General features: G+C 41.1%; 5 protein-coding genes and 1 long non-coding RNA gene across 14 annotated transcripts; 4 read left to right on the forward strand and 2 right to left on the reverse strand.

Moving 5' to 3' along the window:
- Positions 1-267: 267 nt before the first annotated feature.
- sun1b (Sad1 and UNC84 domain containing 1b) lies at positions 268-24,141 on the forward strand. 2 transcript variants are annotated; one of them, XM_077557113.1, is made up of 23 exons: positions 268-2,287; positions 2,603-2,700; positions 11,410-11,592; positions 11,898-12,145; positions 13,620-13,886; positions 13,980-14,117; positions 14,387-14,506; positions 14,981-15,064; positions 16,823-16,933; positions 17,009-17,128; positions 17,227-17,320; positions 17,426-17,484; positions 18,336-18,523; positions 18,602-18,865; positions 18,937-19,029; positions 19,116-19,204; positions 19,297-19,423; positions 20,432-20,734; positions 20,927-21,011; positions 21,455-21,570; positions 21,641-21,808; positions 21,908-22,000; positions 22,848-24,141. In XM_077557113.1, exons 1-23 carry the CDS (start codon positions 2,276-2,278, stop codon positions 22,962-22,964), a joined length of 3,177 nt encoding a protein of 1,058 aa, XP_077413239.1. In that variant the 5' UTR covers positions 268-2,275; the 3' UTR covers positions 22,965-24,141. The 2 variants fall into 2 exon arrangements, with proteins under 2 accessions (XP_077413239.1, XP_077413240.1); XM_077557114.1 differs by lacking the exon at positions 16,823-16,933.
- A 488-nt stretch (positions 24,142-24,629) lies between these two features.
- LOC144043471 (G-protein coupled receptor 183) lies at positions 24,630-34,729 on the forward strand. Its single transcript, XM_077557138.1, has 2 exons — positions 24,630-25,327; positions 32,491-34,729. Exon 2 carries the CDS (start codon positions 32,502-32,504, stop codon positions 33,441-33,443), a length of 942 nt encoding a protein of 313 aa, XP_077413264.1. The 5' UTR covers positions 24,630-25,327; positions 32,491-32,501; the 3' UTR covers positions 33,444-34,729.
- An 843-nt stretch (positions 34,730-35,572) lies between these two features.
- LOC144043468 (E3 ubiquitin-protein ligase TRIM35) lies at positions 35,573-41,950 on the reverse strand. Its single transcript, XM_077557129.1, has 6 exons — positions 41,433-41,950; positions 38,761-38,856; positions 37,365-37,595; positions 36,645-36,667; positions 36,443-36,555; positions 35,573-36,339 (listed from the first exon to the last, which is right to left on the reverse strand). Exons 1-6 carry the CDS (start codon positions 41,817-41,819, stop codon positions 35,801-35,803), a joined length of 1,389 nt encoding a protein of 462 aa, XP_077413255.1. The 5' UTR covers positions 41,820-41,950; the 3' UTR covers positions 35,573-35,800.
- Positions 41,951-43,710: 1,760 nt separating this feature from the next.
- tubb4bl (tubulin, beta 4B class IVb-like) lies at positions 43,711-48,354 on the forward strand. Its single transcript, XM_077558150.1, has 4 exons — positions 43,711-43,903; positions 44,720-44,828; positions 45,322-45,432; positions 46,440-48,354. Exons 1-4 carry the CDS (start codon positions 43,847-43,849, stop codon positions 47,495-47,497), a joined length of 1,335 nt encoding a protein of 444 aa, XP_077414276.1. The 5' UTR covers positions 43,711-43,846; the 3' UTR covers positions 47,498-48,354.
- Positions 48,355-52,222: 3,868 nt separating this feature from the next.
- crb3a (crumbs homolog 3a) lies at positions 52,223-58,722 on the reverse strand. 8 transcript variants are annotated; one of them, XM_077559253.1, is made up of 5 exons: positions 58,359-58,722; positions 58,220-58,290; positions 57,166-57,313; positions 53,783-53,826; positions 52,223-53,317 (listed from the first exon to the last, which is right to left on the reverse strand). In XM_077559253.1, exons 3-5 carry the CDS (start codon positions 57,248-57,250, stop codon positions 53,108-53,110), a joined length of 339 nt encoding a protein of 112 aa, XP_077415379.1. In that variant the 5' UTR covers positions 57,251-57,313; positions 58,220-58,290; positions 58,359-58,722; the 3' UTR covers positions 52,223-53,107. The 8 variants fall into 8 exon arrangements, with proteins under 8 accessions (XP_077415379.1, XP_077415377.1, XP_077415375.1 ...); XM_077559251.1 differs by having other exon boundaries at positions 57,166-57,363; positions 58,453-58,718; XM_077559249.1 differs by having other exon boundaries at positions 57,166-57,363; positions 58,359-58,718.
- Positions 54,700-56,358, forward strand: LOC144044684 (uncharacterized). The gene is made up of 2 exons (XR_013291327.1): positions 54,700-54,890; positions 56,124-56,358. It is a non-coding gene; the product is annotated as an uncharacterized LOC144044684 (long non-coding RNA).
- Positions 58,723-59,376: the final 654 nt, after the last annotated feature.

Genomic DNA, 59,376 nt, shown 5'->3' on the forward strand with positions numbered 1-59,376 from the left:
GACCGCCACTGGGTCCAACACATGTGAAGTCTCAATGGAGTGATTGTTTTTGCAAGTGTTGCTATGCCTCCAGTGTGATTGAAAGCTGCTGCTGCCATAACCGAATGCATTTTTGTCGTACTGAATGCTGCAAGCAACTGTAGTCTACTAGGCTGCCAGAACGAGCGCAGCCCGGCAGCTGTCAGGCGCACATCGGCTCGTCCAATGAATTTGAAGCGGCCGGGCCGAGTGGGAGGATCAGCCGCACAGCATCACAGCAGCCATCCTTGTGGCTTTGTCCGCCCGGGAAGCCATTTTGGAAACAACAACACACACTCACTCACTCCACTTTGCAACTTTCGACCGCGTTGAAGACCACAAGGTCGTGCCACTAACCAAAAAGACGATTTATTTACTCTTTTTTTCCCACCCCGGGAATGCCGCCGGAGGAAGTTTGGCGTGTCGACAGTCAACAGTGGATTTTGTCCATTCGGGAATCGCTGTAGGATGATGATGATGATGATGATTCCGTACATGGATTCGCAGTACACGGGCAAGTTATGGCACGTTAACGTGCACAACGCCGTGGAACAAACAGGATAGCGTCTGTATTAATAAATCGTGGTCCCAAGTGAGCTCATTAACTTCCAAATCTGTGCTTGGATATCCGTTGCACGACCCCTGCGATTGTAAGTCAGTGTGCCTGGTGTTAAAAAAAAAGAGCCTATAGTCTAAATTTAGCCCGGCGGGAATGTCAGCGGCTTCTTCTCCGTGTCGCCGATTTGACGCTTGGCGCGCGGTCGTTGTTTACAGGCCACCGGCTGGCTCGCATGTGGTTTGTTGTAAAGGAGCGAGCAAAGCTGACGTACAGAGCAAGACACACAACACTTGACAGTGTGTCGGCGTGCTGCACGTTTATGTTCAATACAAGTGCGAGGGTGCGTGTGTGTCTCAGAGAGAGAGAGCGAGAGGGAGAGGGAGCGAGTGCACTGTTCAACCTGTCTCTTTATGGTGTCGGTCTGTGCTGTTTTTTAAGGTTAGCTAACCTGAAACTGTAATGTAATGAAGCTTTTAGTGTATTTGTTGTGCTTTGGTTGGCAATGAAATAAGTCATCTTCTCCGCAGCATTAGATTGTCCAAAAAAAAAAATCCCCACAACAAATCTTGGCTCAATTAAGAAGCTGACCCCCAGCTTTTGGATCTTGCTGTAGCTTATCCTTCTTTTTGGCTCAAGGGTTCAGATTTGGAGCAATTATGGGCTGAGACTTTAGCGGTGGGACTTCAGGATTCAGCCATCTGTTTGTTAACGTTTGTGTCTGCACGAAATGAAAATCTCCCCAAGAAAGCGTAAGAAAAAACAAATTGTTCAGGCTCTGTGAGGAAGCTTGGTTTTCCCTAATGTAGCTTGGTTGTGTCTACAGAAACATATTATATACCACATAACCACAGAAACATATTATATAAACTTATATTGCTTACACTTGAGTCCTGTATACGTAGCGTGTGTTACCACTGTTGCGGACTGTCAAAACAAATCAAGACAACTTCTCCACTGTCAGTAGCTAATACTGAAAACAACGCTAAGAATAAACGTCTCTTTTTTTTGTGGCACATGCCGAACATGTGATATATAAAGACTCAAACATGCAGAATTTGTACTTGCTTGTTGGCTTGTCCAGTTTTGTTGGTGAATACAAGGGTAAAAGGTGAAGCGAGCGACTTTTGCCACATTTCTGACGCTCCATAAATTTGACCAGTTCAAGAGTGGCCAATTAATTATTTTCTTAATTACATCTCATTGTGTATGTCCATTTTTTCCAACTGTATAACTTGCACATTTTGCAATTATCTCAGATTTTTGTGACAGTGTCACTTAAAAACGACACGTAGTTTGTGTGAACATACACTTGGTCTAGGTCAGCTCGTTCACTTTTGCAATTCGTAGATGAAACTTTGTGTTGGGAAGAATGGAATTTCTTGGCTATACACAATTGTTTAATTCTCGGCTATAACCAGTTGTGTTTACACAGCCTGCGGATGCAGGTTCCACTGTGAGAAGAGCAACTTCTCTGGCTAGTGTTTTCCCGCCTGTTTGTCTAAAAGAAAAAAAAAAGGAAAAGCTCAGCCCCACCCCTTGGTTTCATAACACTCTCTTCCCTGTGTGCGGAACTCACACAAGTAGTAGCTTCAGCCCGGAGACGGCTCGAGGAGTAAGAGGATCTGCTCGCCTGTCAGTCGCTACCGGAGGGGACACGACCAGTTTTTGGTTACAGTCAACGGGGCAGCCATTGGCAACATGCAGGAAGAGGTTAGGACAGGCACAATCACAGTGTCGTTGTTGTTCTTGGTCAAAGAGTGTGTCGGGCCTACCTGAGCTGTTTTGGGGCCAATTGTACTAAGTGGACTTCATTTTGTATCAAGGCAGCAACTTTATCTGCAATGTTTTGTCTGTAATGTATATTTAGGGTTCATATTTTAATGATTTCAAACAAAAGAGACAGGCTGAACAAGGCAGTGCGTTCGCGTGTGTGCGTGCGTGTGTGTATGGAAGTGAGTTTATGCTAATCTCCCTCCACCATGTCAGCGTGGGCTGACCCTATCCCTTGCATCCTGACTCTTGCAGTCTAAACAAAGAAGAATGACCATGGATTTTTCCCAACTGCACACATACACACCGCCACAGTGTGCTCCAGAGAACACCGGCTATACCTACTCCCTCAGGTGAGACGTCCGGCATGTGTGAGCGCGGGTACGATAAGAGGAACTTGTTGCCGATCAAGTCGATTCGCTCCGCTCGGGTGCTGTTCGTTTAGTCGCAGAGCTATTTGAAGAGGAAATATTTCGTCAGCGATCAGTGTTGAGTTTATAATTCGCCCTGCTTTGACGGATTAGAAACTTCCACAAATTGCCTTCGCTCAAAAGCTTCCGGGGTTGTGGTTTCTATGGCTTTTCTTGGTCTGTGTGTGTTTGCAGTGGAATCACGTGTCTGTTTCTATGCCCTGCAACTTATTACCACCATTACGAGTAAGAAAGCATGATGAGTTCGGGAGGTAGTGTTGTAAACTTGGTAAACAGGTGTGTTTTCTAGTTTTTAGCAGCAGGAACGGTGGGAAACGATAAGGGGTTAAACAAGAACCCACTAAATGTCGGGTGACTTGAGATAGATAGTAGATAAAATTGCTAACATAAACATACATACACACCAACAGGCAGAAAACAAATGTGGAGGTTTAAAATTGTTCCCACTTTTAGAACAACTTGTTTTTTTTTTTCATCATTCGACCGTTGAAACAAAACGGGTGCAGTCCACTTTAAGGTGGAAAGGATAAATCAGACTACTGTTACTGCTGACTCGCACACCAGCGGCACCACTCTTGTTTAAATAATTTGGCGCGATGGCGGGCCAGCCAGGCGAGAAGATTGCATAAAAGACAAGAAGATACAAACGATTACGATCCTTTCACACTTGTACTTTCAACTCATTGACATACCGCAATAGCACATCTACTAGTGTACAATGTCCACACAAGCTGTTTAACACTTGTGGGGTTTCCATTCACCCATTTTTATACAAATTTTTAAGCAATGCAAAAATAAAACAGAATTAGAAATTCGAAAAAGGGCCCAAAATTCACAAAAATGTTTTTATGCTTGTAGCGGGTGGATTTTGAAGCGTATCGAAAACAGTAAAATGCAAATTTTGGCTATAGAAACAGACAAGACCAGATACATGTCACACGTTTTGACTGAATATTACACGCACGTTTGTAGTAACAAAGCAATGGCAGACGATAAAGTATGTTTGGTAGGATGACCAAATTGAAAAAAAAATTAAAATAAAGAAGTGAATATTAATGCAATTTTAGATGGACAACAGCAACAAACAAAAAAACACGCTTGGGTTTATCAAGAATTACAAAAGCAAACTCGTACGACATAGCACGGCGCAGTCGCTTTCTGTTTTTCTTTTTAAATTACTGGTGGGTCACATCTCTATGGTGTATACCGCCACCTGCATTGGCGGACTCCTCTCTCAATATTCGCAAAAGAAGAACAGATGGAAACAGGCATAAGTCGCATGTCCGTTTTGCGCATTTTCAATAAATTTGCTTAAAAATTTGAAACAATTAGATGGAAACCTGACAAATGATATCTAATGTAACAGATACGATTTGGAACGTAATTGTAATGCCCTAACACATGCTCAAGGATGGACACAGCTTCCAGTGCACTTTCAATGACTTTATTGAACAAACTAAATAAACACGTATTAAGCACATTTATACACTCTCTGCTTCCACCACAACTGCCACTAACAAACTGGCTAACAGTTAGCCAGGTAACAGCTAACCGCTAACATGAGCTCGCAACAGTAAACTCGGCACTCTCGATTGTGTAATTGTGTTAGGCTTATTGTTAATTTTGACGTTTGTTACTTATACTTTAGCTAGACAGAGATCGGCCTTTTCCGAGTTTGCGTGCCAGTTAATTGCATGTCATTTTGCCCTGCATAGCATGGGGCTTGACAAACAAATATGAGGCGCTGCATTTGGTTGTGTTTAAGTCAACAATTTAACCTTGGGAGTACTCTAAGCTTCGTTTTAACTTCCCTCACTTGTATTTTTCTCCTTTTTTTCGAGGATGGTCTTTGCTACTCATAGGGTGGGTGTGGTCGACACTCGACGCTTCAGTTTGTGCATGTGGAAGAATGTCGTTGCCTTGAGGGTGATGTTGACAAGAATCGATCCAACCCTCTGTTTGACTTGATGCAGTGTTAGTATGTCCCATCATTTACGTGAAACAAAGAAAATGACCCGTTATTCGATTTACACCTTGTCATGCCAAAATGTATGACGAAAGGCATATTTGCACGCCGCCACTTAAATGCAAGTGAGCTGAAACACTTTCAGGCTGCAGTTTTAAAAAAAGAAAAAGAAAAAGTTGATTGTTGGGCTTCATGTTAAAATTGTCAGCACGGAGGAAGTGATGTTTAAGATGCATGCTCCACTCTAGTGGAGCAAGTGATCCACCTGACCTGCTACGTATACTGGCTAACAACCCCCTCTGAGAAAATGCTGTCAGTATCAGGTCACTTTGGTGACACAAAGCCATATCCAGTCTAGCTAGCTCATTTGAAGAGTGGCTCTGAAATTGTGCTGGTAAACCGCTCTGGAATCCGCCAGGTAAACTCTCTTGAAAGCTCATGCTGTTCTTTTTGAATGCAGTCTGTCATTTGAGAATCTATTAATGAATCTACCTTGCCGTCACAAACATGGCCCTGATCCCGGGATTAGACTAACCCTTTCTGCACTGTCTCCTGCTGCCAAGATTGACAGCAGAGGTTTGTGTTTAAGGGAAAATAAGTCATCTAAATCAGTTTGTGTGGACAAGATCTGTAAACTCAAAAGAGTTGTTCAAAATACCTGCTTTTCTTGTGGTTGCGGCTAGATTTGCATTTTGTACAGTGGCCATTGTGTTCATAAGTGCGTTAGTGTATGCGTTGCCCAGAGTCCGATGACCAAGGCTGTCGGCCCATCTGTTAAAAGAAGTGCAAAGAACAGCGACATGTTTATGGCGCTGAATAGTGAGGCCGTTAGACCGCCAGGTCATCAAATCTACACATACGAGACCCTCGTTGATTTGCAAACATTTGTTAATGATAAATGGAGGCCTGGAAGCTCATATTTGATCTTTGAGGCCAGAACATTTGCACGAGTGATAAACTGCAACAGCGCCACGTGGCCCCTCCCCATACAGAGCAGAGCACTCACAAATACATTTCATATTTAATGATGCTGGAAGTGGGTCAGTGGGGCCTCCGGTGTAGTTTTTTTCTCCCAAGAGAGGACTGACTGGTGTCATTACTATAGTCGAACACTCAGGACAGGAGCACATTGTATACGTTACACAGGAGACCTGACAAAAGATAGGGCTTCAGGATTTCAGCAACTGCAGTAGCAATTGAAATGATTAAGGATAGTTAGTCAGGTTAGAAATGGAATATGAGAGTTGTTAACTGCATATGAAGGCCAGTCAGAATTTTGCAAAAAGAAATGTTTAACAGTACAAGAAAAGTCATAGAGTAAAGACAAGGTTTAAACAAGCCATTTATTACGAGGAGGAAAACAAAGGTTTTGAGAATTATGTCAGAACAGACAGTATCACAAAAATAAAAGAAACGACAGTTTTACAGGAATAAATGTCATAGCTAAATGTAATAAAGGGGAAAACATTTTGGTGTGATGTGCAAAGTAGTTTTTAGAAGAAGAAAGGTGTAATATTATGAGAATTAAGTAAAAAGAAATGTTAAAAGATACTTGTAATTTCACAAAAATAAATTTGCAAGGAAAAATGTCAATTGTAAAGAATAGTAATGCTAATTTTAATGTTAAGCAATAAGTGGTACAAATATGAATTTTAGGGGGATGAAGTCAATGAAATAGATGGTCTCAGGTTATGAGTAATACAAAAATATTAGTAAAGTGTCATTTCAAAAGGGAAAAAAACAAACATTTTTACTAGTGTTGTTCCAATTGGCCTCCCATACAGATTCCGATTGCAATATCAATTGATGCAGATACCGTACCGATACCTAGTTGTTGTTTTTTTGTTAGTTTTTTTTCTCAACATGAAAAAGCTGCCCTGCCTTTGGTTCAGATCATTCAAGGGCTCGGCATGCAGTGAACACGTCACACGTGAGTGTCATACATGAGCAAGACACAAGATGCTGCATCCAAAGTCCTATATTTGCGTCAGAAATAATGGCATGTTACTAGTGCTGTCACTGTCGAATATTTTTAGAAACCATTAGTCTATCGATTATTCAATCAATCAACTAATTGGATTCATTTTAATTTTGCATTAAAGTGTATTACAAACGCATTTTTTCCCTGATTACTGTTTATTAACAAGTGATTGGTGCTTATTTTGTAATTTGTATTCCTATAGTGACTAAAAAAGGTGGATTGATGTTCTACTATGTTACCGGTTCGGTCATTGTTTTCCAAAGTAAAACAGATGTTTGCAAATGTCTTATTTTGTCTTCTTTCATCAAGCACTACAGAAATCAGTGGCCAATTACTGTTGATATGCTGAAATCAGAGGATTTGGACCATTTTAAATAAAAAAATGGGTCCAAACGATTATTCAATTATTAAAATAGTTGTTGACTAATTTGATAACCGATTACTTGTCGATTAATCAATTAATTTTGACAGCTCTACATGTTACTTGTTAGTACTTACCAATGCCCGATACCACTGTTTTAATGCAGTATTGGAACAACACAAATTTTTACCAAGACGGTATTTCTTGTAACATTAAGGACACAAATGGTGGTAAGTATGGTATGTTGTAAATTACAAAATGTGTCATTTTACAAGAATAAAGGATTAATAAGAATTAAACATGTTGCTATGAGTATTGGATAAAGAAATAATAAAAAGAAAAAATTATTTTGATAAGGTAAATGTACTTTTCACAAGAATAATATTGTAATTCATACATTGTGAATTGTACAACAGTACAATGTTATGGATATATAAACATATGGCACAATTTTTTTACCTTTAAAAAAAAAAAAAGTTCAATTTTAAAAGATAGTAATGGAATTGTAAAAACTATGTTTTCCCCTTCCAGTGTGTTCTAATGTCTTTGCGTGAAAGTCAACTTGTCAACATGTGAGTCATGCTTACCAAGACAATGCTGAGGAATGCAACCCAACATTATTGTCTGTGTGTGCGTGTGTGTGGGATTGTCTTCCCACTTAAGCAGTTATTGCTTATGCTGCTGCCGCCACTGACATTTGGCCATGTGTAAAGTGGTGAACACACGGTGTGTTCACCACATATGAGCCACTACCCACCGACAGCAGTAACTCGATGAAGGAAAGTCAGGCGGAGACACGAAAAGGGAGGGAAAATGAGGGTGTGATGGAACGATCCAAATCTGTGGCAAATTATCCTCGCTCAGAGGGAGCTGGATTTCCCTCTACGATCCGAAATGCTTGTAAACACGGGCCTCTGCATCTCAAGGGGATTTTGGTTGCTCTGATGCAGTATTGGGAAGCAAAGATGGCAGCGCGGTTGTTCTTATCTTCTCTCATTTGGTTCTGAAGGGAAATTAGTGGGCTCTAAATTCACACAATGGTTTCAGTGTTGTGAACTGCCCTTTGCTACTTTGCTTCTTTCTTTTCTGTGTATCCACTCCAGTGTTAGTCATTATGTGGACTGTATTGGGCAAGTCATGAATGTGATTGAACTGATGAGTTGAACTAACGAGGATTACTTTTTTTTGTGGCTAACGTAGTTAATCTTTGTATGAAGACTAGAGGGCTGTGTCTAAGCAAGTTTGGACTTTTGGCTCGCATTTTTAACAATACCTCACTTGTGGTTTTAATTTACTAACAATATCAATGGAAAAGAGGTGAATACAATGTTCAGAAAACCAGTTTTACAATTTATTTTCTAGGGCTGGTTCTAATTTAAAAGCTATGGAAGTGCATTAGGCCAGTGAAGGAAGATAAAAGTTTGGCCGGATTCTTACTTTGTTCTCACAATTCTGAATTTAAAGTGGAAATTCTTCCCCCAAAAAAGGTCTGATTTCTGAATTTAAAGTGGAAATTGTCAAAATAAAGTCAGAATTCCTTGGGGAGTTTTTTTGCTCATATTTTAATGGACAACCAGCCTGTCCTATGGCTCAGCCAGCTTTTGGACAAAATAGCTTGCATGCATTATACATAATGTGAAATTAGGGGTGCCCCCCCCCCCCCTCCCTAATACGCAAAGAAGACAGCATGTGAGTGGGTGGTGCATCCATTTAGTGGCAGCGATCCAACATGTATTGTATTGGTGGTGTAAATTCACTTTTTGTCTTTCTCATGGAGAGAATTAGCTGTTTGTTTGGAATTAATGCTATGAATAAAGTGGACCAGTTGGTCTTGCTGCTGTCATTTAAGCAGCGGCCGATGGTTTATTTACATACAGGACGAATGAAGTCGAGTGCTACCATCCTTAAGTTTGTTTTTCAATGACCAAGCTCTTAATTCAATTTACTAGTAGAACCCGACCAATACAGATTTTTTTAGGCTGATGCCAATTTTTAGAGATTAACGTTTATCGGCCGATTACTTTAAATTTATAATGTAAAGGACATTTGTTTCAGAAAGCATTTATCTGGGCTTCATGTGTCCCAGTCATGTTGCCTTCATGCGGTTTCACAGTAAATGTGGACCCACATGTGGACGGCTTAGCTCTCCACTTGCTCCCTGAAGCTAAAGGCTAGCAAACAGTCTACTCTGTCTGATAAGAAAGATACTTTTGGATTTGTGTGCCTGTGATGCAAGACAGCCGGCAGTGCCCACAGAGTGTGGGAAGGGTATCAAAACCTGGCGTTATGCAAGGAGAGAGAGATTCCTGGAAGCCGGTTGTCTAAATGCAAGCATCTTTATTGTCTATGCTGGGGGTCTGTCCGCTTTTCTTGCTTCTAAAATCAGTCTCTGCACTCTCTATTTATATAACTGATGTGGGCTGTTGGAGCCGCATGAGAATGAGCAGCGGACCTGTCGATATCGACGTGTGGAAGAACCGGAAGAGGAAAACGATTAGCCGCTGATCAGATGAAGCCTTCTGTGCCGCTGCTGTACCCAGAAATACTTTTGATTCAAAATCTACTTGTTTGACGGATACATATTTTTCCGCCCAAACAAAGCATCATAGTAGCTTGTAACTTCAGTGACTTGAGGTATCAGTGGCCTGCTTATTATAGCGCTTTGTTTGATACCTTGGACCAGTCATTTGTACGGAACACTCTTCCTGCTTTTACATGAGTCGTCGAAGTTTGTTGGAGATCCATTTGAAGCGGCAAGCACGAATGCTGAGTAAACACGAAAGCACATAATTGGATGGAGGTAGCGGTGTGTAATCCTCAAGCTTTGGATCAGAGTGCCACACCAGTCACACTGCCTCATGAGCTACGTCGTAATATAAAAGTATACGTAGTATTCCACTGCCTCAAACTTTCAATATTTTCCCAAATTCCCAATAATAAACATGCTTTAAAATGAGTATCTCTTTGACAGTGTCAATCGAAACTGAGCATTATTTTAAATGATTTGTTCTGATGACCTTCATGAACCCGTACTTTGTTTAGGCTTTTCCAACAAGGTCATATTGTTTACCTCCTGTAGTTGTCCTTAAGTAGCCTGGCAGTAGCCAGATTGATTTGTGCTCATAACAATATCAGAATCACCTAACTTTTGTTTTGACCAATCACGGCAAAGGATGAAAATGTCGTCACCGAAATGCGACTGTTGTGACTAGCTGATATCATGGCGTTGAGTTTATGTTGTCGGTTTTGCAATGTTGATATGCGGATACAAGAGACTAATTCAGCGAGAACAGAATTAATTGCATCGTCCACGCATTTGTCCACCGGTGTCGCCATGTTTGGTTTGTTTTTTCCCGCGGCTTCGGCGCTTCTTGTTTTCGTCACAGCTGCATATCCCTCCCCCCAAATACAATATCGCTCTGTGATTGGTCCGAACCACCAGTGGTTCGTATCGGTGGAAATCAATGGGAGCGGTACAAGATGGATTCTCGGGAGTTTGTGAACTCACAAATGCCGCGAGAGTACATCTTGCGAGAGCAAGGTTAGCCTTTAAGGGCAACAGTTCAGGACTAGCATATGTGCCTCAGAAGATCTGGGTTTGAATCTCTATGTTCAACCCGTGCTTGAGTGGGTTTTCCAGGCGTCCTCCACATTCCAATTTGATGTTCATTTCATTTAGGAATCTAATTTGCACAATGCATGCCCATAGTTGTGAATTTACTGTAAGAAAATGGATGGGTGGCTGTCATCACTTATAGTTTGATGTTTTGATATATACTTTATTTATCTCTTTTGCTCCCTGTTTTAGAGGAACTTACTGGTAATCCTAGTAAGTGCATCCAGAGTCTTTTCATTGTTCTCAGTGTGTTTGTGTTGGCATGTGTGCCTCTAGCGCTGTGCCAGGTGGGTGTGGCCCTGTGACTCAGCGCAGCATGATCCATGGCAACCTTCAATTTCCAACTTTCACGCAGAGTTTTAGATCAGCGCACGCTGCATTGCTTTTGTTTGTCAATTTGAATGCTTTCGGGACGTTTATGCGGCGAGTGTTTCCAATGAAGGCCGCCAAGGGCAGGCGCTGCCTTTTCTGTTGTCTTGTTTTCCCTTTTGCCTCACGAGTGAGTCACTTCCTGTTGGGTAAACTGCCAGCTGCAGTGAACAACAGCGTGACAGCTTTGCTGTCTCTCTCAATGGGCGCTGTGTCCTGGGTTGGTTGTATTTGATTCTGTCAAAAGTGCAGGCAGTGTCCTCATTCGAAGTGGTCGTGCATTTCTCGCTGACATTGCGTTCATGATTCTCTTGTGCTTGTGTCCTGCTTTTCCCCAGCTCCAGCTACTCAACAGCAGCGTTAGAGTTTGAGAAGGAGCACCAGATTGCCCCGGTGTACGAGTCACCCAGGATGGCACGGCGGAGCCTGCGTCTGCAAACCGTTACCGATCACCATGGCAATGATAGCCTTGTGGACTACCCCCAGATCCAGAGCAGCTATACAACCAAGAAAGATTCACGGTGTGTTTCCTAATATCTGAATGCTGCGGTATACAGTGGCAGTGAATTAACTGTTAAGGTACCTTGAGACAGGGTGATACGATCTGTATCTTTCTTTTTTCCTTACAAAAAAATAAACTATTTTAATATTTTTTCCCCTTCTCATCACTTGAAGAGCAAAGGAAATAACAGTGAAATTATGATGATGATCCTTAATATCTTAGCAAAATTTGAATGTTTCTGTCAAGTAGAAGCTGGAGTTAAAGTAAAATTTGACAACATACCATAATAATCCACATTTGTGTTTCCGGTGTTCTTTCTGCCAGGACGCTGCGGAGCAGAACGCTGCAGTCCAGTTCCAATAGCAGGTCTTTGTCCTTGTGTCAAGCTGGCACGCCGAGGAAAAACTTCAGCTTCTCCGCCGTCAGTACCCCAATTACTAGCAGCACCAGGATGGACGAAAGCAATGCAGCGTTCGATGCCAGCCTGCATACCGGCGCCACGGATCAGGCACACCTGAGACAGCGCACCTTCACTACATCCACAACCACTACAACTGTCGATGGCATCTGGGGTCAGTTTAGAAAATATTTAAAAATGAAATGAACATGTCATGGCATTATTATCTTATTATTAAGAGGGGTAAGAAATAGTAATTAAGTAAACAAAAGATAATAGCAGAGGTGGGCACGTAAATTTTTTTGGAGCGTCTGTGACTAGTCAACAGTGGAGCCGCCCTTCTGTCATCATCTAGCCGTAAATATTATTATAAATATAAACCTAATTGTAATCCGGCGATCGTCAAAAAATGGGCATTTCTGTCATACAGTATGTGCACCCGGTCATAACTGCCGTGAATACCACCGCGCACGGCTAACAAACGCAATACTTTACCTTTTTAGGAACCTTAGCTGTTCAATAACCTGCCTGACTTAAAATGGCACGCTGTGTAGCAAAGTGACTGATGTCAAACAAACTGAGCACTAAACTAATGCTTGCATAAACGTAACATTAATGAGGAATTTACAACAGGAGGAAAACAGTATTCACTTCACCCGAGCTCTACAACACGACCAGCTATCAAAATTGGGAGTCAGGGGAGAGCGGACTAGAGAATGGTGTGTGAGAATGGCAGCATTCTTAGTAATCGTATATTTACTTGTTTACTGAAGAAGAAAAAGAGTGGCTCGGTCCAGTCCCAGGAAAGCAGTGGAAGTACTGTGACGAACTAGGTTGTGTGTGTGTTGCTTTTAGTGCATGTTCTGTTTTGCAGTTTTATTTGCGAGTGTTTGTGAATGCATCACGCCATTCATGGGAAGGGAAGGGAGAGCGCAAGCGGGTAGTATATAGTAGTGTGTTTCTACTAAAACATTGGTTCTATTAATCATTAATTATAAAATGCTCAAATTTTGGTCAAATAAATATATTTGGCCTTATAATTAGGGCAATTCTGTCGAAAACGGCTGTAAAGGTGCACCCAAAGTAAATTTGAAGCTGTTCTAACCATTTGGAGTATCAACATAGTTTTGGTCTCTTTTTGAAGATATCCCTTTGAATTTTTGCCACTGGTGCGACGTCCACACATTAATAAGGGTTCAATTGATTTTTATTTTTGAATAGATAAAATTTAATCAAGTGTTTATTTTTGCATCGGGCAACTTCATACAAAGTGCAATCATTTATCATTATCAATCAAATATCATTTTGAGTTGATTTATAGCGGACAGTTTACACAAGGTGCTAACTCAGACAATTTGGCTATTTTAAATCATTCAAAGTGTTTTTTGTCAACTCAAACTTTATTCAGTGTTAATTTGTCCCCCCTTGAGGCCCAGAGACCAAGTCATTTCTGCTGCTCAAGGAGTAAAGTAACTTCTGTCTAGCAAAGGAATGAAAGTGTATGCCCCATGTTGATAAAAATAGCTACAAATTGAAACAATAATGCTAACCGTTTGAAAAGATTTCATCCCTGGACATGATAATGCTGAGTATAAAAAACGCAATATTAGCGTGATGTCATTTAAAATCTACGTGTTTTGTGTTGTCAGGCAGTACGGCCCACTCCGACCACAGGTCATCGAACATCAACGGCGACGTCGACGCTTCGAAATCCCACGTGACGCTTGCCAACGGTTACGTCTGCAAAGACTGCTCCTTCCATTCGCAAATGAATGACTCTCTCATCACACACTCATCAGCGGCATCCTCGGCGCCGTTATCACGCACGGACGAAGTGTGCACGGATGCCGTGTCTTACTCATCGTCACCGTTCACAAGTATATACTGCAGAGACCGCAGTCGGAAGAACAAGACGGGTGCGTAAATATAAACTTGGATGGAAGAGGTTTGCATCTCACACACGCTGTTGGATAGTTGATTTAACACATTTATTTATTTCTTCTCCTTAGGTGTCCTAACGTCAGTGTCTAATACGTGTGCGCGCGTTAGCAAAAAAGTCCTGGCTCCTTTTGTGTCCATCTTCACTATGCTCTACAGCAGCGCGCTCTGGCTGCACACACGAACCAGGAACGGCACGCCAGCATCAGGTAGACAGACGCATCTTGGATCGCCGTCATTCCGTACAGTCCTGCCTATTGTCTTCTGACGAGACCGCAAATATTGTGCTTTGTAGAGTAGTGCTTCACAATTTTTATTTACGACCCCTCCCTGTAACGACCAACATTAAAATAGTCGCTTTTGGTGGCACAAGTGTCCTGAAAGGTCTATTGGAAAATATTTTTATGAGGATATTTTTTCCCCGTGTTGACACTGCTGCATGTGTGTTTTGACTAAGTGTCTGTCCGCTTGATTCCAGCAGGTGTCTTTGCGTCATGTACGGACTCCCTGAGACAAACGGCGTCCTCCAGTTTGTCTCAAGTGTGGCTACTCAAGCGCAAGATGATGGGTGACATGTCTAAAGACTCTCAAGTACAAGGTAATGCCCCTTTCTTAACACAAGGTCAGAGCTCCCGGCCGCCCTCTTGACTTCTGCTGCTCCTTTGTTTCTCTCATGAGTGTCATTTTAGGATCAATATGTACATTAATTTGACCGTCTCAACTGGAAAATCTGGTGTGTTGCTTTTATGTCAAAACAGTACAAGTTGGGTGTAGTTTTAAACCCAGTGTGATCAAACATTTGTGTTCAAGGACCCACCCCTGCTTTAAAACCTATTTGGAAATAGCGCATAATTGGCAGTTGAGTTGACTGTTCATGAAGGTTATCTTTTATTTCTGGAAGTTAATATTTATACCTACAGTTTGTGAGTAAAGGATGACATTCAATACATTTATGGTTTATTATTATTATTTATTTTTAACGGACATTTTTTTTTCAGTGTCTTATCATTCATTTTGTTATCATTCTTCATCCCAACATACAAATACAAATGCGCTTTGTTGTGTATTTCAGCTCACTCCAGTTATTGTGGGAGCATGAATGTCAAAGATCTGGCGACAGAAGATGCATCACATCTCAATCTCAATGGTTCCCTATGTAAGTACACACACACACCCACACACACAGCCTGTTGTGTGCTGATTGACGAATTAATGTGACCTGCATGACCTGTGTCTGTGGCATTCTGCTGAGGTTACGTGAACCACTTTGGCTGGTCAGCAACTTGTTGACTCCATTAGTGATAGATGACTAGTTTTCTTTTAGTCCAACATGCAAGCTGACACCGTACTCGCCACCAAATCATAACATCATAATCATAACTAATACAATATAGACACTACCCAGTGGAACGTCCAAAGTCGAACACAATTTATTGATTGATGCTGGTTGACTTGCAAATTGTTCTAATTTAAAATGTAGCGTGTAACAATCCGCAGTGTAGCACCGCGCCACAGGGTGGCGCCTCTTTTTTTTTTTGGTGTATGTGCAGCACTTTTTCGTTTAGGCCGTCAATGTATTTGACGCCGTGGACAATCTGGACATGTACGATTATTGTGATGCGGGGTAGCGCCGAGAAGCCCGCTGCTTTTGTGTCCCTTTTAATAAAGTAAGCCTGTGGACTTCCAGATCTTCTGTTGTTCTCCATTTTTGCTATCTCGCTGCGCCGTTCATGGCTGGTCAGCTCCACGCGTTGCAAGCCGTAATAAAACCCTTGCGAAAACTACACAGGCAATATTACAGTTTAATACTAGTCTAGACAAAAGTTAGCCACTATAAAATAAAGTAAAACTACTCCCCTTATTAGGTGTTAGAAATAGTAATGCCTAAAAGCATAGTCATATTTAAATATTTTTGTAAAACAGCCGCAATGTGAATAAACGAGGATTCTACTTGCCTTTGTTCAACCTTACCTTGACCTTGATGACTGAGAATCTACAAAGACATTAAGAATAAGCTATATATTTAGCAAACATTTAGGTATATATTGGTTTTGTGACATTAGGTTAAAACAAAAGTTACAACTGTAACTACAGTTCTGTGAGTCCCGGACGACAGCCAAATGGTGGTGCTTCAAGCACTGCCATCTGGTGGGGAGAGAAGACATTTTGGGGAAAATCTCGACTAACAAATTGGTGGTCTAAGTGTTTTCTTTTACTTTTGAGGCATATTTGGTCCAGAACATTGGTACTGAAAGGCGGGACATTCTGTACAATACTTTGAGCTGATTGGACGATGCAGCATTGTGCTCGTGTGTTTTGACCAATCACGGCCACAGGGGGTGGGGAAGCACGAACTTCTTTAGCAGCTAAAAATGCATGAAGCGCCTCCCGCAGTTCAACATTCAACAAGGAAACGGTGAGTAATTCTGCAAGAAGAGAATTAATTGCAGCGTCCATTAGTTCATGTTAGGTTTGTTTGTTTGTTTATGTTTGTCATCGGCCCTGGCTTCCTGGTTCCGTCACAGCTGCATATCACACCCCAAACAAGTTTGGCTCGGTGGAAATCAACGGGCTTAGTACAAGATGTATTCTCGGGAGTTTGTGAATTCTTAGTTTTGATGCCTTCAGCGAGAATCTACAATGCAAATAGTAATGAGAATAAAGCAAACTGGCACATTGAATGAGGTGTGTGTGAACTTTTGTCCTCTATTGTATATGTGTTGAGGCATCAGCAAGATGTGCTGTGTTCATGGCAGCCTGTGTGTTTTGCATGCCTTTGGCCCCTTTTTGTTATGTGCTTTCTTTGTCTGAATTACCATTTCATTTTTTAATGTTTAACATCCATCTTAGGTCAATTCCTGCATGCTTTTTTGTGTGTGTTTTGATTTTGCTTGCCGTGTTTTGGTGCACGCAGGTGATGACTGTAAAGGGAAGCAGAACTCTGAGACGCACACCGTCCTCACCACTCAGTCGTCCAGGTCTCAGCGCCTGGCGGGGGCGCTGTGGAGCCTTCTGGCTTACACAGGTGGACCGGCGCTCCTCTCGTGCCAAGATGATGATTAGCGCGCGAGCGGTGACTAATCAGCGCTTCCGTTTCCAGGTTACTGCCTCCTCCAGCCGGGTCATTGTGTGGTGCGAGGCGCGAAAGCGTTGGGCTCAGGCGTTGGGACGCTGACGCAGCGATTGCTCACTCTGCTGTGGACAATCCTAGCAGCTCCAGGTTGGTCATGTGTCTCTTGTCCACATCGACTTTTCTCTTCTGGGTTCTGAAGTTGCGATGTCACGCCTGTTCTATTATGGACTTCAATCCGCCCACAGTGAAGGCAGGCCGGGGTCTACTATGGTTTCTTGCCAGTGGCTGGTACCACCTAGCGACCCTCATGTCTCTACTCAATGTCTTCTTTCTGACACGGTAAGTGCAGCAACACAGCTTTATTTATTTTACGTATTTCTGAATTTTTATTTATAAATATTCATTCTTGTCAGTTTGCGTAATATACCAACATGTTACTTCTAGATGCCTTCCCAAACTCTGGAAGCTCCTCCTGCTTCTTCTGCCCCTTCTGCTACTCTTAGGTGAGTTGTTACTAATCGATGCCAGTGCCTAAGTAAATGTAAAGCAAACTATTGGGAAGTGTGTGTTTCAGCACATTCATCAGTAAGATGGTGAAAATGAGTGGGATGAATATTTATTTTCCAAGTCCATTTCCAGTGTGTGCTCCTAAATCATCTACTTTTCTCATTTTCGGACGAATATCATCACTTTTTACACTAATACAGTGAAGCATGTCAGAACAGCGCAGTTAGCAACCAAACACAAATTTCAAAACTTATTTTTTACTGCTACCTCTCTAGTGAGGCACTAGATTTCCTAACCAGAACACGTCTCAAGTGTATGTTGCAAATCAGGAGCTACAATCGGGTCAGTATATTTCACTCCATGCGTGCGCTGATACCAACACTATAGCTTGTGTTTGGGAATTAGAGTGGTACCTTGAACAAAGAGTTTAATTAATGGCATCACCAAGCTCTTAACTCAGTTGACTCTTAATCCAATTATTCCTATTGAAATAATTTAAATTCTGTTATGCCCCCCCCCCCCCCAAAAAAAAACAAAAAACAAAACAAAGATACCACACTGTTTTAAACATAAAATAGTATGTAAAGAAATCACACACATGCATTAGTTACTTTTATGTAATATTCATGTGCCACATCAGGAGCTCTGCCTCCATTTCTTGGATTTACCATTAGCGTCCCCTCCATGCTCCTTGCCAGGGCTGAATAATGATTCGATTTTAAATCAAGGACCTTGAAAAAAAGAATTGCATATTAAATTGCAATATTGAGGGGGAATTTGCAATTACGTTATTTTTCCAAGTGTTTCAGCCCGAGTAACAAGCATTTTTGTTGTTGTTGTCGTTCAGCTTGGTGGCTGTGGGGTCCGTCGGCCGCTGTCCTGCTTGTCTACCTACCAGCCGTAAACCTCACAGAGTGGCGTCTTTCTTCTCCCATCACCTACGTGTCCAACTTGATGCCAGCCTCTGCTCCAGTTTCTGGACCTGCTGCAGAGTTTCCCCAGGGTCAGGCCGCAGCCCCCGTATCACAAATACCGGTAGGTTAGATAGTAAAAGTCAAAAGTTGTTAACCTGGACGGCTAGTCCTCTGAATTTACCCTTTGCCCCCTCCTCAGCCAAGTGCAGTCCCTGGTGTGGACTTGGAGCGCCTTGAACGTCTGGAGCGCCAACTGGCTCTGCTATGGCAGCGAGTCCAGCAGAGCGACGAGAAGCAGGACAAGCATCACGCGGACATAATGGCCCTGTACGCCACCCTGAGGGAGAAGCTCCACACCGAGACCGACAGGGAGACGTTGGGCCTGTGGGTGTCGTCCCTGCTGGAGCAAAGGCTGGCCGTTCTGCGAGGAGAACTGGAAAAGGACCAAGCCCTCCGAGAACAGGTAATATAACACTCTTGATGTTGCTGGTGTTAGTTTCATGTTGCTTACGTTGTCATTTGGCATCCCTGCAGAGCGACGGCCAGCTGAAAGCGCTTCAAGGGAGTCACGCGACACGGTTAGCCGAGTTGGAATTGCTGCTCAGCGCTCTGGCTGCCAAGACGGAGGTATGCTCGAGGCAAAGGCTTGGAATGCAGGTTTGCAAAATGCATGGCCTAAAAAAATTGTGTGTTGTTATTTTCCTGCGTTGTAGGAGGTGCAGCAGAAGCAGCAGCAATATGAACTTGACAAAGAGAAAATGCAAGTAGTTGTTGCTCCAGCAGTTGTCACATCTCCTCTTAGGTACACACACACACACACACACACACACACACTGACACTTTAATGATAAAAGGTAGGAGAAGCTACAAAATGTGTTGCCTTGTTGCCCGCAGTGTGGGAGTGAAGCAGGAGGCGCACGATGCGTTGCAGGCTGAGGTGCATAGACTTGAGCTGGACTTGGGAAAAATCAGGCAGGACCTGCACAGCAAGTGTGAGCAGATGGACTTGCTGGAGCAGAAGGTAAGACGCAAATTCCCTCCTTCCCTCATTGTCTCAATTCACTCAAATGTAATTACTGAACCCCGGCCATTTGTGGAGGATAGTGACATAGACTGACAACACCCCAGCAAAATCAAGTTTTGTGTTTAGATGCCACAAGATGGCAGCAAAGCATAAAGTAAGGAGATTGTTCAAAACAAACCAATTTTAATTGAGGCTCGACGCTCGCTTTTAATTAGAGTTTAACTGATTGATGCCAATTCCAATGTTTGGCAGAAAAATATACTGATAAGTTATTGAAAAAAATTATAATAAAAAAAAAACATATTTACTTTTTTTGGTCCCCTAAAGGGGAGGTCATCTCAATTATTATATTTTTTTTACAATCATATCAACGCCTTCTTAAAATAAATGCCTAAATGTTTTTTTCAGATTCTTCAGGAAACACAAAATAATGTAACCATTTGGATCACGAGGAGATGATTTAGGCAAAAAAAATTTGACTTAGGCAATTATTTTAAGAGGGTGATGATATGTTCTATACAGCCCCACTAGTCTAATCGTGGTATTCTGATTAACATTGCATTTAATGGGATATGAGCAAAGTCCACCTGTTTGATCTATCACAAGGGGCGGCCATTTTGCCACCTAACTAAAATGGCCCCGCCCTTAGATTGATAATAATGGGTGAATTTTCTGCTTTTTTCATACACCACAAATGCAATATTAATCAGAATGCTATATTTTTTAGTTGACTTCTAATAGATGCAATTATGAAGATATGATGCAGTTAGAACATTTGTCCACTTCATTCTTCATTTTTGACAATTTTTTGGGGGGAGTGTTTGAATGTCATTATTTTTGTCTTCTGTTGTAAAGTATTAATATGTAAAAAATTAAAATAATTGACAACAATAATAAACCTACCTTCTCGTAATCTGTTGATTAAATTGACCATCAGATTAATCTGTCAGGATTAGTTTTAGTAATTTCTATACCTTTACCTTGTCTTTCCATCCGATGGCTCAGGTTTCCTCCCAGGTACGTAAAGAGTTGCAGGTTCTGTTCTTCGGCATCGGCTCGCCAGGAGAAGGTCAGGGCGAGTTGCCCGAGTCTCTGCTGGTGTGGCTGTCCCAGCGCTACGTGAGCACGCCAGACCTGCAGGCATCGCTGGCCACCCTGGAGCAGCGCATGTTGAGCGACCTTTCCCGCCAGCTGGAGCTGAGCCGCACCCAGACTCTCAGCGAGGCGGCGTCCAAGGCGGAGTCCATTGTTGGCACGGTGGCCAGCACGGTGCAATGCGCTGCCTCTGCCGAGGGCATGTCAGGAGAGGTACTGGAGTTGGCACGTAATCAAAATGAGCCAGTGTGGAATTTCCAAATGTGAACGACAATTAGAGCTCAAATTCTCTGCAAAGCATTGCACCAAAAGACAAACAGATGTTGTCAAACTTTGGAGGTTCCACTTCACTTTGTATTTTTGAAGGGTATTTATTCATTCCTAATCATGTGCTGTGTATCCCAGCAAGTCCAAGTGATTGTCCGGAATGCGCTGAAGCTCTACTCGCAGGACAGGACGGGCCTCGTGGACTATGCCCTGGAGTCTGGAGGTAAGAAAAAAAAAAATACCGCTGGCACGCAGATCCTGACAGCCCGTGCTAACTGGATATTAGGGGATTAGCTTGCTAGCGTTCCGTAACTGTAGCGCACTCTGTCTCTTATGTAATGAGCACGTGGGCATGAGTAGACTGTTAGAATTTTCCCGATCTTCCTTACACTTTTTATTGTGTGTAGATGCCAAAAGGAGATTTGTTTAAAGTGCTAGTGCATATTTGGTTGCTCATGTGTGATAATACTGTATATCAGCCTCAAGTCAAGGTGGCTTGTTTGCATTGAATCATTTTAACTACTGAATACAGTGTGTGTATGTAACATGGTTTCACGATTATTTACATCTTAAATGCCTTGCCGCCATCGTCATCACTTTTAGGCCCTATTCCCCTCCTCTGGCATTTTGACTCCAAAATACATTTTTGTGTGTGTGTGTATTCAGGCGGTAGCATCCTCAGCACTCGCTGCTCAGAGACGCACGAGACCAAGACGGCCCTCTTGAGTCTCTTCGGCATCCCGCTTTGGTACTTCTCCCAGTCCCCTCGTATTGTCATCCAGGTGAGTCACATGCAGCAATACCCCCAAGCCCAAGGATGTTTAGTAACGCTACATCCTTGCGCTCTATCAGCCTGACGTGCACCCGGGCAATTGCTGGGCGTTCAAAGGCTCGCAGGGTTACCTCGTGATCCGGCTTTCCATGACAATCCGGCCCATGTCCTTCGGCTTGGAACATATTCCCAAAGAGCTGTCCCCCACCAAGACCATCACCAGTGCCCCACGCGACTTCACTGTCTTTGTAAGAAACATGAACCGTTTAAAAAAAAAAAAAAAAGAAAAAAAAAGAAAATCCAATAATTGGGATGTCAGTAATTCAATTTATTTTGTCCTGCTGCAGGGTCTGGAGGACGAGTATCAAGAAGAGGGCGAGTTGCTCGGTCACTACACCTACCAGCAAGATGGAGAATCACTGCAAATCTTCCCTGTTAAGGTCATTTCAATTTTGACAAATTGATTTAGAGTAGGACTGGCTGATTAATCACTTATTGAATTCATTGCCTGAATGCTTTTTTTTTTTAATCACAAACTTGAAGCAGACTATATGCGTACAATCCTTTCTACAAATGTTTTGTGTATGATAATTTAGGGTCCGAGTGGGATGCAATAGTGTAGTTAATGGGGTAGATGCCACGGACTTCCGGGTTTCACACACAAGCGTCGTTTGCGGCCACTGATGGCCGCGTTGCAACACTCGCACCACCCCAAGGCGTCTCAACTCTCTGAAATGCTTCGGACAACAGACAGACACACTACACACTCGCACCCGTAGACGGGAACGCGCAACCAAGACGCGCAAAGGCGGAAGCACAAAAACTGGGACGCGGAACAGGAAACGCAAACAAAGCTGATGTGTGAAAATCAGGAAGTCGGAAGTACCGCCTCCTCCGTGTCATATACCCCATTGCATGGAAGCAGTTATGTATGGCCACAGTTGGCACACAGCCAAACACCCACACTGGATATGACTAATTTGAGCAACAATCAAAAAAACTTTCAACTAAACTAGTTCAGTCATTAGCATCAAAGCCAGACCTACCATAGAAAACCACACGTGACCCCAAGTGGCCAAAAAATGTAATACTGCTGTAATGTTAAATAATATCAATCATTGAAAAATATTCGAGCCATTTTCACCAATGATAAGTGAAGGCAGAAGGAAAAAATCGGATATTTTTTTAGACTTTATTTGAAGACTAATTTGGCCAGCCCTGGTGCGTTGTACTATTCCACACATGTAGCAAAACTTGAACCACTTTGGCCCTTTTTTTGCCTTCCAGGAGCCGACGGAGAAGACTTTCCAAATCATGGAGGTGCGAGTGCTGTCCAACTGGGGACATCCCGACTACACCTGCTTGTATCGCTTCCGAGTCCACGGAGAGCCGCAGCCTCAGTGAAGCAACCACCACTATACACTAACACACTCTATCAATACCCTGGACATCTGTACATACAGAAAAGGCGATCGGAAATACTCCTGGATGTTTAGAATTATGAGAGAAAAGTTGTGGATTGTAAGAAGTAAGTGGGCCGACTGGTGGTTGGGGGTATTTGTTAGTGGAGAAAGAAACACAGGGACGTCTAAATGGAGACTTTTTGGGACAAGAACTGAAGTCCAAATATGTTTGTTTCCTAAGACACCTCTTGCACTGAATGAATCTACGAGGGCACAATACTCACTAAGCAACCTAAAATGGAACCCGGGCCGGTTCCTCCCTCTTCTCGTCCTGCATCCGATTGTGATTTGGGCCTTTTTTTTAAATTTTTTTAAACCTGCTAGATTTATTTGGCCGGCATCATGTGTCCCTTATTTGACGCCACCAGCGGATGGGAATGTTTTTCTACTTTGTGATGCAAGTCACCCTTTAAGGAGGACCCTGCAACACTACAAACACACGACGACGCCCTTCCACTCTGTAAATTAAGCAGCAAAGACAAAACGTGTGAGGGATTTTGGATGGACTCCTTTTTTTACGTACACTTTCTTGAGTGTTGGCTCTGAAAGTCATGTGCCTGGATCTCCAATTGGCAATCAATTCAGAATCTTAATTACGCCTGTGGCTTTTTATTTTCACTTCCTGTCTCCCTACCCACTGCTTCCCTTTATCCAAGACATCGACCGAATGTAATCTGTATTTTATGTCCATCATATAGTCGGTATTTTTATGGAATCTCATCTGCTTTTTATCAGTGTTGATTTATATCAAAAGAACCTGTCTTCTTATTTTAGCCACTGTTTGTTTTGCGGGTAAATGTTTTTGTCAGGATGCACTGCAGATGTGGCACAGGACGTGACTTACTTTAATTGGGGTTGGTGGGGAGAATCGTCATTTTGATTGCAAATAATAGTGGAATGCCTAAATTATGTACAAAAATGTTTTAGCCTACATTATTTATTAAGAGGTCAATGGATAACTGGTATAAGAGTTCTGCCGTGTATATTTTGTCGAAAGCTCTTCAGTGCGTTTTGGAAACATTTTCGGATTGTTTTTTAAGAAAAGATAAATGGCTATTTTTGTTCTGTCATAAGACAAGTGCTTTGAAAAATATTCAAATAAAGAACTTAATTTTGAACCATCCCTCAATTCATTCAATTACATATTACAAAGATATTTTAAATTAATTTACATTGCATAGTTTTAAAAATATACATTTTCTGTATCATTAGCCGCAGACAATTTTGTAAGTTGAGTCTTCAATCAACCTGACATGCATGTTTTTGGAACGTAAGAGGAAACCCACGCAGGTACAGGAAGAAACTGAGGTGAATGTGCTAGTCGGCCACTGTGCCGCCCATTAAAAATAGTTCTACGAAGGTTTTTTTTTTAAGCATTGAAAACACGTGCAAACCCGGTACGCAAATTGGCAGGGACATGTCATTGTAGACGAGGTTGGGAAACCGGTTTCATAGGATTTTTTTTTTCGAGCTGTTAGAAAACAATTAAATTGAAGCTAAAAAAAAAAACGTAAGACATTTTAAACTTTATTTTAATGATAGTACAACTCAAGATTGAGAAGAGTTGCACACCCCCTCATAAATGGGGACGGGGTTGTGTGCCGCATGAACCACTATCACCCCAAATAAATTAATATCAAGTATTAAAACACCAGTGTGAAATTGATGACAGAGAGGCTAAGTTTTTTTTCAAATATAGATGAAAGCCGGCAAAAGGGCTGGTTCTTGAGCACCACCTAGTGGCTTTATGTGATCAAGCCTGTCTACACACACAGTATGTGGTGCGTAGTTACGCTTACAGTTTATTTCGTTATTTAATTTTTTTCATTATGGTTTTATGCAATACATTGCTTTTTTCTTAATTTAAAATTTTGGGGGTTCAATCCATGTCAATTGGATATTTTGCACGGACAAATAGCTAAGAGCTAGGTCACTAACACATTAAAAATCATTTTATTTATTAGCCAAGGCAGACTCTCCTTCATTCTTGAGTATAAAAAAATGTCCTCTGCTGCCCCTTAACACCATAAAGCAAAACATCATGCACTCTGCTCCTTGTGATTTTCCCCATGTTGACATTTAAATGATGTCACAATACTGCTTTGGATAGTTTATTTTTTCCTGGTGGTTTGTAGTTTAAAAGTTCTCACTAGATTGCAAATGTGTTTGTGTCTTGCAATTTCAGAGCATTCTTTTGACAATAGCATAAAGAAGATGGAAGTCCCATGATTATGTTCAACTTCAGATGAGGACCCCAGGAGATCTGAGAAAGCTGGGGACCAAAACAGTGCCTAGTTAACAGAAGTAAGTCAATATCAAGACGTTCTCATTTTGCTACAAAAAAGATTTGGACTTTCCACAAGTCTACGTATAGGTCAAGCTCCCACACTAACTTTTTTTGTTCATAAATTAACTGCAAGCAGATAATTTACAATAAACATCAAAATCACATGAGCCTGTGTGGATAATGACAGGGTGGACACTTTTGGCTAATGTTACCATTTGGCGACCTGGCAATATGATTAAGTTGACAAGTTGACTGTGTGTACTGTTTAACAAATATATTACGAATTTCTGAATGTTTGAAAAAAAAAAATACACATCAATTGATATTTCACTACGACATAATAGACTTGTTAAATTTGACAACATCCAACAGCACATAATAAGTATATACATATTTATTCTACAGCCTCCACTGTTTCAGTCTCCATTGAAGAAGGTGTTGATAAATAGGTCACTTAATAAACATGTTCAGGACCACGAGATGTTATAAAGGTCCAGGAGATCCTCCCCTTTGGCTTACCTTTTATAAATGGAAGAAATCCCAACTCAGTCGAACACAATTTTGACTGAGGTCGCATCCCGCCTGCCATTTCGTAACAAGCTTTATTTCACATTGGTGAGTAACAACAGAAGAAAAAAAGCCACATTTTTCAGATTTGTGTAATTTTTTTTCTTGTTGAGATTAATTCAAATATTTTGTGTATATATTTTACCTTTAATTCCATTTTTTCATTGCTCTTAAGTGAGTTTGCAGGTTATTTTCATAGCATTATAATCCACAACTCTTGTATTCATAGTCAAATAAATGCCAGTAATGCTGTATTAGTATATTGCATATTCATTTTTTTTAAATGTCTTTAATTTATTGAGTATCCTAGATAGTTGTATGATAGTTATAGTTATTATATAATATTTTCTACATTTTTTGAAAAGTTGGTAACATAGCAATACTGTACAAGCATATATAAAAGTAGTAGGCTACTTTCTTAATATTGTACTAGTAATCATTGCCAAAATAAGACATCTCTATATTAAAATCTTAGATATTGGATATTAGACTAATGTTGTACATTGTTGCTATCCTGAAAAACACGTCCATTTTTTTAAAATTACATTTTTGGAGTGTCTGCATTCAGTTTCATCCCATAAACGTAAAAATGTAAAAAAACAACAACAAAAAATTCACAAGACAGCAACGATATATGGGAAAATAATTTAAAAATATATATATACAGTATTAGTATATATTATGAATTTATTTATTTAATTCCAGTCGATGTTGCCAAAACAATACGCCCAAAGGCCATTTGATGTTCCAAAGTTATATTTTTAGGAAGGAAAAAAAAAACATATTTCAATGTTTTGGAGAGAAAAGTTGATGACACACGTATTTTTTTATTGTTACTTTAAAAAAAAAGACACTCAGGTAAATTAAAATGTTTTTTAAATTAAAAATAAATCAATACTAAATAAGTATCATCAGACCGGGCATGTATATTTACTGTACATGTTATATTTATATATTTTTTAAATTACGCAATTGCTTAGGCTCGTATTCATTTAATGGCATGCAGAAAAAGAAAACAATTTCAACTTTTTGTGTGTGTGTGTTCCCACAAAATCCCCCCACCGCCCCCACCCACGCGTAAAACCACAATTGATTCCACGTTGCGTCTCTGGAGGCGATCTTGTCGGTGTGATTAGTCCCGCGAGAAAATCCACAGAGGGAACGGGCTGCCCCTAGTGGCTGCACAAGGAACAGTCATTGCCTGCGGCGGCTTGCACCAAACCCTCACCTCTTCTTTAAAAAAAAGAAAAGAAAAAAGAAGAGGCATTTTGGATATCGCATCTTAGTCTTGGTAGTCCACAAATAAAATAAAATAAATCTAAATTACATACAGAATAAAATAAACACTTGTTAAGGGTATATTCGTAAGATGGCAAAGTAGGCCATTAATGTGCCGTCGGCCGTCCTTTTATTCACCTCAAAATGGGCGTATCTTGGAGCAGGGGTCGTCCCCAGTGATGGAGATGTCCCGTAAACAGAGGCCCCGGGTCCCAGAGGAGGCTCCACAAAGTCACAATAACAAGATAACAGCCCGAGGAGAAGAAGGAGCCCTGATGGGTTTAGAACGTGTTTACACTCTGCTAAAGCTGTTTCGCGTTACAGCGGACCCACACTATATCACGGTTCATCATTTGCGCCACAAGTATGAACTAATAACCTTTAAATCCATGTTCAATGGCAGTCAGCACACACCTGCCACCGGTTCTAGTTCTACTAATTAACCCCAAACAGTTCAAATGTTTGGGTGGAATTTTCCAGATACTTTTTTCTTTCTAGCAGAAGCCTGAAGGTTTTGTGCTGCGGAGGGAATTATGAACAGTTCAACCTTGACTAGGGCCCCAATTCCCCTTAGAGAAGAGGTTGGCAACCTTTACTGTCTAAAGAGCCATTTTAGGCCAAATAAATAACAACAAATCTGTCTGGAGCCACAACACATTTAAACATTGTGATGAAGGAAACTGTGTTAGTGTTAGTCTAATGTACTGAGGGCCCAACAGCTAATTAGAGCTGCACCAGAACACAAAATATAAGGAGCATCCAATATAGATCAGGGTTATTATAGTTTTGGAATTTTTCATTTTAGTTAGTTTTTATTTCGTTTTGAGTTTTTTTATTTTATTTAGTTTGTTTGAATTAGTTTTCAAGGTGGTTCTGTTAATTTTTTATTAGTTTTAGTTATTTCATAAATGCTTGGTTTTAGTTAGTTTCAGTATTAGTTTTAGTTCTTTTTTCTTTTTTTATGTGTATTACTTTTGCGCAATATTTAAAAAACACCATGGGAGAAACGTCATCTGAAGGTGCTTTTCTTTTGGCTGTTGCTAGATGACGTCACTTTTGTGTGACACACTTTCAAACGCCCTTTTTTTGTTGTTGCTTTCTTTATTAATTCACACTTCAACATCCAATTCAAACTGAGCACATAAACAGTGCTGTTAAACAAGAACTTTCAAACGTCCTTATTCCGATGTCGGTACCAGATGTGATCGGGCTGCTAGATTGTATCGTGGTCGTCTAAAGATTACGTCACGCTACAGGATTAGTTGGAAATTGTCCGTTTACAGTTGTTCAATAAAGTTATATGTAAAAAATGAAACAAATTAATAAAGATCTCATTGAAATAACAAAATGTATGGACTAAAATTGTAAAAATGCGAATAAGTCTAAGAATATAAAATCAGGATACTTAAAGATTGAAAAAAATATATAAAATAAATTGAAGCGCCTTCGCGCTTGCCGTCACTACTGCGGCGCTAACAAAATGCGCGATTCACTTCGGTTTGGTTTCTTTTTTAGCTGTTTACAAATCCCAGTGCATCACAGAAACAGTCTTAATGATAATAGAAACAATTAACATTCTAAACTGACAATATTTATCACATCTCAGGCAATTGATTTGTGTATTTTTCATTTATTCAATCTATTTTATTATTTATTCTATATATCTTGCGTTTATATTCTTAGGTTTATTTACGTTTTTAAAATTTCAGTCCGTACATTTTGTTGTTTAAATTACATTTTTAATATTTTCTTTCCATTGTTTGACGTCAAATGGATCATTTCTGGCCAATCATGTAGTGTAGCGTGTTCGTTAGGCGACCCAATTTGATCTGGCAGCCCGTTCACATCTGTTACTGACACCGGTTAATATAAAAAATAAATCTACTTAAAATCACATTTAAAATCATCCCCAAAGGCTCATGCATTAAATTAATTACCAAAGACTTAAACAAAGGACATTTTTGCTATAATTATAGCTGGTTCGAGTTTTGTAAACATAAAATGTAGTTTCAGTTAGTTTTCGTTTTTTAAAAAGCATTTTCGTTTTTATTTTATTTCGTTAACGAAATAGTTTTTTGAATTTTAGTTTTAGGTTGTTTTTTTAAAAAAGTTTTAGTTAACTAAAAATGACCTTGGTCGAAATTCATGTTGTTTTCATAGAGTTTTAGACCTTTGTCAAATGTCTTACATTTTTCACTATTTTTTTAGACATATGGTAATTAATTTTTATTTTTTTTGTGGGGGTGCTTTTTTTGCTTTAAATTATATATATATATATATATATATATATATATATATATGCAATTTTGTGGGCATTTTATAATAATTTTCAGGATTCTTTCTTTTTGGACATTTTGTGGTTACTTTTTGAACATTTTATTTTCTACTTTTTCTTAAATAAATGTTTTGCTTTTTTCCCCCTAAATTTTGTAGACATTTTATGGTTACTTTTTGAACGTTTTTATTCCTGCCTTTTGTTAAATCAATTTTATGACTTTATTTTGGCAATTTTGTGGACATTTTATGGTAGTTTGGGGGATTTTTTTCATTTCATTTACCTTTTGTCTCTTTTTCTGACAACTTAAAAATTTGGATCACTAATTCATTTAAAGGAAATGTTATCTAAAAATTAAGATAAATATGTAAAATAATAATAATAATTTCTATTACGTGTGTTTAGAGCTACACAAGGAGCCACAGGAGAGGGACTAAAGAACCACATCTGGCTGCAGAGCCGCAGGTTGCAGACCCTGCCTTAGAGCAAATGAAGGGAATTATGAACAGTTAAACATAACAGCTTTTAACATAACAGGCTTTGTGCTTACAGTGACTGGCATTTGTATCCATCCATCCATCCATTATCTACCGCTTAATCCGGGGTCGGGTTGCAGGGGCAGCAGATTTAGCAGGATAGCCCAGACTTCCCTCTCCCCAGCCACTTCAACCAGCCGAGAGACATAATCTCTCCAGCGTGTCCTGGGTCGTCCCCGGGGCCTCCCGCCGGTGGGACATGCCCGGAACACCTCTCCAGGAAGGTGTCCAGGAGGCATCCGAACCAGATGCCCGAGCCACCTCAACTGGCTCCTCGCAACGCAGAGGAGCAGCGGCTCGACTATGAGTCCATCCCAGATGACCGAGATTCTCACCTTATCTCTAAGGCAGAGCCCGGATACCCTGCGGAGGAAACTCATTTCGGCCGGTTGTATCCGGGATCTTGTTCTTTTGGTCACGACCCACAGCTCGTGACCATAGGTGAGGGTAGGAACGTAGACGACCAGTAAATTGAGAGCTTTGCCTTTCGACTCCTTCTTCACTACAACGGACCGATGCAGAGTCCGCATCACTGCAGACGCTGTGCCGATCCACCTGTCGATCTCCCACTCCATCCTGCCCTCACTCGTGAACAAGACTTCAAGATACTTGAACTCCTCCACTTGGGGCAAGATCTCATCCCCGACCCAAAGAGGGCACTCCACCCTTTTCCAACTGAGGACCATGGTCTCGGATTTGGAGGTGCTGATCTTTATCCCAACCGCTTCACACTCGGCTGTAAATCGCCCCAGTGAGAGTTGGAGATCACAGCTTGAAGAAGCCAACAGAACCACATCATCCGCAAAAAGCAGAGATGCGATGTTGAGGACACCAAACCGGAACCCTTCAACACCTCAGCTGCGCCTCGAAATTCTGCCGCTAAAAGTTATGAATAGAATCTTTGACAAAGAGCAACCTTGGCAGAGTCCAACCCTCACTGAAAAATAATACGACTTACTGCCGGCAATGTAGCCCAAACTCTGCTTGGTACACCGTACTCCTAAAGCAACCCCCACAGGACTCCCCGAGGGACACGTTCCAACGCCTTCTCCAAGTCCACAAAGCACATGTGGACTGGTTGGGCAAACTCCCATGAGCCCTCGAGGATCCTGCCGAGGGTGTAGAGCTGATCCACTGTTCCACGGTCGGGACAAAAACCACACTGCTCCTCCTGAATCCGAGATTCAACTTCCAGATGGACCCTCTTCTCCAGCACCCCTGAGTAGACCTTACCAGGGAGGCTGAGGAGTGTGATCCCTCTATAGTCCCCCTTCTTAAAAAGGGGGACCACCACCTAATCCAGAGACACTGTCCCCAATTACCACGCGATATTGTAGAGGCCACTCCAGCCTCCAGACAGAGCCTTGAAGAACTCTAGGCGGATATCATCCATTCCCGGGGCCTTGCCACTGAGGAACTTTCCAACAACCTCAGTAACTTCGACCCCAGAGATAGGAGATGCCACCTCAGAGTCCCCGGACTCAGTTTCTTCAAAGGAAGGCATGTCGGTGGGATTGAGGAGGTCTATTCCCGAAATATTCTCCCAACCGACTCACGACGTCCCGAGTCGAGGTCAGCAGCACCCCATCTCCACTTTACACAGTTTTAATGGTGCTCTGTTTTCCTCTCCCGAGATGCCAGATGGTTGACCAGAATTTCCTCTAAGTTGTCCGGAAGTCGTTTTTCATGGTCTCACCGAACTCCTCCCATGTCCTCAGCGACCGCTGAAGCTGCATTCCGCTTGGCCAGCCGGTACCTGTCAGCTGCTTCTAGAGTCCCACAGGCAAAAAAGCCCCTATCAAACTCCTTCTTTAGTTTGATGGCATCACTTACCGCTTGTGTCCACCAGCGGGTTCGAGGATTGCCACCATGACAGGCACCGACCACCCTTACGGCCACAGCTCCAATAAGCTGCCTCAACAATGGAGGCGTGGAACATGGTCCACTCGGACTCAATGTCCCCTGCCTCCCTCTGGACAAAATAAAAGTTCTGCCAGAGGTGGGTGTTGAAACCAGACGTTCCCAGCTGACCCTCACAATACATTTGGGTCTGCCAGGTCGGACCGGAATCTTCCCCCACCATCGGAGCCAACACACCACCAAGTGGTGATCAGTTAACAATACAGGCCCGGCCACCAGATGCTCGCCTTCGAGGCTCGCCTCCAGGCCTGGCTCCAGAGGGGGGGACCCGGTGACTCACGCCTGGGCAAGGGAAAACTAAGTCAATTTATTTTTCTCATCATAAGGGACGTTTTGAGCCATGTTTTGGTATTTGTAATTATTCATTATTCCCTATGTCTTGACTAAGGCAAGACAAAGACTAAGACAAGGTGCAAGGAATTATGAACAGCTCAGAAATAGCATCATGTTTAGACTTCTGCTAGAAAGCACAAAAATGTCGGGAAAAGTCTACTTAAGAGCATCTGAACTTTATTTGGACTGAATCAGGGGCATTTCAGGGTTGCAGGGTTTGGATATTGGTTGTGTAGAAGTTTTTAAATCCCCTGTACTTTTTCCCCATCAGAGTCCACCTCCATGGCCGCCAACGCATCCTGGCCGACGCCGGTGAACTGGACAGCTCGGGACAACGTGACGGCCAAACCCTTCAGCGTGTTTGACGGCTGCGACTCCCAAGTGGAAGGCATCCTGTTTGACCTGACGCTGCAGTGCATCAATGTGGTGGTGGGCATTCCTGCCAACTTGCTGGTTATTGCCGTGCTGGTGCACAACCGCAAAGAGCCAACCACCTCCGACATCTACCTGGGCTCCCTGGCCTTCATGGACGCCTACTTCGGCTCCATGACGCCCGTCAGCTTCCTCAACCTTTACCACTGGCAGAGCAAGGAGGTGTGGTCCGCCCTCAAGTTCTCCTACGGGGTGAAGGACACCAGCGGGCCTCTCTTCCTCTCCTGCATCTGCCTGGACCGCTTCATGGCCGTGGTCTTCCCGCTGGCGTTCGGCCGGCTCCGGCACGTCAAGTACCGGCTGGGTCTGTCGGCGCTGGTCTTCGGTCTCACCTTCGCCTACTCGGCCGCCAAGGTGGTAGGCGGCCTGCCCGACTTCGAGAAGGTGTTCACCGGCGAGATCCTGGCCACGTTCACCTGGATGGTGGTGTGCAACGCCAGCATCTTGTGGGCTCTGAAGAAGTCGGGCGGCGTGGGCAAGGACGACATGCGGCCCATGAAGAGGAAGGCCTTCAAAATCGTGCTGTCCATCCTTTGCATCATCGTGGTCAACTACCTGCCGCCCGTGGCCCTCTTCCCTTTCGAGGACTACTACTCGCCCGACATCTTCCGCTGCTACGTGCAGCCCGTCGGATTCGCCTTCCTCAACATCAGCAGCACCATCCAGCCTCTGGTCTACCTGTCCCGCCTGGACAAGGTCCCGTTCCTGCCGGAAGCCTGCGTCCGCAAGTGGTGCCCCTGTGTCGCACAGGAGAAAGATAAAACGACGCCGAGGCAGACCACATCTAACTAAGGACAACGCTTTTAAATCGGGCCTGCAGTTTTGCCCTTTGTAGTCAGTTATGCAGTGGATATAAAAAGTCTACACACCCCTGATCAAATGGCAGATGTTGTGATAGAAAAATCAATGTGGCCAAGATCAAACTTTTTTCACCACGAAGGTGATTTATGACCTGAAACCAGTCCATTTAAACTCAAAGCCGTTCTAACAGGTGAACACTGGCTGGTGTTTGAAACAGTTCACAATTCCCGCAACCCTGAAAACGTAATTTTTTATTGGATTCAAAATTTTTGCAAAACACGATTGTAATTGAAAATGTTTGCGCTTCATTATCAGGGCTCTTTTTCTTCAACTGCAACTTCTGTCTCAGTCAAGGGTGAAGAAATTATGAACGGTTCTAAATAGCAGCTAGGATTAGCACAAAAGTTTTTTCAGGGAAATCCGAGTCGAACGGATGAACTTTATTTAGGGTTAACCAGAGGCTCCCATTTGACATCACTTACACATTTATTTTTACTTACCTTCTTAATTTTTTTCTTCTTAAGTTGAGTTGTACACGCGAGTCAAATTATTATTTTTTAAAATATCACAATAACTTGACATTTGACCAAGGGTGTGTAGACTTTTTTTTATATCCACTGTATTTGTACTTCACTTATTTATTTTTCTGACAGTTTTTTACTATTACTCCCAAAGTTTAAAAAGGTCAAGTTCAAGATAAATTCAAATATTTTTTTATTATTTTCTTTTTTTAAATCGTGAGCAGGTCCTAGAACTGTTTGTGGCGAGTTGTGTTGTCTTTTGCCAACCACAAATGCCAGACAACAAGCCCCCATTTGTGTCAGAAACCATCCAACCTCACAAAGTGCTTTTTAAAGGGGACATATTGGGGGAAACAATAAAATCGTTGGCTATCTGATTCTTTCTGAAAATGTATATTTGATAAATTAGGGTGTGGTGGCGTTGTGCTAGGTAAGTAGAGCATCATTAAGTTTTGTGTATAATGCGTTCTTTAATTCTTGACACTTGGGGTATTTTGACGTAAACAGACAAGTTAATCAGACACCTTCAGCTGTGCAAAAATGCTCCATTTATTTCAAATGTGTGATTTTGCTTGTTTACTTGTACCATAATGACTGTAAGATACACCAAAGCAAGCAGCCTCCCTTTTGGAAATAGTCATTTGACGTGGCGCCCTCATGTGTACAAAAGCCATAATGCACAATTTGTCTTGTGCTGATTTACAATAACCAAACCACCGTCATGCATTATATATAAAGAACACTATTTGTATATGAGCTAGGAATTATGTGCATTTTTTTTAAAGGTGCAAAAATAGTGCAGGCCTGTTTAGTCTCTTCCAGACATGAACAGCAAACTTATTTTTTAGAAGTTCAATGCAAGACGTAATACAGTGGAACATCTTTGCTAAGAATTTTTTTTTTTTCATGAGCCCCCTTTTCCCCTTAGGAGATGATATAAATTGAATAAATCAACTTTTAAAGAGTCAATCTGTCAACATAATTACTAAATGTAACTAAATGTTTTGGGTAACATGTACCACCATGACAACGAAGCACTCTAAAGCTGCTGTGCCAGCTGTCACGTTGGACTTTTTTTTATTTTATTGGCCCTCCTTTTCTACTCAGTAATGTGTGTCACTCATGGGCAACAATGAGGCACTCTAAAGCAGCCAGGGCAAACGCATTTTCAGGGTGTACACTGTAAAAAAAAAAAGAAGTAATATTTACTTGAAAAAACTTAGTAAAGTTTTTTTCACTCAGAAATTCAAAGTTTTACAAGAAGAGTTTTTAGTACATTTTACCAGTTTATTCAAAAAGAAAAAAAAAGTAACTCAACCGTTGAGGTTGGTAGATGGCTACTCTACCACCTGAGCAATGCCAATCTTGCTGTTTGCCACTATACTGCACATGGTGAGTCCAAAATGAGGCCAAAAAGGGTCTCTTGGAGGTACAAGGATTCCGCCTGAGACCATCAATAGACTAAAACAGCAGGAATGGCATGACTCAGGTAGTCTCACAACCTGAAGGTTGTGGGTTCGTTCCTCAACCCTTGAGTAGCATTTTATATATATATATATATATATATATATATATATATATATATATATATATATATATATATATATATATATATATATATATATATATAAATTGTAATGTCCTCAAAACTCTCCTTGTAAAATTTACTTGGAACTTCTGAGTGAAAAAACTTTAGAAAAAAATATTCAAGTAAATATTACTCTTTTTTTTTACAGTGTAGCTAGCTATAAACTGCGTGATAGATGACTTGCCCGAATCAAAATGGCGAATTCAATAGCGGCTCCGTGAGACTTTCCATTGGAGTTGCTATTGCCTCAACAGCGTGACAAGCACTTTCTCCGAAAGGATTCTCAACGGATGGCCGCTCTGCGTGTAAAAGTAAGGAAGCAGCGTTTCGCCAAAGGTGTGCTCGTACGCGTAAATTAGCGAGTCCATGTCATCGTCCCAAAACTTGACGGTGCCTTTGTCGTAATCCACGTGCACTTTGATCCGCTCCGGCATCCTCCACGGCGCCAGCGCCCTCGGGGGGGAGGTCATGGCCTTGACTTCCCCGTCCCTGAAGCACAGAGTCCAGAATCCGTTCTCGGGCCGGGCGTTGACCTCAGCGTTCCTGGGGATGGACGAGGAGGCCACGCCCAGGAGCCAGTCGTGGTTGTTTTCCGTCTGCACCACCCAGCGGTGGCACCCGGAGCCCAGCGCGGCGGCGCCCACCACTTCGGCGCTCACGTGGAAGCGCTCCGGGTTGTCGGGGCAATACGTCATCTGGTCTTCATAGTGGCAGGAAGTCAGGTCGTCGGACAGGATGAGGCAAGGGTGCGCTGTGTTTGGGTCCAAGGTCACCGGGGCTGAAAGGGAGGAAATAAGATGTAAGTCTCTTTCAAAACACACACAAATTCCTATTCCATGCCGTCACACGTGCACTCACTACACACATGCTGACACACTTACTATAATCAATATGTTCCAGCATTTTCTCCCACACTCTATACTTGAGGTTGGAGATGTGGTTGCTCACGTCGATGAGGATGCCACACATGTTGTCAGAGCCCAAGGTTGTGTTTCTGTTATCACGACCACACACACACGCACACGCACACACTCTGCTCCAGTGACCATATAATTCCGTTGGCCATTCCAAATGTTTGCGTACCTGTCCTCGTGATCTTTAAATTTCTGTGGAAAGAAAAGAGAAGAAATGTCAAAAAATAATAAAATAATTTTCATTAAAGTAAAAACTGTTATATATATATATATATATGTAATAGAATTGATATTAATTTAATGACAATTAGCTTACATTTACTGCATTTTATTTGTTGAATGCCAAGTTTACTTTTACGTTAAATAGCATTTTATCGGTTTAAGAGAATTAGTATGTAGTAATTTAGTAATGTAGAATTTTTTTTTTTTATTTAAAAAGTGTATATAATGGAACCTTTTAATTCATTTCATGATTTTTAAAACTGACAGTATGTATTTTTTGTTTAGTTAATGGCATTAATACATGTTTACATATTTATAGTCATATCCTCATGTTTATTTTTGTTGTCATTTCTATTCATTTACTTTGTTTGATAATTAATGACTTTATTTACTTAATTATTTTTTAACAGAATTTGTATTTATTACCAGTTGCATTTATTCAATAGCATGTTTTGTATTATTATTATTATTAATATTTAAATTATTAATCACTGAATGAATATTTGTTTGACTTATTTAATGGCTTTTTTAGTTTTATTTTGTGACATTTGTATTTATTTTTGAATTTCCTCTTTTGTGAAATGCAATTTGATCTGCAATGTTCATATGTGTAGTTTTTGGCACGCAATACAATAGAGTGAACGCTCGCCACTCAGCACCCACAGACCTTCAACAAGACCATGTCGTCTTCCTCCAGCAGCTGGCGCATGGCGTTGACGCTCTCTGTCAGGGATAGCACCTCGGCCGCCATCTCCTTCATTTTGTCGTTCATGACCGCCATCTTCTCCTCTTCCTCCCGCTTGACCGCCGCCAGCCGGGCCTCCTCCTCTCGACCCAGCATTTGACGGAGCTGATCGAACTGACCCCGGATTAGACGTTGCGTCTCCACCGCCTGATCCTAAAGGGGAGAGCCGTCAGTCAGTTGGTCTGTCATCCAATTTGAGCAATGATTCGCAATCAGGTCAAGTAATACCTCTCTCTACTGTCAAACAGAAGACAAGTGTAGAAAAGAACAGAAAAGAAAATATTTTTTTAAATGATAAGAAAAGATAATGATTAACTTTATTATTTCCACAATGGAAAAGAAGAAGTTCTCTCTCAGCATATCCCCCTTTTGTGGTCAAGGATACCAAACCTCATTTTTAAGGTTTCCCTCTCTCCCAATGTGAAAAAGATTGGCGACAAAAAAAGAGCAATACAAATGAATGACATGTGTGTGACGTGTGCCATTAGCTTAATGCTAGCATACAATGCAAAATGCCATTGATGGGCTAAAGAATAATCTATAATACAACCCTTTAAACAATTGGTATTTGAATATAAACGGTGCATCAACATATCCTTTATCCTCTGAGAAACGACTAATATCACTGCAGTTTTTGGGTCTATTGCAGTAGTTGTAAAAGTCATCTCCGTTTGTATCTTCATACTGACCCCGATAGCCAAGTAACATCCATCAAATTACTTAATAACCGACATTAACTAAGTGGTGCAATATATATATATAGGAGTGTGTGTGTATTATTTAATTTAATTATCTCTCTCTATTCTGTTGTTTTTCTCACTGTAAACTACTGCTGCACTTCTTATTTAATTTTGATTTTATCTCTTTCTATTCTGTTGTTTTTTCCTTACGGTAAACTGCAGCTGGACGGAGTCCAGGAAATAAAAGTATATCGTATCGTATCGTAACAACAACAGAGCCTCTGAATTTATTGTCATGCACAAAGGTTTACGTTTATGAGGTAAAATATCATATAATGCAATTTTTCTTTTGTTCTATTTTAAGTCTATTCTTTTGATTTTGTGTCATTCCTTTTGGTTGCACTGCTTCCCATTCGTGTTTTTTTTGTTTTGTTTGTTTTTGTCCAATCACATTTCAACCTGTGTGTGTTGCCATGTCAGTCTAATCTGCCCGGGGCCTTCAATATCAGTTGTGCTGGCCTATTTAACTTCAGCGATTTTCTTTCTTTCTTTCTTTCTTTCTTTCTTTCTTTCTTTCTTTCTTTCTTTCTTTCCTGTCCGTCTGTCCGTCCATCCATCCATGAACGGGAGTGACTCACTTTGATGTGTTTGAACATGTCGCCGGAGGACTTGTGGATGGTCTGCAACTTGTCCAGTTTGTCTTGCAGGCTCTTGAGGGACTCGTTTAGTTTGTCCTGAAAAGAGAAAGAGATGAACGAGTATACAGTGTTACAGTTTTTCTCCATAGTTTTGGCACATTTCTTGAAATTGAGATGACATTTTCAAAACTGCAAGCTCATTTGGCCAAACAGACTTACATTTGTGCACAACCTATCATCAGTTCATTATCAAAAGGACATATCTATCCCAAAACCGCTTAAACATGCTTCACTCCAAGTTCCTTTCCCAAACAAAGAGTCGGTACAGTCACATTTATAAGATCCTTATCAATTGCTTTGGCTCATTTGCGTTCACTTAGTGCTTTTGCCAAAAAGAACTCGGATGATTTTACACAACTCTTTGGATCATCTGCAAAAACTCATATCTCTCCCAAAACAGCTCACCTATGTGTCAAAATCAAATTTCTATGTCATACAAGTAGTCAGTGCCCCCAAAATGCATCGTCCCTTTGGCATTCTGTGAGCACCACAAGTCAAAATCATTAGATGTTTTCTCACAACAGCTAACAAAATACAGTTATTTATAAAACTGAGGGGGAAAAGGGGATTTTACAAGAGCAGTATTCAAAGTTTACGGTTTGACATACAGTCAAGGAAATTGCAACCGTTTTTATTCACACAAAGTTACTTACACATTAGAGTGCAACAAAAGATAGTGTAAGACAAATTCTGTATATTTATGAAAAACGAAAAAACTAATAACTAAAATCATATCTCGCACACAGCGTAAATGAAGAACCAACTACTAAAACCCTTATACTTTCACTAGCCTTCCCGACTTATTTTGACAATTGAACAGATGATTTTGCACATTATGACTTACACACTGAAATCCTGCTGACATGTTTAGGAGAGGACAGCCATTAGACTGAAAAACAACTAATTCAGTTCGATCAGCAAAATCACAAGAATGTGCTAAATGTGGGCAGATTGTGCTAAGTGTAGGCTAAATGTACACAACCATTTGCACAGATCCACTTGGGCAATTGGGACATGTTCTAAGACATTGGCAATTTGATGGAAGCAATGAGAAATGCCATTCACTTGAGACCACTTGTAAGTTAGTTTAGAGATTTGCCCATGGTATTCTGAAAATGTCATTTCAGTTTCAAGAAATGTGCCAAACCTGTGGAGAAAAACTAATGTTTGAACTGGTTTGAATTCTTCACAGCTGCGCGTGTAAAAATGGACAGACTTGAAGAGCAGCATTCTACATGGAAGTGTTTGCCTGCTTGCTGTAGGTTACAAAACAAGGAGAAGAGAAGCAGAATTTTTGATTAGCTGACGAAGAATTATAATTTTTTTGGGCCATTGGTTTCTTCATTCTTGTCAGATGCACAATGACAAATGGGGGAAATATTTTTTCCCATTTGTTTTCTACAGACATTTTATTTGTTTAATATTCTATTCTGTTCTATTCTCAATATTCTATTCTTTTTTAGACTTTTCATTTATTTAATCAGTTATTTAGTTAATAGCCTTTTTACATTATAGATTTGTCTACAATATATTTAATGGAAATTTATAGCTATTGAACGAATTTTTATTTGTGAATTATTGACTTTTATTTGAGGACATTTTATTTCTTCAATGACATTTTAATTATTTGTGTTTTCCTTATTTAAATTAATTTTATTCATTTATTTGATGGAATTGTAACCATTTGATTGAAAATGTATTTATTGTATTCTTTGTTGTGTTTTTTTAATTAAATTTTCATTTAATTGCATTTTTATTAAAAGTCATTGTTATTTATTTACGTAATATAATATCATGAATGCTTTCTTTTGAATGCAATTTATATTTATTTAGCTAGTTCAGGTTATTTCGTCAAAAATGAATCAAAACTAGTATGGTCTTGTCCTCTTAAATCATTTACTGTGTAGTATATGATGTGATTTTATGCATGTTGCCATGTTACTATGTTATACAGGGGTTATAAAAAGTCTACACACCCCGGTTCAAATGCCAGATCCTGTGACATAAAAACAGGCAAGCTAAATTATTTCAAAACATTCTCCAACATTAATGTGCCCTATAACATGTCAATTGAAAAAAAAAATGGAAATATTATGAGAGGGGAAGTAAAAATCAGCAACTAAGATCTATTTGCACAAGTGTACACACCCTCTTATAAATAGTACGTGCCTGTTTTCAGAATGAACCAATCACATTCAAACACGTTAATAGGAGTCAGCATACAATCGTCTCCATCCTGATCAACCCCAAATGTGTCTCTCTTTTTTTTTTTTAAATCAGAAGACTGAAGTTTTAATGATGTAACACCGACTGCTATTTTGCTATGGTCAAAAAGGTCAACCTTAGTTTCATTGAACCACAACCAAATTTCCATTACGCATGTGAGAAAATGTTTGAACTTTTAATATCACCAAAATCTGATATTCGGGGGGGTGTAGACTTTTTCTATTTACCGGTTGTATGCATGTTCCACATATAATTATTAACTTCCTCTTTCTTGAGATTGTACAAACATGTTGTTCCTGAATCTTTTGGCTTGTTTTTCATTCCTCCTCCTCTAACAGTAAAACCCTGGCGGAGGTTGGCAACTTGTCACCCTGCAGAAGTCCTACCTTGCAGTCCGTCGCCGCCTCCTCGACAGGTGAGCACTGGTGGTCCTTGTGCGCCTTGGAGCACTGGCACACCACGCAGATGGGCACCTTGTCCTCCAGGCAAAAGAGCTTATACTTCTCCCTGTGCAGGGGACACATCAGCCTCTCCTCCACCGCTTCCATGTCCCTGCGGTAGACCGCGTTTTCACAGATGTTCTTCAGGGCCAGGTTGGGGAAGTGGTTGGACTTGGAGCTCTTCTTCCGACACACGGGACACTCGCGGAGGCGCGCGTTCCAGCACTGCTCCTGACATCTCCTGCAGAAGCTGTGGCTGCACGACAGCACCACCGGGTCGGAGAAGATTTCATGGCAGATGGGACACGTGAGGTCCTCTTCCGGAAGCGACATGGTCCAACAAGCGCGGCTTTAAAAAGATCTCCGAGATTCCCACATCATTCCCCAGATTAGTTATCGTGAGAATTGGCTAAAAAGTTGTTTCCTGCTAAGCTGCAAAGAGGCTTGTGTGTGTGCCGCTGAGGGACAGAGTCAGAAAACAATACAAAAATGTGACTTTGCTGAGAAGCAGGAAGTTGAGCGTCATTGGCCGATTGCTGGTTGGTTACTTTGCACGACGGAGGAATGCAATCATGCAGGATGTCGACGCTTTCAGGCCTCGCTTTGTTGCTGTTAGCAGAGCCGACACGCCACATTAGAGCAATTAGTCACCCATATTAATTCATTAAACAGTCAAAACAAAACTTTGGTTGCTAAGTGAGCCACTGAGAACTAGAATAACCTGATTTTTTTTAAATAAGTGCAGAAATAAATTAAATGCTTTGAGTGCAAAAAAAAGCGTAATGTCAGAGAACTCTGATCAAAATCTATGTTAGGGTTGTCCAACTCGCAGTCAAGAGATGAGTAAGATCTTTCTCCACTGAAGGGGTTAATTGGGGCTAGAAGCAGGTTCTTGAATGACCGTCACTCCATTAGCTCCGTTACGCATACGTCCATTAGCAAGCTTCGTGATGCTTCCGTCTGTTCCCTCGTTTTCAGGATATTGACCAAATAAATGTGTTCAAGAAATTTTCCATTTCAGCCTCTTTTACGTCCGTTTGGATCTTTCTTTTCTGTCTGGAAATTGGGAAGAGTGAAACGGAGGTTTACACGCGTACCCTTCCGTCTTCTCGAGCTTTGCAATTTGCAAGTTTTTTTTTTTTGCCTATAAACTCCATTAGGACAGTTAAAAATGGCACCAAGTGCTCCTGTCGTTTTGTCACTTAAGGCTGAAAGCCGTTTAAACAAGGCTTGCAGGCTTTAAGGTGTGCAGTTACGCAAACACTTTCAGCAATCCAATCGTCGCCATTCAATTGATGGCTATTTTGGTAGCCACGTTGTGTTTTTTACTTTATTTTTACGCATGTGCAAACGTAATGCGCACCGGATATGTATGTAGTTTTGTGTTGTCGTATAATGTTCCAAGGTTCCAAGGTTTTTGCTACGCACCCCCCCCCAAAAAAAAATAAATAAATAAATAAATGAATAAAGCGGCTGTATGAAAACAGGGACAAAATTTAGATTTAAAAAATTGTTGAAAACCGTATCGAATGAAAAACAGAAATAAAAAGTATGCATTTTAGTTCCCATGGCAACCGGGGAAGAGCCAGAGCCTTGCGACTAGGAATGGCTTCTGGTTGTGGAAGCAATCGAGCAACCATAAAGACAATAAAAGATGTTTAAGAACTTGTGGAGGCAGCTTTTGTACACTATACTGTGCCTATGTGGCACATGGACACATAGAGGGAGCAAAAAATATTGACAACTTCACCGAGCACTCAAGTGTGTGCCGCTCATCAGAAGCAACGTTGAGGTTCATCTTTGCATCCATTAAAACTCAATGCAGCTTTCCTTACCTTGCGCAGTCACCACTGGCTAATTTAACCATATTCAAGTTGTTTGAAAAAAACAACAACATATACTCAATTGTTTGATTTGGCACATGATGGGTGGACACTGGGAATTCAGATTTATAATTATGTCAAATGTTCTCTAAAAATGTTTGATTATTATTGTCTTTGGAAAAGACGGAATGTTTCATATAAGCTCCTTGTAGGCTTATTAGATCTCAGGTGTACCAATTGTGTCTAGTAATCGAGGTGACAGAGTGCGTGAGAAGACAATGGAAGCATCTCATGGACGTTGCACCCTATCCCACACTTCCACGGCCCCGCCCCCTTCTCCTCCGCTCTTTGGTTGCCATGACGATGACGTCAGCTTGCACCACCGCTTCAGCCCAGTAGAAGCGTTCCGAGAGGGAGGCGGCGCCTCCATCTCGGAGAGAAACAGTCGTCGTTTGTGCACCCGGGAGCCATCATCGCTTCTCTCCGTCTCCTTCTTCTTCTTCTCGAACCTTCCACGTCCCTCATCCGGATTCGAAAATGCGTGAAATTGTGCACCTGCAGGCCGGTCAGTGCGGGAACCAGATCGGCGCCAAGGTAATCTTCATGCTGTCACGTTGTAAGGCTATTTTTGGACGTGCACAGATAAGTGCGTGCGTCCGTGCGTTCATTGATTCGCTGACCGTGGCGTAGATTGGAAAAACCAACCCATCCTCGCAGTATGTTCCAGAAGGAAGGGTTTGCACGTGAATGATGCAATTTTTTTCTGGATTAAATGCATTTTAGTACCGGGAGTTCGGTACAGTATGTGACTCAATCAAAGGGTGGAGCCCCTCCCCCCTTCCTCCTCTTCATTGACCTGGTTTACATCACTAAAATGATGTTGCATTTAAATCATACAGATACGCACACGCACATATAGCCTATATTATTTGATTTGAATGGTCTTTTATTCATGTTTTTATTTGGCATTACAAAGCCTGAGATACTGCTTCTTCTTACATGATGGTTTTGCAATTATTTTTATACATTCGTTCATTCAAGGCAATGCAATTAAAAGAAAATTAAACAGCGAATCATTGCAGATTTGCTCAATTGTAAGGCTTCATCCCCATATAATCTTTTTTTTTTCTTTTTCTTTTTCTGGAGAGCTCAGTATTGTTCATTCGGTAATTTTACCGATTTGACATGTCATCATCATTGCTCTCTTTTTTTTATATATATATATATATATATATTTTTTTTTCCATTAATTTTTATTTTGTGGGTGAGTACGTGCATGTGCATGTGCGTGTGAGCGTGTATTCATTAGTTCACCTAAAACCTATATAACCCCATATATTCTTAATTTTATTCACGTTAATGCTTTTATCATTTGAATGAGGTGCATCTTCATCGTCACTCTGTCTACAGTTCTGGGAGGTGATCAGTGACGAGCACGGCATCGATCCCACCGGAACGTACCATGGCGACAGCGACCTGCAGCTGGACAGGATCAGCGTCTACTACAACGAAGCCACGGGTAAACTAGGCTTCATTTTGCGTTTTTTTTTCAAATCACATTTTTGAATAAATAATAAACGACATAGACATGCCATGGGATGCACCCCTTCATCAATAATTAATCAATCAGGGTTTTTTGTTTGCCTTAATTTTTCATCTTACCAAGTCATTTTGGACAAGCTTTAGTTGCCATTCTCTGCTCTCACTCAACAATGAAAACTCAAACGGTTCACAATTTCAGGTCGTCCACCTGTAAAGCAATTGCTCAAGTTTTGTAGCAATCAGAGAAAATTTAAAGGCACAAATCTGTCACGTGGATACATTAGGAGGTACAAGCCACAGTCACAATTGCGTTTCCAGATGTTAATGGAACGGAAGAAACATAGAAATACAAAACGAGAACCAGGGCAACATTCTGGTTTCTAACATCACTCCGACCACGCCCTTTAAAGACAAGTAGTTGTCGCTTGTTCCAAAGTGCAGCAATGACACCTGGTTATTCCTTTTCCCAGGTGGGAAGTATGTGCCCCGCGCCATTTTAGTGGATCTGGAGCCAGGAACCATGGATTCCGTCAGGTCAGGTCCCTTCGGTCAGATCTTCAGACCTGACAACTTTGTCTTTGGTAAGTCACACTCGTACAATTCTCATTGGTAGAGTGACAATTAACGCAAATCCTTCCTCGTCCGTGCACTGATTTTGAATATTAATGTTTATCATCAACTAACAAATGTGAGCTTGAGAAATGTCTCCCTTTTCCTGAGCTAAATAAAGTCAATTAATAATTAAGAATATTATCATCTCAATGCCCTTGATGTAACCGATCATGTCATCTCAGATCAAGTCTGAACTTGTGCTGTCAATAAAATAGAATAGTCCATTGCAACAGACAGATAGTTGGTCAATCATAACAATCACAATTATAAAACATTTAGATTAGGAGTGGGCATCTCTCCAATAAAAGACGATTCGATATGTATCCCGATATATTTTAAAGCGAAATGATTTGATTCGGTTCAATTCGATGCACTTGCCTCTTTTGAATAAAAATCAATTTACAGATTCAAACTAGTGTTTGTTAGACTCCTTATTATGATGAAGAAAAATCTCTTTAATAAAGTGGAAGTCAACCTTAAACATTCCTTGACAATAGTATGTTTTATGTGACTTCACTAGTCTAAACGTGACATTCTGATTAATATTACATTTGTGGAATATGAGTTATGAAGCAAAATCCATCTTTTTTTATCCACCTCAGGGGGCGGCCATTTTGCCACTTGCTGTCGACTGAAGATGACATCACAGTTTCTCAGAGCTCAGGCAACGACCAATCACAGCAGATTGCACCTGCACCTGTTTTCTGAAGCTGAGCTGTGATTGGTTGTTACCTGAGACCTGAGCAACTGTGATGTCATTTTTAGTTGACAGCAAGTGGCAAAATGGCCGCCCCCTTAGATGGATAAAAACAGCTAGATTTTACTGCTTAACTCATATTCCACTAATGCAATATTAACTAGAATGCCATATTTAGACTAATTGGGCGGCATAGAACATATTAGAGATGCTTGGGGGGTCTCTGGAAGTACGCCCATGTAGAAGATGATGCGATCCTTGTTCTTCTTTTTTTTTTAGGGCAGAGCGGAGCGGGCAACAATTGGGCCAAGGGCCACTACACGGAGGGAGCCGAGCTGGTCGACTCGGTCTTAGACGTGGTGAGGAAGGAGGCGGAGAGCTGCGACTGCCTGCAGGGCTTCCAGCTCACGCACTCGCTGGGCGGCGGCACCGGTTCCGGCATGGGCACGCTGCTCATCAGCAAGATCCGCGAGGAGTACCCGGACCGCATCATGAACACCTTCAGCGTGGTGCCCTCGCCCAAGGTGTCCGACACGGTGGTGGAGCCGTACAACGCCACCCTGTCGGTGCACCAGCTGGTGGAGAACACGGACGAGACGTACTGCATTGACAACGAGGCTCTCTACGACATCTGCTTCCGCACGCTGAAGTTGACCACGCCCACTTACGGAGATCTCAACCACCTGGTGTCGGCCACCATGAGCGGCGTCACGACCTGTCTGCGTTTCCCCGGCCAGCTCAACGCCGACCTGCGCAAGCTAGCCGTCAACATGGTGCCCTTCCCCCGCCTGCACTTCTTCATGCCGGGTTTCGCCCCCCTCACCAGCAGGGGGAGCCAACAATACCGCGCCCTCTCCGTGCCCGAGCTCACCCAGCAGATGTTCGACGCCAAGAACATGATGGCGGCGTGCGACCCGCGCCACGGCCGCTACTTAACCGTGGCCGCCGTGTTCCGCGGCCGCATGTCCATGAAGGAGGTGGACGAGCAGATGCTGAACGTGCAAAACAAGAACAGCAGCTACTTCGTGGAGTGGATCCCCAACAACGTGAAGACGGCCGTGTGCGACATCCCGCCGCGTGGCCTTAAGATGGCCGCCACCTTCATCGGCAACAGCACCGCCATCCAGGAGCTGTTCAAGCGCATCTCGGAGCAGTTCACCGCCATGTTCCGACGCAAGGCTTTCCTCCACTGGTACACAGGCGAGGGCATGGACGAGATGGAGTTCACCGAGGCCGAGAGCAACATGAACGACCTGGTGTCCGAGTACCAGCAGTACCAGGACGCCACCGCCGAGGAGGGCGAGTTCGAAGAGGAGGGCGAGGAAGAGGGAGCCTAAAACCTCTTTAGAAATTCACCCACAATGAAGTAACCATTTCACCTCAGCCCTCCATCTTAGCTCCACCTTGCTCTGGTGTGTTTTTAGACGTTAGCTGTGTTCGGAATCATTCACTTATTCAGTACTCCACTGCCTAATCAATACATAGTAATATTTATAACACTTTTATGACCCAAGTGGGGTAAATAGATAACCAATCGCTGAGTCCAAAAGGGACCAAGCAAATGCTGTTTTTTTTGTACCCAGTGCTTTGGGTTGAGGATTTGACCCAGCACATTGAGTCAAGATTTTGATTCAACAAGAGTAAAAATTAACCATACTAATGATGAGTTAATGATACCATCAGAACCGCCGTGCTTAAAAGTAATAATCATTTTATTACCAGCATTTTCTAAGAAGAATCAACATTCCAATCCACTTAAAAGTCTTCAATTCAATCTGCTCGGGTAAAATATTTCATCCAACCTTGGGTAAAAGTGACCCAATTTGCTCAAAATCCACAGCAATCCAATTTTTTTTAGTGTAGTTAGCTCAATAAAAAGTTCACAAAAAATCCAAAAACTGTGTAGTGATTAGGGTTCAGAATTACTCACTGATCGGGTCGTTAATGCCCCACTACAAAAAGCGAGACTACGGGTCACTCTACTCCGTAGTGTATCGTGAGTGGTTCCAAACACAGTCATTGTGTTAGCGATGCTAGTGAAGGTTTCGCTTGTGTTTTTTTGCAATGTTGTGAAAGCACTGAATCAACCCTCACATTCGCACCCCTGCTCCGCCATTGTTTCCAAGCAAGCGAGTCTTAACTGTGAAGCCTTTCCATTGGAGAAGCATTAAAAAAAAAAAGTGACTCAAAAGTCGCTTTGTCCCTCTCTGTGTCGTTCTTTGTGTCGTGTGATGCTTACCTCAACACAGTTTTATTCATTTATTTCAGTCTCAGTTATTCACTTTACGTACAATCAATCAGTTATTTATTTTTGAGAAAAATGAGAATAAAATAATAAATACTTAGGTAAAATTTTATGTTTAAACTATTTTTTAATTTTGTGAATAGAATTAGAATTCATTAACGAATCACTTCATTTAACATAAAATTTGTTATTTTACTAATGGGTTTATTTTATTACTTATTTCCGTGCTAGCGGCCATTTGGGGCCTGAACTGTATCATCAAACTAGTATAAGGTTAATGTACATTTAATAAAACAGTGATTATTATTATTTTTTTAATGGCATTTGTTGGTACAGTTACAATCAAGTATATATATTTATTTTTAGAATGGTCACACCTATTGAAATGAAACCTCCGCCAAGGCTGAATTTCCCTTGTCTCATTGTGCAGTACAGTAGAAAAATGGTCTTTCCTGTTTTGAATAGCCAATCACAGCTTTTCCTTTTCACACCTCGTTATAACTGATTTGAACCCCAGTTGTTTTCGAATTGTCTTATGCATGTTGTTTTAAACTTAATGTTAGTGTTGAACTGCAGTCTTCTGTAGCAAATCTAATATGCGATCAAAAATAGATCGACTATCATACATGCATAGTAGAGAATGCAACTATTTGTTATTTTTTTATATTTTCAAATTAAGTGTTAAGCAAGACACTATATAAGTTGGGAACTGTATAATACACACAAGTCTCAAGTTCTATGTTTCTTGGATGGCATTAAGCAGGAAAAATAATTAAAAGCACGTTAATATAGTACGTTAGTGTATGTACTGTCACACCGCGGTAAGGTTGTCTTATCATTTCCTGTTTTATTTTTTAAAATTCTGACTCCTTTCGTTTCAGGTCACTTGCTCTTCCTCATGTGGTGTCAGTGTCAACACTGATTCCTGATTGTGTCCACCTGTTTTCTATTACCCTCGTGTTAAATGGTCTGCGTCTCCCCTGTCTAGAGCCAAAGTGTTTTCGTCAGAGCCACTCAAGCCAGTCACAGTCCTCGACCTTGTTGTCCTGTCTCTTGTGTGAACTTTGGTTTGTAACTTTGTATAGCCACAGTATAGTTTTAGTTAAGGAGTGATATTGTTTTGTTTGTAGTTTAGACATCCGCCCTTTTGGAGCGCCTTTAGTTTAACATTATTCGCCTTTGTTTTTTCTAGAGATGGGTCAATGAAGCCTTGTGAAGCTTTTGAGGCTTTCGGCTGATTGATTTGGAAAAAGTCGAAGTTTCAAAGCCCCATAAGATAGATCGTACCGGTGACATCTGATGGTCAGCTGGAGTCATAGCACCTATAATCTTGAAAGTGATTCGCCTGATTGATTTATATTCCAACATAACACCAGTACATTCAGTCTTACATTTGTGTCTGTCTAATGATCATCAGGTTCACATGGAAGTGTTGCAATATTTTGACACTGTACCAGTACTATGGTTCAATGTGATGTCCTGTTACTCATTCGATTTTTATAAACATGATTTGGATATGCGCTGTGAAGCCAGATGACAAGTATTTCAACATCAGTCTTTGGGAGATGTGACTGAGGGTCTTGGAGAAGCGCTTATAGCAACTCGGTGGAAAATACTTGGGTCAAGCCTGTATCTTCTACACACGATTTAAAAATAATGCATAATTGGAAACTTTAAATGCATCATTGTGGGAGTACTTTTGTTGGAAACATACCGAATAACTAACTTTTCCAGGTGAACATAAAGTGAAGCAAATATCTACATGAGGGAATTGTGCGCCTGACACCGCGCCAAAAGGTTTGAATCAGTTACGTAATTTCCGGTATCTCATTAGCGCGCATACGTCATCAGCACGTGATCACGGAGGTTTCATCGGGGCTTTTGATACATTGTTTCGAGCAGTCTGTCTCACTCGGCTGACACATGCTCCGGAGTCTCAGTGTCAAACGTCCCATCTCTAGTTTTTTCCCTCTAAACGAGGAGTTTTTTTGTTTAATAAGTATCTGCCTTGGCCTCAAACCCCTATCTCTGCGTCTGAGTCCTAAATCTGCCACATCGTGTCAGTACACTTTGGCCAGTGAGGACCCAGCAGAGAGGGAGCAAATGGCTGCAGCGCTGTGAGCTCAGGCAGCCCGTCTCTCCCAGCAAGAGGGATTTCAGACAGCCATGGCAGCGCAAATGGTCCAGCTCACAGCACAGGTACAGGACTTTTTGGGTCACCTGGGTCGCACCACTAGCCCTCCTGCCGTGCCAGAGACTCAAGCAGCCATGCCGATTCCGCCCGTGCCGTATGTCGGGTCGGGGATCAAGCTAGCCTCCCCTGAGCGATTCTCTGGGGAGCCAGGACAATGCAAGGCATTTTTTACTTCATTTTGAGTACTCCCCCCAGGCCTTTCCCACAGATCGATCCCGGGTGGCTTCCATGATTTCTCACCTGACTGGGAGAGCCAGAGCCTGGACCACGGCAGAGTGGGCACGCAGTTCCCCACTCTGCGGCTCCGTCACGGACTTCCGAGCCGCCCTTCAGAGGGTTTTTGATCCAGCCTGTTCAGACCGGGGAAAAGGCCCGGCAGCTAAGCAGCCTGAAACAAGGAAAAGACTCCGTGAGCGACTACGCCATCCGCTTCCACACGATGAATGGAAAACAGGGTTTAATACACCTAGTGGCCATTACGAGTACCTAGTCATGCCCTCCGGTCTCACTAATGCTCCTGCTGTTTTCCAGGCCATGATTAGACGTTTTGAGAGACTTTCTGGACCAGTTTGTGTACGTTTATTTAGACGACATACTTGTATACTCGTCAGATCTAGCCACACATCAAATCCATGTTTCCAAGGCTGCTGACTTTGCTAACTTTTACAGACGCTTCATCAGAGGGTTCAGCGCAATAGCTGCCCCTCTCCTCTGGCGAGGTTCAGCTGGTCCCCGGAGGCGGAAGCCGCATTTCAAGCACTCAAACAACGCTTTGTCACAGCACCAATCCACAGCGGCAATTTGTTGTGGAAGTGGACGCGTCCAATGAGGGGATCGGAGCTTCTCCTGTCTCAGCGTGCAGAGAAGGATGGAAAGATGCATCCCTGTGCCTTCTTGTCACGACGACTATCCAAGGCAGAGCGTAACTATGATGTTGGGGACAGAGAGCTTCTGGCTGTCAAAATTGCTTTGGAAGAATGGAGGCACTGGCTTGAGCATCCGTTTGTGGTCTGGACCGATCACAACAACCTGGAACATATACGCGAAGCCAAGAGACTTAACTTATATATATATATATATATATATATATATATATATATATGTGTGTATATGTATATATATGTATATATATTTAAAAAAAAAAAAAAAAAAGAGCGAAAAAAAATTTTTTTTAAAAGGAGAGCAATGATGATGTCAAATCGAATGAACAATACTGAGCTCTCCTGGAAAAAAAAAAAAAAAGACTTAACCCACGCCAGGCCAGGTGGGCGCTGTTCTTTAGCCGTTTTTCCTTCTCTCTCACTTGCAGGCCGGGGTCTCGTAACGTCTTGTTTCTATGACCCCGAGCCTGTAGCTAAGGAACCAGAGACCATCCTTTCGCCGAACTGTGTGGTTGGAGCCGTGACATGGCAAATCAAGAAAGACGTTTAACAAGCCAACGGTGAGGCAACTCCACCAAATGGATGCCCGCTTAATAGATATTTGTCCCAGTGCAGCTCACTTCTTTCCTGTCATCCGGGAGTCTGACGGACAATGTACGCCATCTCCCGGCGAATCTGGTGGCCTTCCATGGAGCCGGAGGTCCGAAAGTACATCCCCAATATTTCGACATGAAAAAATATAATGAATGTCATACACAAATATTTATTAAATTATTTACTTTAATGCATGAAATGATGTTTATTGCTCAAACACAACTTGTGCTACCTTAAACGTAACCATCCGTTACGTAAGGATCATCTGCGGTCAAAATTAATAGTGTGATTAATCTGCGCTAATACATGATTAATATGATAATTTTTTTTATTATTTAATTTCATAAAGCTTTAACTTTGACAGCACTAAATTTAATTTAAAATTGATATAATTTGCTCTAAAAACATTGCACAAAAAAGCCAAGTAGAGTTTTTAAGTAAATGTGAATAACTGGGGAAAAAAAGTAAGTAAATATAATTAATAAACCAAGGTAATATTTACAAGGGCAACAATTCATTTTTATCAGTGCATGTTTAACCATGCTTGCATGTTAAATGACCCAAAATGCCAAATAATTTAGCAAGTTTTAGGAGGATCTGGCAATAAAAGACTAGTTGTACAAATATAGCAGTAATTTATTGGACAAAGGCATAAATTAACTTAAAAAAAACATAACTTAGAAAAAAAAAACATGATACCATGACACAAGTTGATCGGATGAAATGCCTTACATGTGTAGGCAGCTGTTGATTCAAGCTAAAATTGAGTGTTGATGAGCAGTTTGTTGAGGTAAATAAAACATCACGTGGTATTGATTTAGTATATACTGTAGTGCACGATACATACTGTACCATCAAACAAGTTTAAAGCCACTTCAGGAAAAAATGAAATGTTTGGTAGTGCTAAAATACTGGAGCTGTTCTTTCATCTGTGCAGAGGGAAATGAATGAAGACCACTTTGAATGCCACCTGTGCCATAAAAGGTTGTTTTTTTTGTTTTTTGTTTTGTTTAAACAGGCACCCCCAAAATCCTCAAATGAGTCTTTCCTCCTTGGGGAGCTTGAGCACATCAGTGGCGGCTACGCTGTGAGTGCCGCACTGCTCTTCGGCGCTGGGTCGGTACGCGCCCTCCGTCTGCCGCTTCTTCTTCACCACGCACAGCAGCCAGCCTACAACTGCCAAGACGATGGCGAGGAGGCCCAGCGTGACGGTGGGGGCCACGATGGCCGCGATGTTTGGCTCCTGGAAGCGGAAAGAAGCAAGCAGATCATGAGTTTAAAAAATAAATAAATAAAGATTGGGAAAACATATTACCAGGCTGTCAAGTGCAACACAAGTGGCGCTATGTAACGCAGAGCTGGATTTAGCCAATCAGAAGCCAGAAGAAGGAAAATGCACATAAAAGACAATTTAAATTTACGGAGATAGTGAATTATATGTCATACATCAATAGATACTGTGCACTAACTTCAGTGGATATAAAAAGTCTACACATCCCTGTTCAAATGCCAGGTTATGCTGATATAAGAAATAAGACCAAGATAAATCATTTCAAAACATTTTTCCACCATTAATGTGACCGATAACCGGGACAACTCAATTGGGGGATCCCCCCCCCCCCCCCTCGAGTATTGGTACATCAATTTAAAAACAAAAAATCCTGTAGCCTTGAAAGTAGTCAGAAACAAAATAATGGTTTTCACTTACTGTAGCATTAGGAGATCTGAAGTCACTCGATACAGTGTTATTCCCTGTAGGGGGAAAGGATAAATATTTTTGAAAATAAATAATGAAAGCAAGAGAAATTAAACCATGTTACATTTTTTGAAGGTCTGGTACATTCTCAATGATAAACAAATGTGGGAACCAAAGGAGTTTTCTATTAATTAAAGAACCAAATGTTAAAACTATAATATGAGATTACCGGTAGTTGTTTATTCATGATAACACTTGGGTTACTGTGTCAGGTGTCCCCAAGAAACCCCCAACTTTTATCTAGTTTTACTTGCAGGGTAATTTAGCATGATGAAAAGAAGATCTGATAGGGTAGTACTTAAAAGATGGCCAGGAACCTTTGAGGCAGGCTCTGTGCATACAGTGGATTACATAAAAAGTCTTCATACCCCTGGTAAAATGCCAGGTTTCTCTACCAAATGTGACCTATAGAACCTATACAACTCAATGTTAATTGAAAAATGGCGTAGTTCTAAAACCAATAATTGAGTTCATGTAGTTGCATAAATGCTCACGCCCCCTTCTAATTGAGGATGTGGCTGTGTTCAGAATGAACCAATCACATTTAAACATCATTGCCAGTGTTGGGAATAACGGCGTTTTTTTCATAAACGGTCTAACCTAACTAATTATTCTCCCCATATTTGAAACGCCGTTATCATTATTGTATGTAAAATGCGTTGCGTTACAATTCATTTATTAGTTTCAAGGCTCGAAGTAAGCTGCAAGACGTGCAGTCGTGTGTTGCTATGAAATGTCATTTGCGCACAGTTAGAGGCACTGTTGTTGTCGGACCTCGTCACAATAAAAGTGTCTTGACAGCTGAAATGTAAAGTAACTTTTATTTTGGCGGTGCCGCGGGAAGTGTGCCACGGCGCGAGGAACGTGTCTTCCTTTTGGAGCTTAGCCCGCCTGGAAGTCATTGGTGGGTGACATTAATCAAAATAAGAGTAGTGATTTGCTGAAAAACGGCCACCAAGAAGAGCGATTTGTTGACAATTCTGTTCCACCAACAACCATTAACATCGCAACTCCACAAGCAAGCACCATAACAGCGGTCAAGAAAAGATATCGGTGTTTGGTAAGTCATAGCGACATGCTCGCCTAGTGTAATCAATAGCACCAACAATCGTATGTCTCTTATTTCACGAGTGCCAAACACGTGAAAAATGTTGAACGAAATATCCAGTCTCGGCAAATCATGCATTATATAACATTTGTATGTGAATGATGCAAGCCTAGAGTTGGGCAATTTTCTGACGTAAATCAATCAATTAACATGTCTTTAAATTTGCAGAATTATAAACTGAAGATATATCACCATAAAAATCAGCATTAAGCACTGTATAGTTCAAAGCATTCGTGGTTTCTTTTATATATTATTGATTATTTTAGCCCACAACAATCATAAAAAATGCCCAGGAATTCCTGGAGGGACTGGCGAGGACTGTTTACAAATTACCTATAGATGACATATATGCCACAAATCACCATATATTTATCCAGTATTTATTTTTATTTTTATTTTTATTATGATTGCTTTGGTATTTGGCAGAGGTAGGACACACATCACCACTCCAAATGTAATGAATTATTATTATTTTTATTATTATTATGATATGATATGTCATTATGGAGTGAGGCATTTGTGTGACATAAATATTCACCAAAATAAATAAACACCCTGTATAGTCTCAACATAATTTGAATTCCTTGTATAAAAATATAATAATAATAATAATATAAAATTGTAAAAATCTAAATTATTTGATATATATATATATATATATTTTTTTTTTTTTAAGTAGTGAAAATAGTTACTTTGCATGGTAACGAGTTACTTTTATTATGAAGTAATTATATTACTAACTCAGTTACTTTTTTAAGCAAGTAATGAGTAACTATAACTAATTACTTTTTTAAAGTAATTTAGTGATGAGCAATGTTGCGTTTGCCAATCACAAGTTTTCCCGCATGAGTTTAGGAGATTTTGTTCTGTTCCAATGAAGCCAAGGTTAAACCTACTAACCTATATGTAGCACTTTTCTATTAATTATGTTTGCGTACTGTTGGATTAATACTCTAGGCATCTTGGTTATTTTTGGTACTGTATCTGTTGAGTATGTTTTTCTTACATTAAATTAGTTATGTTTCATAGTTCTTAATGTAAAACACTAAAGATTGTAATCATGGCAACCACAACCAGGTTAAAAAAACAACACCACACATTTTTCCCTCCACACAAGAAATTCAACAATGTGAGTACGGCAAACATTGCATCGTGCATTGTTGACATAATTTTATCTCATAACAGAGAGTGCTGCACATTCTGCTCACTGGGGTAAGCACATAAGCTGTGCCCACACTGTTTCTGGACCCCCCTCGTTCATGTGAGCGCCCATGTGATGACTCAGTGACATCACGAAACTACACACTAACCACTTTGAGGAGGAGGAGGAGGCTGAGGAATGTGGAGTGAGTTGCCACCATCCAGTCAGCTGAATCAAACACACGCTGAGATATGAATTAAAAAAAAAAAACACTGCTCATCTAAAGTGTATCTCATTTGTCGGTTCAGCAGCTGCTAGTTTCTGGTAGAGGGACTTTTGGGAAACTACAAACAACAAAAACATCACCAACTCGTGGAGTCAATAATTCACCAGAGCAAATAGTCAAGTTAGCAAGGACAAAAGTGCAACGTGATAAGGGCGCAGGGAGTGAGCAGAGACCAAGAAGAAGAAGAAATTTAATTATGTGTTGATAAGCTACTGTGTTTCTTAGCAAAATATGCATCTTTCAACTTTTCTCACGGCATTAGAGTGTGACTACAAATTGACATTTTGCCCAGAAATGCAAGCTACTAGCACACCTAGTGCAACGGCCAACAACACCGCAATGAAAAAAGGAGTTCAGACCATTTGGAGAGTGATTAAAAAAAAAGGATTAAAAAAACAATAACAATGAATTGATAGATAATAGATGAAGGAACTTTTGTCTAATGCCAATCCTTAGTAGCCTCTATAACTTCAAAACAGAATCAGGAAACACAAAATCTCAGTTAATCTAAAAGTTTCTTCTTTTTATTTTTTATTTATTTTTTGCAATCCATTTTGTTGGACCACCTTAAAGCTTCCGTCATATCAAAGCAATCATTGTCAAATGATTAATTGAGTGCATTTTATTGTTTTTTGCCATGACATCACTGGTTAGTGTGTGTGTTCTAAACTTGGATTCGAACCTCTGACCACAGAGCTATGAGGCCTATGTGTCAACCACTATTCACACAATTGTTTTCATTATTATTATTATTATTATTATTATTACATATTCAAAGACGCATCAAGCCAGTGACTCACCCCACACAGGACTAGTGAAGAGCACCAGCAGAATAAGAAGGATCCTCCCCAGCACCATGCTGGGCAGGCATGGCCACCTGTCCATGTCTAGAACCGGGCCAGGTGTGCGGGCATGGACCGGGTCTGGCTGTCATCAGCTGGGGTCCATCTGAAGACAAATCCTCCCTTTAGAAGCCAAGGCCAATGTGCACCCGATGACTATTTTAAACAGAGACAAGGAACAAGCAGTGAGTCAAGCTTAATCACCGCAAAACCACCAAAGCTAAAATCGGTCTGTTGTAGCAGGGGTCGGCAACCAAGGCCATACTTTATATGGACCACCGTGAAACTCTAAATATAAATGTTAATCTTAAACTATTGTCCACATCTTTGCTTTTGTGTGTGTGTGTGTGTGACAGAAACAAGTGAACAACTCAACTATGGAACCAAATAAAAAGGCCATATTAGAATGTGGTGCCAGTTAGCATAAGGTACAGACACAGTACATAGTACATTTCTTGGACAAAAGTCAGTTAAGGAACTATTACAATGTAGCAGTGCGTAGCATAGCATATGGGTAGCATTGCTTTGATAGTCTAACAGAAAAGTCTAACAGAAAAAGTGGTACATACATTATGTTTCTGTACAAACTTTTAGGGGAATAATTGAAGGCACTTTACATGGTGATAATTGAGTGCTGATTCCCATTAAAAATGAGTTTTAATAAATTGTTTGTACCGGTAGTTCTTTCTGCACACAGCCACAGCTCTGGTTATGAGTGGGTGCGCACACTTATGCAACCACAACAATTGAGCTTCTGTGTTATCTAGTTTGACTTCCCTCTCGAAAATAGTTACTTTTTGCTTTTAAATGAGTTCACAGGTTAAACGTTTTGATATTTGATTTGGATTTATTTTTATTGACCATATTGTACAATAAACGGCTGCATGGTGTTGAAGCAATTAAAAAAATAAATCACTCTTAGCTGCTTCGTACAATATGGCCTTCGGTGCCTGTTAGTTAGATATGTACTAATAACATATTAAAGCCATAATAGAGAATAAATAACACAAACCTCAATCAACCGGGCTGCCTTCAAATTGAAACGAAAAGACTTTGGGGAACTCCTACAGTACTTCCGGCAACCTAAACGGACAATCGCTTGTACTCAACACGCTTCAAAACCAATGAGAAGAATAAGAATAAGAAAGCACCTGCTTTACGAGTGAGCGGTGTGCTCCCTCACATCCTCTTTAGGGAAAGCAGTTTTGAGCGTTGATCACGTGACCTTGCTCGGTGTTACATTACCTGAGCGCACCTTCCTCGCTTCCTTCCCTCGTGCGCTAGCACAGATCCTCCTTTGTGCAAAGTCCACTGAAAACGTCGTTTAGTGGAGCACAGCAGCCTCGAGTTACTTGCAACACAAACGCACCTACTATCACATTGAAACCTATTGTGAAATATTACAAGGCATATGTTGTTTTTCCCCTCTCTATACGAGCCTTCTTTTTCTTCGTCTCTCCTTGTGTGAGCGCAATGTTTGACTCAACTTGCTTTTGAACCTCACCACCTAGCAACCTGCCTTGCGTCTCATAATTAGACAGCGCTCCCAAAAGGTGGATATCCGCCCTACACCACGTGAAAAAAATGGATGCTGACATTCCTGGAATTTTTATTGGGATGAAATCCTGCTGCCAAGCAAGACCACTGAGTCCTAATCCGCACCTAATCTCCCTTGAGCGGCAGCAAGAGGGGACAAAAAAAATCAAGGAGGAAAAAAAAGGGGGAAAGTGGGCAGATTTAGGTCTAATCTGTAGTCAGATGGTGTTGCACCGTGGGACAAAGTCATGCAGGTAAAAGGATTAAGTATTTATAAGGAAATTAATGAAATAAGATTGCAGAGAAATGTAACTAAAATAACTTTCATATTTGTATTTTTAATGGCACATGCAAATCAGTTATTAGATGATTATAAAACCAATAAAAAAAAAGCATGTTCATGTATGTAAAAAGATTTACAAGTAAATGATTGAAACGCAATTTAATAAAAATGTAAGAAAAAATTATAAGAAAAAACACTAAACAAAAATAAATATGATAATCTAATTTTATATGTAGAAAATCAAGAAATAAGTGTTTAAAATTAATGAGTGAATTATTTCAAATAATCAAGTATTTAAAAACAAAACATTTATATTATTTTGATATTCATGACTAAGTAAAAAGAAGATA

This window comes from Vanacampus margaritifer, chromosome 2 (genome assembly GCF_051991255.1).
Source record: "Vanacampus margaritifer isolate UIUO_Vmar chromosome 2, RoL_Vmar_1.0, whole genome shotgun sequence".
NCBI classification, from domain to species: domain Eukaryota; kingdom Metazoa; phylum Chordata; class Actinopteri; order Syngnathiformes; family Syngnathidae; genus Vanacampus; species Vanacampus margaritifer.

Bases quoted from the DNA above. Each gene is read 5' to 3' on its own strand.
- sun1b (XM_077557113.1), top strand. The intron at 19,424-20,431 runs GTAAGACGCAAA...CCGATGGCTCAG, and splicing joins TGGACTTGCTGGAGCAGAAG to GTTTCCTCCCAGGTACGTAA. The intron at 22,001-22,847 runs GTCATTTCAATT...TTTGCCTTCCAG, and splicing joins TGCAAATCTTCCCTGTTAAG to GAGCCGACGGAGAAGACTTT.
- LOC144043471 (XM_077557138.1), top strand. From the start codon at position 32,502: ATGGCCGCCAACGCATCCTGGCCGACGCCGGTGAACTGGACAGCTCGG.
- LOC144043468 (XM_077557129.1), bottom strand. From the start codon at position 41,819: ATGTCGCTTCCGGAAGAGGACCTCACGTGTCCCATCTGCCATGAAATC. The intron at 37,596-38,760 runs GTGAGTCACTCC...TCTCCCCTTTAG, and splicing joins ACATGTTCAAACACATCAAA to GATCAGGCGGTGGAGACGCA. The intron at 36,340-36,442 runs GTAAGTGTGTCA...CCTCCCTTTCAG, and splicing joins GCTGGAACATATTGATTATA to CCCCGGTGACCTTGGACCCA.
- tubb4bl (XM_077558150.1), top strand. From the start codon at position 43,847: ATGCGTGAAATTGTGCACCTGCAGGCCGGTCAGTGCGGGAACCAGATC. The intron at 43,904-44,719 runs GTAATCTTCATG...CTCTGTCTACAG, and splicing joins GGAACCAGATCGGCGCCAAG to TTCTGGGAGGTGATCAGTGA. The intron at 44,829-45,321 runs GTAAACTAGGCT...TCCTTTTCCCAG, and splicing joins CTACTACAACGAAGCCACGG to GTGGGAAGTATGTGCCCCGC.
- crb3a (XM_077559255.1), bottom strand. From the start codon at position 57,250: ATGGACAGGTGGCCATGCCTGCCCAGCATGGTGCTGGGGAGGATCCTT. The intron at 53,827-57,165 runs GTGAGTCACTGG...TTCCCCCTACAG, and splicing joins CTTCACTAGTCCTGTGTGGG to GGAATAACACTGTATCGAGT. The intron at 53,318-53,782 runs GTAAGTGAAAAC...TTCCGCTTCCAG, and splicing joins TCAGATCTCCTAATGCTACA to GAGCCAAACATCGCGGCCAT.